At 47.4% G+C, this 72,089-nt stretch overlaps 1 protein-coding gene across 1 annotated transcript; it reads right to left on the bottom strand.

Annotated features, from left to right (window-relative positions):
* Window positions 1–47,313: 47,313 nt before the first annotated feature.
* Window positions 47,314–56,973, bottom strand: LOC147990202 (uncharacterized). The gene is made up of 10 exons (XM_087514329.1): window positions 56,548–56,973; window positions 54,684–54,759; window positions 49,970–50,554; window positions 49,670–49,889; window positions 49,383–49,577; window positions 49,124–49,297; window positions 48,411–49,038; window positions 48,256–48,318; window positions 48,048–48,160; window positions 47,314–47,517 (listed from the first exon to the last, which is right to left on the bottom strand). Exons 3-7 carry the CDS (start codon window positions 50,140–50,142, stop codon window positions 48,835–48,837), a joined length of 966 nt encoding a protein of 321 aa, XP_087370455.1. The 5' UTR covers window positions 50,143–50,554; window positions 54,684–54,759; window positions 56,548–56,973; the 3' UTR covers window positions 47,314–47,517; window positions 48,048–48,160; window positions 48,256–48,318; window positions 48,411–48,834.
* Between the last annotated feature and the right edge of the window lie 15,116 nt (window positions 56,974–72,089).

Below are 72,089 nucleotides of genomic sequence, written 5' to 3'. Positions count from 1 at the left end.
TTGTAAAAACTAGATGATTTTGAATGAAATGAACTATAAGAATTAAACGAACATCTACATCGTGCATATATGACTCAAAGCTTACATGCTATAATGTGGTATTTATTCATAATTTGGTTGCTAAATCTCATGCATGCAATGCATGTGTACCTTACTAGTCTAAATGGTGTTTGTGTGTGTGTTGTGCTTGTTAAATACATTTTACGTAGTATATCATACATGGTTTAGATTCCGAACATCTAGCTAGAGCATACATGTACTATGATTTGAATTCAACATAAAATCTATACATATATTTGAATTTGAGATCGTATGTACATGTAGTTCGTATTTATATAGGAATTTACTTCTCCTATATTCATGTCATGTGTTGTGAGGATAATATTTAGATGGTTGTATAACTAACCCGAGTATAATCCCATTCAAACAGGGAAACGTACTCAAATTTAGTCCATATGCTAGACAACACACATTGTTTTTTTATTGTTAAGGGAAGTGCAAATTGTTTCGGTACTGTACATGTTATGTTTGTTTTCCTGTTCTTTTAGTTTTTTTTGTTGTATTTGAATGCATTTCTAGTAATATAGTAAAATGGGACATAGCTCTCTCTAGTGATGAGGTGCGAACTGTTCTTTTTGGGGTACACATTAAGCTTGTTCTCCCAAAATTTAAAGCCACGCCTTGTTATGCCGAAATTTCAAGCTAGCGTCTCTGTCTATCATGCTGCGAAACTCCCGCCTCTTCAACCCGCGCCTTGTTACCCCAAAATATTTAAGATATATCTTTATCTCGTTGTGCTCCGGCAACTCCCTCCATCTCAACCTGCGCCTTGATATTCCAAAATTACAACGCGCGCGAAAACTCCCACCTCCTGTGAAATCCTGACACGCAAAATGCCCGTGATACCCCTCAACCGAAAGAACCACCAAGCTCAAATTGGTGGGGGTACTTTCATAACTTACCCCACATTTGGGACAAGCGCGTCCCTAAGCCATGGTTCCCCACTCCCATCCCATCCGCCCACCCATTCATACACCGAGGCCGCGAAAACCCGCAAAGCCCCACACCCTCCTCCGTCCGCCACCCAGCCGGAGCCTCTTCCCCGATGACGTCGTCCACAGCAACACCTCAATGTCCCTCATCCACCATACTGGATGAGGATCCTCGTCGATCTCGTCGTCCCGCGGGTTCATCCACCCCGTCCTCCACCTCCAAGGAGCTGCCCCGATGTTCCCCTCGTCTTTCGCGCCACCTCCATTCCCACACCACCGTCTTCACTTGCACCACCGGAAGAGCATCATCATCACCGTTTCCTCGAATGAAGCTGAGGCCTAATCGGCGCCACCAAAGAGGTTGTACACTAATCACCGCATTTTCTTCTTGATTCGATCTCAATGTGCTGTCGGCGCTCAGTCCCGAGCCGACACGATGCGGCTCCATCCACGGCGGCGTCGCCGGCCACTTCCTCCACGGTGTCGCTCCCCCGGCGGCGACGTCCACATCAGTAGGAGCTATTGCTGCTTTAGCTCTTGCTCGCGCTGCTGCTCTGCTCTTGCTCTCGGTCCCTTGCTTGGTATGCTCTTGCTCTTGCTCGTGCTGCTGCTCTCGCTCTTGCACTTGCTTGCAATGGTGCTTCGATTTAGCTACACTTCAGTCGACTGAATTGACTTTTAGGTCAGTCGATTTTTAGGGGGTGGGGGGCTCGACGGAGTTAAGGAAGAACCAGCCGCAGCGGGGAGGGGGGCTCGCCGGAGATGTAGCCCAGTATCTGTCTTAGGGTTCAGGGTGGGGGCTGTGGTCGCCGGCGGTGGTGTGGGGATCGCCAAAGAAAAAGCTCAGCATGGGGGGTCCTGTAGGGATGACCGGGGCGGCGGCGGACCGGCGGTGGGGAGTGGTTTTGGGGAGGGCGGGGCGGCGCACCGCCAGCCGCGGGCGGCGGGGGCGGCTGTTTGGCCGGTGGTGGCTGGCGGCTCAAGGTAGCCTCACCTGATGATGCTACACGACCAGCTGCCCCGGCTCTCGCACGCGCTGCTGCTGCTTCTACTACTGCTTTTTTGCTACTAGTGCGTTCAGTTTCGACAGAAAAATTCAGTTTCGACAGTTAAATTCAGTTTCGACAGTTAAGTTCAGAGATGAGCGGCTGATGTATTTTACATCTAGCACTTTGTGGTTATGTATTTTACGTCGTCTATTGGAGATGCTATTAGAATTCCACTCAGGTCAACGTTGTATCTCTTGTCCTTCTTCAGCCTCGGCAATGTACAACTCACCGGAGCTGCTCCAACGATGAAACCCTCCATCACAGCGGAGCAGTACCCCACGCTCCATCTCCAGACGCCTAAGATTTTCTTCCCCTCCTACGACGGCCAAGTCACCCAAATCATCCTCACCGACCAACCCAATCACGCTGAGATCGACATGGATTCGCCAAAGAGGTTGTACACTTGTTGCATCTCTTTTTTACTCTACATGTTATATATATTGTCCACTGAGCACACGCGGTAATGCGAAATACGATTAGTTTCTCCTACTATATGACAAACAATGAGGTACCAGGCAACTTAGCTATATGTGATGGACTCTCTTGAACGCCATGATTATTAATCTCTGCGAGTTTGAGCTATGCATTTGTCGATGGGCCTGGGAGTTGAGCTAGTAGGGCAATGGCCTAGGTCCAAAGTAATAGAAGTAGCACAAAAACATTTTTTGGGTGTAGGATTTTCCTTGCTCAAGCCTGCCTACTAGAATCGCCCGTGCTTGAAAGGAAAAGTGAAGGAAAAACATAAGAATTGGAAATTTTCCTATGGTACTACTATTCATGAATTTGGTTCAAAGGAATGGAGCAAAGGAAAACTATAGGATTTGTTCCTTTAGTGTCTCCTTGAAAGAAAACCCATAGGAATTTTACTTTCCACTTGTCCTCCTTTTCAAATTCCTATTCATGAAGCACAAGACTAAGAGATAGTAGCATAATAGAATTATAACCGTACATTTTCTTGTGGTTTGACTTAATCTCACCTTGCTTCTTTGCATCCAGATTGGCATAAATCATGTGTTTTTAAATTCTCTATTTTGCACGTGCATTCCTATCCTATTCCAGTGTATTTCGTATCCTTGCATTGTAGAATCCTCAAATTCAAACAAGCCCTTACACAATTACTTATGTTACAGATATGTGTCAAAGAAAACCTTGTGTGGTTTGTCCTGCTCCTATTGCGCTGTGTACCACCCCAGCTCAGCTGCTCCAACGACGGAAGGGTTCACCATAGCAGGGATCCGCTCTCCAGACTGTCTTTCACCGCCTCAGATCTTCTTCCCGCCGTCGGCAACCACAACAACTGCATTACCATCATCAACTGTGTTGATGACCTTGAGGACTACACGGGTCCGCAAGAGAGGTCGCACTCTTTCGTGTCTGCTTACGTTATGCATCGCTTAATATGATGACATGCTACTTTATCATCGTGTTCACCTATTAGACTCCAAGTCAGGTCCAAACTAATGCTGAAACTTGAGTTTTTAAATGGTTGTGGGGTACATATTGGGGCAGCAATCTGTACTATCTGTGTACTATCTGTTTAATCTCGGGTGTCTACTATGAGTTTCATGTTGGGTGCAAACAAACATTAAAGGAGCCATTATATGTATTTTTTAACTAAAGCTATTATCTGCCTGCTATCATTGGTTTTGGGTCTGTCCACAGTTTGCTACCATCACTCTAGATTTGTGCATGCACTCCTTACATAATCTCACTATGTTTTATTCCTATGCATGTCAGTTATTGTACACAATGAAACATAACATGTACAACAAAAGAGACGAGCCTTGCGTGGCAATAAAATTTCATGCAGATGTCGCTCCATGGTGGGCGCAAAGGCAACCCCCCTCCACCCATTTCGGATTGTAATCAAGAGGAAGATAACTGTTCTGAGGGGGATTCAGAAGGAGAAGACCACTCCTATTTACCCCCTGAAGTCTTCGCCCTAACTTGGCATGCTGATGTTGGTAATAGTATGCATATGGTGCCTTGCATTGCTTACTGGATACATCAAATATGTTATCTGCTTAGTTTAGACATGCTTTGTGTCAATGCCATCTGCTTAGTTTCTTTATCGTATATGTGAATCACCCAATGCCATCTTCTTTAGCCAGGCATCATATATGTGAATTTTGCAATGCCACCCTGGTTAGCCAGTCATCTTATATGTGAATTATATCATGCCATCATTTTTTTATTACGTGTTAAATTTGTCAACAATTTTAGTACATTCAATTGCTCTTCCTGTGCATCATCCATTCGGCACGGTCGTGGAAAAAATCTAAAGTGGAAACAAGGTCTTCAGAGTAGACAATGCTATCTAATGAAGCACATGTCTTGCTGGTTATGGATAGCTCCTTAGAGGAGGATTCAGAGACAGATGACCAATCCTATCCCCCCTGTGACACCCCGATAATTAAGCTACAGTAAACCCCTATTAATGATGCCAAGTCATCGTAATTAAAATTTTGCTAAATCTCACTCGTTTCAACATTAGTCTAATGCAAATTCAAATAAAAAGTCAAATTATAATTTTATAAAATAGTAAATTAAAAATGTTCATTAGGTTCAAAATATTTACTACATAAATTTCTTGCTTTAATAAAACAATTTTGGAGATTTTTAAAATGCACGGGGAAATTATGTCAGTGGACCAACCGTATAACATTTGACCTTTTCAATTTCTAAAAATAGTTAAGCAACCCCAAAATGTTTTGGAACTTTTTGAGCAGCCCCTTGATGTTTCCCGGTGTATTGTGTGACAAGTTTCATATTAATTAAAAATATATTGCTATCTAAGCTAAATAGAACACAATAGCAGGTTTATTACAGAAAGGTAAAATAGGTAAAGGGCTTTGTGCACATAGGCCCAGGAACGAACAGGACTTGACCTAGACCAACTAGCAACAATGGCCCAGCCCACCTCCACCTCTCCTTCAACCTCCCGCTACAATGGAAAGCACGGGAGCCGTGGCGGCCATCCCGCCGCCCATGGCCACGTGCCGGCCATCGGCGCCCCCACTGCCGCCTATATGAGCACACCACTCCTCCCTGAACCCTAGGCCCATTTCTTCCCCTCCGATGCTCGCCCCCCTGTTTTCTTCATGCCCGAAACACCATGGACGCGCCGCCGTCGCTCACACGGCCATCGCCTCCCCCACGCTGCACCACCGTGTCCCGGGGGACCAACGTCATCTCCTACGCCGTCGACAACACCGACTCGACGCCGGGGAGCCTCACAACGACGGGACCGAGGTCGTCTTCAACCTCGGTGCCGCCACCATCCCTCGTTCGATCCGCGACCGATGATGCATCCCCGGCCTCCATGAGACCTCCTCGAGCTCCGCAGTGAGCTCTCGGTCCTATATGACCTCCTTCCTCTCTTCCTCGCATCCCCTAGCTTCGATTCCGGTTAACACCGGCCGTCACCGCCGCGGCAAGTCATCATAGTCGTCATTTTGTTTTGCCTCAACTCACACTCGTGGCGTGGTTGGATGCAGCGCATCACACTGGTCCTATAGGACCTCGCGCCGCTCCGTTTAGCCGCCCGTAGCTCACTCCGGCACCCGCCGCAGCCGTCGCGCCCTACTCCCCTCGAACGCGAGCGCCAGCAGCCGCCAGCTGCCGTCGCTAGCTGCACTGCTATTGTGCCGTTGGTACTCTGTACTGCTGCTGCTTTGCTGGTACTCTTGCCTCAGCTGTTGCTTCGTGCTGGGCACCAGCCGCCGTTCCTGCCGCTAGCCGCTTGCCGCCGGTGCCGCTAGCGCCTGCTGCCGATGCTCCGTTGCTGCTCTACACTTCTGCTACCGCTGTTTGCTGCTGCTTACTACCAGTGCTGCCGCTGGTCAGATGCTGCTCCCTTTCGTTGTCGATGTTGGCCATGGCATGGCCGTGAGCTAGGTGTGTGTGCTCTGTGTGTGTATGGTAGCTGGTAGGTGTGCGTGCTGGGTGTGTGAGTGTAAGGCCGGCCCCTTTTAATTAGGCACTAACTAAAACTAGTGCTAACACCCCCACCCACACACACAAGTAATTAGTTTATTTTAAACAATCTGCCAAACAAATGGCCCTATGACACATGGGCCCCACCGTCTAGTTTTGACCAGTCAACCCAGTCAATGTTGACTGTTGACCTTGCTGACTCAGCACCCATCTGGCCCACTATCATACACTCTGGCTGGACTGACACTAGGTGATAGAAGAATATTATGTTTTAATTCGAATTTATAACAATTTCAGAAATTGTTTAAAACTTTGAAAAATTATATAAAATAATCTGTAACTTGGATGAAAATAATTTATATATGAAAAATGATCAGAAAAATATGACGGATCCGGATATGCGATCCGTTCATCTGCCATGTGCCTCTAGCATAGCGAACATGCAACAATCCACCTCCGATCCATTTGTCCGAAAACACGAAACACCGGGAATAATTTCCCCGAATGTTTCCCCCCTTCGCCGGTATCACCTAGTACTATGTTAGGTTATCTCTAGCACCGCGTATTGCCATGTTATGCTTTGTGATGCTTTGATTGCTCTATTATTTGTTGTGTTCCCCCTCCGTTACTTCTTTCCGGTAGACCTCGAGATCGCTGCCGATACCCCTGTGATCGACTACATCGACGATGACCCTCCTTCTTGCCAAAGCAACTAGGCAAGCCCCCCCTTGATCACCAGATATCGCCTATTCTTCTCTCTACTGCTTGCATTAGAGTAGTGTAGCATGTTACTGCTTTCCGTTAATCCTATTCTGATGCATAGCCTGTCATTGTTGCTACAGTTGTTGATACCTTACCTGCAATCCTAAATGCTTAGTATAGGATGCTAGTTTATCATCAGTGGCCCTACATTCTTGTCCGTCTGCCATGCTATACTATCGGGCCGTGATCACTCGGGAGGTGATCACCGGTATATACTATATATTTTATACATGATACATGTGGTGGCTAAAGTCGGGTCGGCTCGTAGAGTACCTGTGAGTGATTCACGGATTGGGTCCGAAAGGACGTTTGTCCGGACGATCCTCTGAGTGAATCTTTGTGGCGGAGCGACAGGGTTGGTTGACACTAGTAGAAAAGGGGGCAAAGGTCCAGGCCGGGTCAGCCCATTAGTCCCGGTTCAGTCATGAACCGGGACTAATGTGAGCATTGGTCCCGGTTCGTGCGGCTAAGGCATTAGTCCCGGTTCACCTGAGCCCTTTAGTCCCGGTTTGTGGAACGAACCGGGACTAAAGGGTGCGATGCCCTTTAGTCCCGGTTTGTGTCTCAAACCGGGACTAAAGATTAGACCTTTAGTCCTGGTTTTAGACACAAACCGGGTCTAAAGGGTGCAAGGGCCTTTAGTCCCGGTTTGTGTCTCAAACCGGGACTAAAGGTCCCATTTTCAAACTCTACCCCCCTTCCGGTGGATCGCCTTTTTTGTTTCGAAAAAATCAAAAGAAAATGATAAAAACTTCAAAAAATAAAATCCTTCGAGAGGTAGTTATATTACTACATCTACTAGTTAGGAAAATTTAAAAACTTAAATTTGGACATGTTTTGCAAAAAATGTAGGGAAAATGTAAAACGGCTATAACTTTTGCATACGATGTCGGAAAAAAATGTATAATATATCAAACTGTTTAGAACAAAAATCCGCTTCCGATTTTGACAGCCTATGGCCTGTTTGCTAATTTTTGGAATCCTCAAATTCTAAAAGGAAAAAAAGTTATGCTCAAATTTCAATTTTTTTGAATTTTTGTTAAATCTGGTCAAACTATGGTCAAACTACTTATTCAAGAAGTATTAGTGTTACTAAATAATTATTCAAGAATATTAGTGTTACTAAATAATCATTTCAGTTTTTTTGAATTTTGGTCAACTATGGTCAAACTATGGTCAAACTGTGGTCAAACAATGGTCAAACTACTTATTCAAGAAATATAAGTGTTACTAAATAATTATTTCAGTTTTTTGAATTTTGGTCAAACTATGGTCAAACTGTGGTCAAACTGTGGTCAAACTAGGGTCAAACTGTGGTCAAACTGTGGTCAAACTAGGGTCAAACTGTGGTCAAACTACTTATTCAAGAAATATTAGTGTTACTAAATAATTATTGTTTTTTAGAACAATAGTTTCAAATTCAAACAGTGAAATGTGTGACTTCATGCTCAAGGTAAATTCCTGAGGGTTAATAGGATTCACATCTTACTATTGTCAGGAAAACAACAAGTGCAGACTTGGAAACGAGGGAGAATAGAACCCGGAAGTTAAGCGTGCTCAGGCTGGAGTAGTGAGAAGATGGGTGACTGTTCAAGTTAGATGATTTGGAATGATGAGGGGTGATTAGAGATTAAAGGTTAAATTGAGCAGTGATGAGGGGTGATTAGAGATTAGAGGTTAAAATAATTCAGAAATTTGAAATTCAAAAAAATTCGAAAAAAAATTTGAAAAAAATTTCAAAAAAATCATAAAATTTCCTTTAGTACCGGTTGGTGTTACCAACCGGGACTAAAGGTGGACCTCCAGGCAGCGGCCACGTGGAGGGCCTTTAGTCCCGGTTCCAGTAAGAACCGGGACTAAAGGGGGAGGCTTTAGTACCGACCCTTTAGTCCCGGTTCCAGAATCGGGACTAAAGTCCCTTATGAACCGGGACTAAATGCCCTTTTTCTACTAGTGTGAGACCACCTAGGAGAGAGGTGGGCCTGGCCCTGGTCGGCGTCCATGGTTATTTCAAAATAACACGCTTAACGAGTTCTGGGTATTTGATCTGAGTCTGGCCACTGGCCTATACGCACTAACCAACTAGGCGAGAACAGTTATGGGCACTCGACGTCGTGGTATCAGCCGAAGCCTTCGTGACATCAGCGACTAAGCGATGCGCGCCGGATTGGACCGTAAGCTCGCGCTTGTATTAAGGGGGCTAGGTCTGCTTCCGGCCGTGTATGCAACGTGCAGGTGTGCAATGGGCGATGGGCCCAGACCCCTGCGCGCATAGGATTTAGACCGGTGTGCTGACCTCTCTGTTGTGCCTAGGAAGGGCTGCGACATGTTGATCTTTCGAGGATGGGCATGACCCAGAAAAGTGTGTCCGGACAAAGGGGATCGAGCGTGTTGGGAAATGTGGTGCACCCCTGCAGGGAAGCTAATCTATTCGAATAGCCATGATCTTCGGTAACAGGACGACTTGGAGTTTTACCTTGACCTTATGACAACTAGAACCGGATACTTCATAAAATACACCCTTCCAAGTGCCAGATACAACCCGGTGATCGCTCTCTCACAGGGCGACGAGGAGAGGATCACCGGGTAGTATTATGCTATGCGAAGATACTTGGTTAACTTACCATCTACTCCCTTCTTTTGTTGCAAGATGGAGGTTACCAGAAGCATAGTCTTCGATAGGAATAGCTATCCCCCTCTTATTCTGGCATTCTGCAGTTCATTCCACATATGTTACCCCTTTTGCCATATGATACCAATGCATGCATATGTAGTGTAGCTCCTTGCTTGCGAGTACTTTGGATGAGTACTCACGGTTGCCTTGCTCCCCCTTTTCCCCCTTTCTATACCCGATTGCTGCGACTAGACGTTGGAGTCCAGGAGCCAGACGCCACTGTCGATGACGACTACTACTACTCGGGAGGTGCCAACTACTACGTGCAGCCCGCTGACGACGATGAGGAGTAGCTTAGGAGGATCCCAGGAAGGAAGCCTGCGCCTCTTTCGATCTGTATCCCAGTTTGTGCTAGCCTTCTTAAGGAAAACTTGTCTAACTTCTGTTTGTACTCAGATATTGTTGCTTCCACTGACTCTTCTATGATCAAGCTCTTGTATTCGAGCCCTCGAGGCCCCTGGCATGTAATATGATGCTTGTATGACTTATTTTATTTATAGAGTTCTGTTGTGATATCTTCCCATGAGTCCCTGATCTTGATCGTACACGTTTGCGTGTATGATTAGTGTACGGTCAAATTGGGGGCATCACAAGTTGGTATCAGAGCCGACTACTTGTAGGAATCCCCCTTCCAAACTCCTTGGCCGAAGTTGAGTCTAGTCATTGAAAAACTTTTACTAACATGGCTATGCGGCTTACGCGCCCATGTCGCCATTGGGTGGTATTAAGATCTTTTGTTCCTCATCTATACTCTGGGAATCTGATCTCTCTTCTATTCGAGTTAAAATGAATTTACTAACTCTAACATTAGGATCACGTGATCACATCCACCCGGAGAGCCCTTTATTACAGTTGATCGTCTGCTTCACCAGAACACTTCAAAGATATTCTCCGAGGTTCTCCCAAGAACATGTGCTCATCACTTTGAAAATTCTCGACCACCAATAAATCCTTACGGATAACTACTTACACTTGTCGTTCATAGCTTCGATCCCAGTTGCCCTTGTTATTACTTGATACCCTGAAAAATTCTTCGATGTTCCGAGAATCCTTTGTTCCCACTGCTTTGCGGCCCTTTTCCGCATTAATACCCCTACGAATAATTTCTCGCACTTACCGAGTATCCGTTCTTCCCTCGTTGTTCATATGATTCACAAGATAGATTGGAATACTATATAATCTCCCGGTAATCCTCTGCTCGTTGTTGCTCTGGAAATACTTGTCTTCCTGCATTATGGTTAATTTCAAATTTCTAGTAATCTCCGTTGACATCCTTTGTCATTATCATTTTGAGTCCATTGATTCAATATGTTGTGAATTCTCGCAATCCTCAATCAGATCCTAGAATTCATCCTTCCTGCTCAGATGTCATTTTAACATGGGCTGGATCTCGACCAATCAAATCGCCATCAATTGTGCCCCTAAGCCTACTCCACTTATCCATCCTTAATAAGAGCGTTTGCCTCTGATCCCTTGATTTGGAAATCATAATTCTTTTCTGTTTGAGCTTTGAGTTAGTCAGTTGTTTCTATAATATGATCTACTTGCATCACTTCTTCCTCCGGTTGAGTACCGATGCTAACATCACCACCAGATCCTTTGTTGGATTTTACCTGACAATGTCCCTCATATTCAATAACTTTGGAAGTTCTTTCCCTGATACATAATGCCATTGGTAAATCCTATTCTCTGATTTGACCAACCATGCTCCACTTTCGAGATGGTGATATTTACTCTCGAAGCTTGTGGTATATATTTCTAAGATACCCCGAACCTATGCCTTCATTAATTTGTGGGAGCCTGAAAGTTTTCACGAGCCATACTCTTCTGGTATTTTGCTAGATAAAATTTCAGGACTACAACTTCATCGGACGCGAGAAGTGAATGAAAGGTTTTGCATTGGAGAAGTGAGAGTCGACCTTGAACCTTTGTGTTCATGCCCATGGACCTGAGGTGGAACTTATCATGGAAGCTTCTTGCAACAATAATTAATCATTTGAATCATTCTTCCAATGTCATTTTATTGGATCCCTGGTAGCTATGGTTCTGACCATGCTAACTTTATTTAATATATTTCTGAAAGGAAACCATCCCAGTGCCTCGTATATTTTTGACAAGGTTAAAGTATGTACTATCGCAAGTCTACAATACAGGTCAGTTTCTATTCCGATCTACCTCCGAGTTTCACCTCTGTTATCTCAAGAATATCACCGAACTACATAACTGCCTATGAGTCTTCATCTAGTATTGCTTCTCACCGATTTCAGATTTCCCTCGGGTTCGGAGTTATTAGTCACTCGAGAACACTGATGAGTGAATCGATTCCGCACTCTGATTCAATAACTCTTAAATAATGTTCATTGCTTACGAGTTTGATAATCCTTCAAGTCATTCTTAGCCTGATCGGCTATATCATATTTGTGCTAAATTTTAACTGTGCTACCTGGTCCTTCTTCCCGAAGCACAACTTTCAACGATGAGCTAAGCTTACATCGATCTTCCTCGTCCTATCATTTCACCTTGAACAACAAGCTTGGTTCCGAGTTTGTGTCATACCCGTGGTTAGGGGTGGAAACAGATCGGATGCGGATCGGATAGTGCTCTTGCCACTTCCATTTTCATATTTTCAAAACGAAAACGAATCAGAATACGGATGTTATCGGATACGGATGCGGCTCGGATAATATTCGAATACAGATACGTATCGGATATTTTCTTGATTCGAAACGGATACGAATAATATCAAAATATTGCTTAAGTAAATTACTCGATAGCTATGTGACCTGAAATAATCAACTTGTGACTTTATAAGTTTAATCATATAAAGAGTAAAACTTGACTATTTATTTGGCTTTTATGTTGGATAATTGGAATATTGGGTCTAGAATTTTAAAAATTACCTCCCATAATCTTATTCGGATACGGATATATCAACTTCCATATCCATATTTGTCTCAAAATCTCCTACCATATTTTATTTTTTATTTGTTTAATAAATTCAGATACGGATAATTTCCATTTCCATTTTGGTTCGGATGCGGATGTTTCGGATATGAATAGGCATTTTCTCGAATACGAATATCAGATATTTTGGATTATCTGCTACCAATTTCCACCCCTACCCGTGGTTCCAATAAACTTGCGCTTCATCATTCCTTTGACTTGATGCCATCGCTGATCGATTACATCTTCATGAAATCTCTCGACAAATGTGTCAGGATCATCGTCAACATTTTGACTCCTTCCAGGATATCAGTCGAATTCTTCATGAGAAATACCATCCTTGCCCCTCGATGATTTGTATTATCATCGACCACATTATTTCCGTCCCTCCGACACAAACTTGATCATGTTATGGAGCTCCTTGCTATCCAACTTATGTTATGATCTACCTTGGAGTATTACCATCTTATATGTCAAGAATGTCATGAGAATTTCACCACCTCTTGAGAATTCTTGATACAAGTAATACTTATCACCACCACCATTCCTCCCTGGTCCTCGTGTTGTTTCAAACTGGAATACTGATAACTAAACTATGATGTGTGTTGTGGGTTTGTCACGGCAGATGTCCTCGTGAAAGGACTTAGTCGTGGAGCCATCGCAACGGGTTAGCTTAAAGGGGTTAAACCGGACAAGGGGACACAGGAGTTTATACTAGTTCGGCCCCTTCGATGAAGGTAAAAGCCTATGTCTAGTTGTGATTGGTATTGCTAGGGTTTCGAAGGCCAGGGAGCGAATCCGCTTTGTCTGGCTCTCGAGTTGTTGTTGTCTGTCTCTAAACCGCGGCCGGGTCGTCCCTTTATATACATAGGTTGACGCCCGCCGGGCTACAGAGTCCCGAAGCCGGATTATAAACATTTCCGGTTCGGCCTCTCTCTTTCTATCTTACTATACAAGTTACATGACTAGGCCGGTTTACATTTACAGACTATAACCCGCCTTTGAGCCCTCCGTAAAGCGCCAGCATCTTTACATCTTCATGGGCTTCTAATCTTCAAAGAGTCAACCCGGCTGCATAAGGCCGGTTTACCTCCAGTAGTAATATCCCCAACATTAGGCCCCGGATTTGTTTGAACTTGTTCATGTCAATCTTCCACACTTTAGAAAAAAATCTTCTCTCTTATCTTCATTTTTGATCTTGTAAACCGCTGTGACGTCATCCATCCGTTGATGTCGGAGATTTCCTTCATTTAATATATATCCAGTCATCGAGGCGACACCTTTATTAACTTATCCATTTTTGGGCTCCTCGATTCCCGTACTTGCCATTTTATCACTTCGCCTTATAAATAGGACCGAGGGGTTATTTTCACCGTTTCCCCCCATGCCTCTTCGCGTCGTCTTCCTCGCGCCGCTCAGCCTCTGGAGCTTCGCCACCACCATCGACCGTCGCCTTTGCTCCAACCTTGGCCGCTGCATCACCCTGAACGCACCAGAATACTGCGGCGCCCTTCCGCTTCCTCACCAGCTCCGGTAAGTTCTCTGCTTCTTTCACCATAGATCTGTTTTAGGGTTTCGACATTCTTCGCAATTCTTCCGAAGTTCATCAGTGATATTCTTCCCTGTTCTTCCTTTAATAGATGGACACTTCATGCTTGATGCATCTCTTGCCGTAGCTTACCTACCATGGTCATCACAAATCCTTATGCGCAAAGAACTGATCTAGTCTGTCAAAAATTGCTTCAGTTCTGCACCCCTTCAAGATCCAATTATTTTTGCTTTTCTGTCTTAGCTTTAGATCCAAAAGTTTTATACATCACTGTGAGATCTGTTTCTATGCTCCTGGGAGATCCATTTCTCCTCGCACTAATATAAGCGGTTTAGCATTGTATAAATAGTCTATGCCATTAGCCCTCTGATAAACCGGAAGAGCATGTTACCTTCACAATTATGCTCTGGTTTAACAGTGTTTGATCAACCCTGTGCTAGCATTACCTTTCTCTCTCATTATACTAGTCTCCGGGTTGTAACATTTATCATATCAGCATGTTTCTTACTCCCTTGTCTCTTGTGTATATCATGCGTAATTTATAAACCCGCCTTTCATTTTCAGTTTGTTCGCTTTGCAATGGCCAAACAATTCACTGCCTGCAACTGAGCTCGTTCCCGGGTTACTGAGGATCAATTGAATGAGATGGTTAGCATCGGCTCTCTGCCTAAGAAAACTGAGATCAAATGGCGAGTTACAGGAACAGAGAATCCTCCAACCCCAAGACAAGGCGAGGTGGTAATCTTTGTTGACCATATAGGCCGTGGTTTTAAACCGCCAGGGTCAAAATTCTATCGAGATGTACTTGCCAACTTCCAACTGCATCCACAAGATATTGGTCCCAACTCAGTCTCCAACTTATGTAATTTCCAAGTCTTCTGTGAAGCCTATTTACAAGAAGAACCAACTGCGGAATTGTTCCGGGATTTCTTTCACTTAAACCGGCGCACAGAGTTTGTGAATGGCCCGAACACAGAGCTTGGTGGTGTCTCGATTCAAAAGCGGAAAGAAGTGGAATTTCCTCATGCCAAACACCATAGCCACCCAAAGGAATGGAACCAAACATGGTTCTATTGCAGAGACACTTCGCCTGAGGATGAAAATCCCCTCCCCGGCTTCCGTGATCATAGATTATCCAATACTCACCCAATGCCACAACGCCTGAGCTCTTCAGAAAGGGCAAAATACGCTTCTCAAATCGCCAAGCTCCGGGCCTTTATGGCAAACGGTTTAACATGCGTGGATTTTGTGCGCTGTTGGATATCCTGGAGTATCTTGCCGCTAAGCCGACGTCCCGGTTTAATGTGCGAATATACCGACGAAGTTGACGATCCTCAACGCCACTACAATATCCAATTATCTGAGGAAGAAGTTACCGAAGGTGTAAAGAAAATTTTGAATGAATCGGAACTGGTCTGTAGTCAAACCGGTCTGAGTCCCTTTTATACCAAGAACAAACCGCCTGCTGTAAGCATTACACTTCCTCTTCATCTCTAATATCTTTAACGTATACAAGCTGTAACCCTTCTTCTTTATATATATATAGGGTGATGAACCTTTCTGGAAATGGAAATCCATAGAGAAAGCGGCAAAGCCAACTGGAGACAAAGTGGTCAAACCAACCCGCCCGAAGACCAAAGCCGTAAAACGGACGTCAAAGCGGAAAACGGCTGACCGGATTAATATGGAACTTGATGATGATACTGATGACCCAGAAGTTGAGGTAGAACTTGACTCACTTGGCTCTCTTTTTATGCATCTTGTTAACAATGATCTTCCTCAGGAGGAGGCAGAAGCTAGTCAGGCTGATGACGTAGAGGTAATTATCCTTTCCTCCGGTTCAGACTCTATGCCAACACAAAAAACTCGCCAAGCGATTCAGAAATTAAGCTTTTCTCATCCTCTTGCTCACTTGGATCCAACATTTATTTTGAAGACTCAACATCATGAAGCTCGCCGGACAACCCGACACAGTGGTCAACAAGTCACCTCTACCTGTTTACCTGATACTCCGGTTCGGAAGCGCCGGTCTGAGGTCTCTCCTACTTCTGACCATTCTTACCCCAAGGCAGGTTATTTCAGACAGCCTCTTAATCCGTCCGAATCAAATTATCAGGTGACACCTCCTTCCTCTTCTGGTGAATCGACAACAACTCAACTCCCCCCTTTGAAAACTGTGGCCGGGTAAGTTATGAAAAAACCTTTCCTTTCAATGCGCCTTACATCTTTTGAACAGGATGTTAATCCTTTTTTATTCTGTTTGCAGGGCCAAAGCGAGACCCAGCAAGAAAGCTCGGGTCACCAATCCGCCAGAAGACCCTGTTGCTGAAGAAGAAGAACCAAGAGGTGAACCGGAGCAGACTGGTGAACCGGAAGGCCTCCATCCTGAAACAACTTTTGATGATCCGCACCTTGACGGCCAACATATTGACGAACCAACAGATGCTGAGCCTGCCGCCCCTGATACTGAACCGGCAGAACCAAACCGGGCTAATCCAATGAAAGACACTGAAATTCCATCATCATCCACCAAAAATCCTGAAGGCCAAGGTGATGACGTTATTATTACTAGAACAGGCCACAGCTCTCCTGGTCATCCCGTCATTTTGGCTCAGCATAGTGCCAAACAAGAGCAAATTGCCAGGGATAAAGGTAAATGGAGCAGCGACTTATCAAACTATGCTCATCTTAACGCTGATGAGCTTCATTCCGGCTTCTTGAACCGTCTGCACTCAAACCAAGATTATGAAGCCGGTTTGGTGAATTTGATGAAAGAACGATATGAGGTAAATGCTTCTCCCTTGTACATTGATTTATAGCTGAAATACTATTCCAAGTAGCCTCCAAGAGCCGTTTTATGATTGTTAATCATAAACCGGGTCCTTGTAACACTTCAAGCATCCCATCATTGATCCTTGCAAAGGTGTGTCCTCAATCATAGATAAGACTCATATTTGAAAAAGAATTAGATAACATTCTGCAGCATAGCCCCCAAAGGACGGTTTAACTTGGCAAGTTAATCCGGTTTTTAATCCACACCGCCGGTTTAGAACAAACGTACGTTAGCCCCCAAGTGTCAAGGATAATGCTTGCATTGTTCTGGAGACTTGTATAGAGGGTAGTATTTGAGAGCAAATAGGCATTATCCCCCAAGTATGAAGTGGATAACTTGTTATATGCTTTATACTTAGTGCATAAATATGTTGTTTTGTTGAATATACCTTCAATGTTGCAGGCTGAACTGAGAAGCAAAGATGCCCAAAACTCTAACTTGCAAGAAAATGTGAAGTCCCAACAAGCCGAAGCTGCAAAAGCCAAAGAGGAGCTCACGCAGGCCCTGGCCGGAATGGAAAAATTGAAAGAATCCCTCAACCGAGATCGTGCTGAATGGAAAACCGAAAAAGCCGATTTGACCAAAAGAGCTGTAGGTGCCGAGGAAGCCCTGAAACCGGTGGTTGAAGAACTAGCCGGTTTGAAGCGCCAAATCAACGCTATGACCTCTGCTATCTTTGGTAAGTGTCTTCTTATGTATGTTGCACCAGTCAATGAATCTTAAAACTGACCAAAATGTTGATAAAATCTTTGGCAGGAACTCGGATCACTCATCTTGGTGCAGATATGCGGATGAAGCTCAAAGCGGCATATACATTGGTTGAGCAGCTATACTCTGGATCTCAGCGAGCCATTAGTACAGCGGCTTATAACAAACCGGCGCCAACATTGATTAAGGAGACCCTTGAGAAGCTGGGCATGTTACCGGCGCGTATTGTCGAGTTGAAAAGAGCCGCTGCAAGAGCAGGAGCATTAACAGCCCTTATTCGAGCCAAGGCCTGGATTCCAGACCTTGAAGCGGAGGATATCATTAAAGGATATCCAGGCGTTAAAGAAGACGGTTCAAACTTTGACAATGATGATCTTCGGCGGCTGACCAAACAGATGCGGCCAACGTCCAGCAAATTGGCTGAGGACACCAATTTGTCCCATTTTCAACCATTTTATGATGCAGAAGGGAAAAGATAGCCGGCCGATATCCATGAAGTCGAAGAACTCGTGCCTCCGATTCGTAAGCACACTTATGCCCCTGATATTAACCCTTCTGATCTTATCCATGAGGAGGCAGTGTTCCAAGCTTTAACCGGAATCGACTGGTCAATGTCTGATTTCCAGCGGCTGGGGAGGGATGAAGAAGTGCCAACACCAACTGATCTGCAACCGTCAAACCATCGTGATGAAGAGTCCTGATCCGGTCGCCGGTTTATATGGCTACTGTGAAAAACAATGGCACTGTTTGAACCGCTTTAAAGCTTCATGTAATAGGATAGCTGAAACTTTGTTTATCTGCCATGCCATCGAGCATGTTTCATAACACTTTGTGACAATCTGTGCCGCCCTTCAGGATATATTTTATGCATAGCCTATGATGACTTGCCTTCCTAGGTCCAAAAAACTTAAAAGTGTCTAGCGGTTTACCGCTAAACATGTCATAATATCCAAGAAGTATATAGTACTTTAGCTGAATAATCAAGTGTTTGTACAAAAAATAATGTACAGAACATACCTCATTGATTGACCAAATGTGTATACAGCAAAGGTGTTTAACACCAACCCGATACGTTTGGTAATTTCATCTTCATAATGCCGGTCTATCTATTAAACCGGACCGGTATAACTACCGGATTTTCTTTATAACATTGGTGATTTAGTCAAACCAGACCGGGTCAATGACCACCAGTTTATAATTGATCATGTGCCAACAACTGGTGGTTGGAAAGCAAGCCGGGTCAAGGACGCCGGTTTATCAAAAAATACTTATGATTGTCAACAAACAAAATTCAAATAGGAAAATATGCGAGTCTTTTTACGAGCTGCCAGGCTCCAAATCGAGGCTTTTCATGGGCTGCCAGGCCTCTGAGTTAAACCATTTAACAAAGCCTTTTAAGATGGGGCTCCAATTAACCAATCATTGTTTTAACTGTGACAAGTTCAGGGTCTGTAAAAGATTGACTTGTCAAACGTTCGATGGGTCATGCCAGGATTACCTGGATAGGAGTGGCTTACTTGATGAAGGCAGGTTAACCTGGGGTTTTAGGTGAATACACCAGGCTTCCAAGCTGTGGCTTGATAGCCAATTACAAGGGTCCTTTCAAACTCTTTGTTGCTTTGCAAAAAAGAGCCCCCAAGTAACTTTGTGAGCGATGCTCAGCGTGTGCCTATGTTTGAGTTTGTACTGTGTACAATACCCTCTTTGGCTCCACAAATTTTTCCTTGTGTGGCTGAAATGCCTATCAAGAGGTGTAGCTGTGGTTCAAACATGACCAAGCCCCCTAGTGATTTTCTTTATCTTTATGCAGCTGCTAAAGCCGGTTTAACAAAGACTCCGCTTTGACCGTCAACTTGTAAAAGCACACATATGATATAAGAAAGAACAGGTACCCCGCTTATAATGGAGGCTCTGATTTATTATATGGTATATACACTGTCATAAATATGTACAGGTGAAGAGCCTATGGCTTCAAGTATAGTAAGGCCGAAGGAGAGCTACGTTCCATGGCCGCTTTGTCTCCTCCTCTGATTGACGTGAGTCTTCATGCTCTCGAACATCAATGAGGTAGTAGGATCCGTTGTGCAGATTTTTGCTGACCACAAAGGGTCCTTCCCAAGGGGGGGTAACTTCTGCATATCAGTCTGATCCTGGATGAGCCGGAGCACCAAATCACCTTCTTGAAAGGTTCTAGTTTTAACCCGGCGGCTGTGATAACGTCGAAGATCTTGTTGATAAATCGCCGAGCGTGCTGCTGCAAGATCCCGCTCTTCATCCAACAGGTCCAGAGAATCCTGATGTGCCTTCTCATTATCAGCTTCAACATAAGCCACCACACGGGGCAAATCGTGACGGATGTCACTAGGAAGAACCGCCTCCGCTCCATAAACCATGAAGAAAGGCGTGTAACCCGTAGACCTATTGGGTGTGGTGTTGATGCTCCATAACACAGAAGGTAGCTCCTCGACCCAACAACCCAGCGTCCGCTTTAAGGGAACCATAAGCCTTGGTTTGATACCCCGTAGAATTTCTTGATTTGCCCTTTCCGCTTGACCATTAGATTGGGGGTGAGCCACTGATGCTAGATCAAGCTGGATGTGCTCACGTTGACAGAATTCTTCCATCTCCCCTTTTGATAAGTTAGTACCATTGTCTGTTATAATGCTATGTGGAAAGCCAAACCGGAATATCACCTTTTTGATGAATGGAACCTCCGTGGCTGCATCACACTTGCTGACTGGCTCTGCCTCTACCCATTTAGTGAATTTATCAACTGCTACTAATAGATGGGTCTTCTTGTCCTTGGAGCGCTTGAAGGGTCCAACCATATCCAGCCCCCAAGTTGCAAACGGCCACGTAATTGGAATCATCCGCAACTCTTGAGCCCGAACGTGCGCACGGCGGGCAAACTTTTGACATCCATCACATCTTTTGACTAAATCATCCGCATCAGCATGCGCAGTCAACCAGTAAAAACCGTGGCGAAAAGCTTTGGCAACCAACGACTTTGAACCGGCATGGTGACCGCAATCCCCTTCATGAATTTCTCGCAAAATCTCACAACCTTCTTGAGGAGAAACACATCGCTGAATTGCTCCTGAAACACTGTAACGATGTAATTCCCCGTTGAGTATGGTCATGGACTTGGACCGCCGGATTATCTGTCGAGCCAACGTTTCCTCAGCTGGTAACTCGCCCCGGTTCATGTAATCCAAATATGGGATCGTCCAATCCGGTATGGCATGCAGAGCTGCCACCAACTGAGCCTCTGGATCAGGAATAGCCAAATCTTCTTCGGTTGGTATTTTGACTGACGGATTGTGCAATACATCAAGAAAGCCATTGGGCGGAACCGGTTTACGTTGGGAACCAAGACAACTTAAAGCGTCCGCCGCTTCATTCTTCCGCCGGTCTATATGGTCCACCTGATAACCTTTAAAGTGACCAGCCACTGCGTCCACCTCTCGCCGATATGCAGCCATGAGTGGGTCCTTAGAATCCCAAGTGCCAGACACTTGCTGAGCCACTAGATCTGAATCATCGAAGCACTTAACCCGGCTCAAATTCATCTCTTTAGCCATCCGAAGACCGTGGAGTAAAGCCTCATATTCAGCTGCATTGTTAGTACAAGGGAACAGTAAATGGAGGACATAACAAAACTTGTCACCTCATGGGGAAGTTAATACGACTCTAGCCCCCGAACCCTCTAACTCTCTTGATCCATCAAAATGAATAGTCCAATACGTATTATCTGGTTTCTCCTCAGGTGCCTGTAACTCTGTCCATTCGTTGATGAAATCTACAAGTGCCTGGGACTTGATCGCCGTGCGGGGTATATATTTGAGCCCGTGAGGTCCAAGCTCAATGGCCCACTTGGCAATCCGGCTAGTTGCCTCTCTGTTTTGAATGATGTCACCCAGAGGGGCTGAACTGACCACTATGATAGGATGGCCCTGAAAATAGTGTTTGAGCTTCCAGCTTGCCATAAACACCCCATACACCAGTTTCTGCCAATGTGGATACCTCTGTTTTGACTCAATGAGCACCTCACTGATATAATAAACCGGCCGTTGAACCGGATACTCTTTGCCAGGCTCCTTGCGCTCTACCACAATGGCTATGCTGACAGCCCGGGCATTAGCAACCACATATAATAATAATGGCTCTTTATCGATCGGTGCTACCAGCATGGGCGGTTCCACTAGCTGCCTCTTCAGATCTTCAAACACCTTATCAGCTGCCTCACTCCAGACAAAGTTATCTGTTTTCTTGAGCATCTGATATAAGGGGATGGCCTTCTCTCCAAGGCGGCTGATAAACCGGCTCAAGGCTGTAATTCGGCCGGCCAGACATTGCACATCGTTAATACACGCCGGTTTAGCCAAGGATGTAATTGCTGCAATCTTTTCCGGATTAGCCTCAATGCCTATGTTTGAAACCAGAAAGCCTAAGAGCTTGCCTACCGGGACACCGAAAACACACTTCTCCGGATTGAGCATCATCTTGTAAACCCGGAGATAGTCAAAGGTTTCCCGTAGATCATCTATTAATGTCCCCTCCTTTCTGAATTTGACCACAATATCATCCACATACGCATGAACATTGCGCCCAATTTGCTTATGAAGGCAATTCTGAACACATCGCTGGTAAGTTGCCTGGGCACTCTTGAGTCCAAAGGGCATGGAAACATAGCAGAAGGCTCCAAAGGGAGTTATAAAGGCTGTCTTCTCCTGGTCCTTAACTGCCATTTTGATCTGATGATAACCAAAGTAAGCATCCAAAAAACACAAACGGTCACAACCCGCCGTAGCATCAATTATCTGATCAATGCGAGGGAGAGCAAAGGGGTCTGCAGGGCAAGCCTTGTTTAAATCTGTGTAGTCCACACACATGCGCCAAGTGCCATTTTTCTTAAGAACCAGCACCGGATTGGCTAACCACTCTGGATGAAAAACTTCCACAATAAACCCAGCAGCCAACAAACGGGCTACCTCTTCACCTATAGCCTTGCGTCTTTCCTCATTGAAACGGCGCAGGAACTGTCGGACCGGTTTGAATTTAGGATCAATGTTGAGTGTGTGCTCAGCGAGTTCTCTTGGTACACCTGGCATGTCAGAAGGTTCCATGCAAAGATGTCCCGATTCTCACGGATGAACTCGATGAGCGCGCTTTCCTATTTGGGATCCAGGTTAGCGCTGATGCTGAATTGTTTGGATGAATCGCCAGGGACAAAGTCAACCATTTTAGTGTCTGTAGCTGATTTGAACTTCAATGCTGGATCATGTTCCGTAGTTGGCTTTTTTAAGGAGGTCATGTCTGCCGGATCAACTTGCTCCTTATAGAATTTTAACTCCTCCGTGGCACAAACCGACTCAGCATAAGCCGCATCGCCTTCTTCACACTCCAAAGCAATCTTTCTACTTCCATGTACTATGATAGTCCCCTTATGACCTGGCATTTTAAGCTGTAGGTAAACATAACATGGCCTTGCCATAAACTTAGCATAAACCGGCCGCCCAAACAAGGCGTGGTACGGACTTTTGATCTTCACCACCTCAAATGTTAATGTTTCTGACCTTGAATCATAGTCATCTCCAAAAGCTACCTCCAGAGCTATCTTACCAATAGGATATGCAGACTTACCAGGCACCACACTATGAAATACCGTATTCGACGGTTTAAGATCCTTATCTGTCAACCCCATACGGCGGAATGTATCATAATACAAAATATTGATACTACTTCCCCCATCCATGAGCACTTTAGTGAACTTGTATCCCCCAACTTGAGGGGCTACCACCAAGGCCAAATGACTTGGATTATCAATCCGGGGCGGGTGATCCTCTCTACTCCACAAAATAGGTTGCTCCGACCAGCATAAATACTGAGGTACTGCCGGCTCAACAGAGTTGACTGCCCTTTTGTGAAGCTTCTGATCACATTTGCACAAACTAGTAGTGAAGACATGATATTGCCCGCTGTTCAGCTGTTTGGGATTGCTCTGATAACCCGACTGCTGCTGCTGCTGCTGACTACCCTGATGGTTGCAACCTCCCTGGTTGCTTTGGTGTCCTTGATTGACGTGTCTGGTTTGATTGCCTGGAAACCCTGAACCGGAACCACCACTTCCATAACCCGGCCCGTGGAAACCTCCTCCTGAACCGCCGGGCGGGCCGCTGTCATATTGGAACATATTGGAATTCTTGAAATCCCGCATGATATAACAATCTTTCCAGAGATGTGATGCCGGTTTATCCTTCGATCTGTGCTTTGGACAGGGCTGATTTAACAAACGCTCCAAACTATTGCCTGGACCTCCACCCCTCTGGGGCTGCTTGCCTTTACGGCGCTGGCCATTCTCCTACGCATTGGTATTTGTGACAAAGTCCAAACCACTGTCGGCCTTGCGCTTACCAGCGTTTCCATGGCCTGCCGGATTATGTTGTTGGCCTTTGGCATTGCCGTTCTTCTTACCCTTCTCCGGTTTGTCCTCCTCTGAATCCGGATCCTTGGTATTATCTGAATCGGCATATTTAACCAAAGCGGCCATGAGTGTTGACATGTCGTTGCAGTGACGTTTGAGCCTTCCCAACTTCTGTTTCAACGGCTTGAAACGGCAATTTCCCTCTAACGTTAACACTGCGGTGTCTGCATTGATACGATCTGATGAATGCAAAATCGCCGAGACCCGTTTGACCCATTGGGTCATGGACTCCCCTTCCTCTTGGACACAAGCAGCCAGATCTACAATTGACATTGGTTGCTTACACGTATCCTTGAAGTTCTGGATAAACCGATGCTTCAGTTCGGCCCATGATCCAATAGAGTTGGTCGGCAAGCTCTTCAACCAAGTGCGAGCTGTTCCTTCCAACATCATGGTGAAATATTTAGCACACACTGCCTCATCCACATCTAACATCTCCATTGCCATCTCATAGCTCTCCACCCACGCCTCTGGCTGCAAATCGGCGGTGTAATTTGGTACCTTACAAGGTCCCTTGAAATCCTTGGGTAGTCGCACATTACGCAAAGCTGGAGTTAAACACGGTACCCCTAAGGAACTGAACATCGCCCCTGGCTCCACGGAGGCGGTGGGGTGAACCGGAGTATGCTGTCGTGCTCCATGTCAAGCTGTCAACTCGGCCTCTCGACGTGCGCGGCCATGGTCCACAACATCCTACGCATTAGCACCTCCCCCAGCCGGGTTGTTCCCTCATGGCGAATTTCGGCGACATGCACTACTGGACACGGCCGGTTCGTCCTCCACGTGTCTGCTATAACTCCGGCTTGGACGGGGAGTGGAATGAATCCTCTCACGGCTGTGTGAATATGCTTGCTGTTGATTTAGTGTTTTCTGAGGGAGATCCCTGGCCCGACGCGCTTCCACTGCAACTGGTGACTCGCCGTCGGTTCGGAGGGCCGCCAGGCGTGAAGCGGCGGCCACAATGTTGTCCAACGGGTTGGAATAATGCCCGGGCGGCGTTGATGGCACAACGTTGTTCTGGCGAGGCAGGTCCGTCGTGCGCGGCTGAACCGGCGCCCCTGCTGCCGGCGCCCCCGCCCGGTTTAGCGTGGGTTGGTTACCAGCTCCTGCACCTGGCGTGTTGAAAAGATTCTGCGGCTCATAAACCGACGGGAGACGTGATCGGTGCCTTCTTCTCTTGACTTCCTCTGAAGCATTCTGATCCAGTCTAATCCGGTAAGCCTGTGCTTCCAACTCGGCCCGCTCCATAGCCATCCTGGTGTTCTCTGCTGCCAGGTCTGCTTTAGCCTGGGCTATCTGATCTTTCACTTTTACAATCTCTGCATCGTGCTGATCCCTGGCTGCTGCGTCTACCTCCGCGGACATCAATGTTGCCAGAGCATCGAACAAATCAGACAAGACTTGGGCCGGAGGTGGCGCCGAGCTTCCTGCCCCCGCTGGTGTGGCCGTCGTTGAACCGGAGAGCATTGCTGCGGTGGTAGATGAATGAGGCGTCGATTGTGTGCCGGCCATGAAGATGGCGGCCCGGTTTGGCAGACCGGGGGAATCCGGAATACTGTTGCCCTCGGATCCTCCCTCAATCCGGCCGTCTTGCAACTGGTAAAGCGATTCGGTTTCTCCAGAAGACTCATCATCAGAGCAGACTACAGTTTCTCCATCGGACACTGGTCCGTCCATGTACCCCGATCCATGGACGACACCTACGAAAACGTGCCTTGCCTCGGTCTGAACCGGCGAAGAACTTGCACGCCGAGCCGTTTCGATGATGTCAGTGCAGATGTCCGGCTCGGGGGCCGGTTCGCCGATCTTGCCGATGAAGACGTGAATCCCACCAAAGGGGACCCGGTACCCGTATTCGATTGAATCGGCCTCCGGACCCCATCCTGCGTTATCGATGTAGAGCTTGCCGCGGCGACTCTTCGTCATCCGGCCCACAACGTATCCCTTGAGTCCATCGAAGCTGCCCTTCAAGAACTCAAAACCATCGTGCGATAGCCCCATGGTGGGCGCCAACTATCGTGGGTTTGTCACGGCAGATGTCCTCGTGAAAGGACTTAGTTGTGGAGCCATCGCAATGGTTTAGCTTAAAGGGGTTAAACCAGACAAGGGGACACGGGAGTTTATACTAGTTTGGCCCCTTCGATGAAGGTAAAAGCCTATGTCTAGTTGTGATTGGTATTGCTAGGGTTTCGAAGGCCAGGGAGCGAATCCGCTTTGTCTGGCTCTCGAGTTGTTGTTGTTTGTCTCTAAACCGTGGCCGGGTCGTCCCTTTATATACATAGGTTGACGCCCACCGGGATACAGAGTCCCGAAGCCGGATTATAAACGTTTCCGGTTCGGCCTCTCTCTTTCTATCTTACTATACAAGTTACATGACTAGGCCAGTTTACATTTACAGAATGTAACCCGCCTTTGGGCCCTCCATAAAGCGCCAGCATCTTTACATCTTCATGGGCTTCTAATCTTCAAAGAGTCAACCCGGCTACATAAGGCCAATTTACCTCCAGTAGTAATATCCCCAACAATGTGTGAATTCAAACTTCTAGCGACCCTATTGCTTTGAAGTTAATGGTCAACCATTCGATCCTAGACTATTGGTTATTGAATCACCATTCTAACAATTGATCAGGCTACCTATGCCCATATTTCGGGTGCACCTGTCAACCAATGTTTAATCAATATGTTTTCCTCGAGCATACCACATTAAATCATTGATCTAGCAAATGTTATCTCCTTGTTCACATAATTGCGGAAATCCATCTTTTGGAAATCTTGGTGAATTGTCACTAAGTTCATTAGCTACTCCTCATCCTCTCCTTGGTTTAATGATGAACTCTTGTTTCAGAACTCGCTTCCATGGTTCATTTCCCGAGAAACTTACTATGTCATCTCGTCAAATTGTGTTGCACCTTTTCTTCTCAGGCATCCTGAGTTTGAGTTATCCTGGCACCAATCAGATCCGAATCTCGGTCAGATATGATGGTTGGAACATATTCCCAAGAGTTATAACATTGGTTTTTAACCCGATAAAGTGATGTCATGCCTAGCACACCTGGCCGGAGGGCCTATTGTTATAGTTTCCATTTTTAGCAAGGTTAATCATTCTTCCATGATGAAATTGAATGACTAGCAGACCTGGCCGGAGGGCCTAGCACACCTGGACGGAGGGCCTATTGTTATAGTTTCCATTTTTAGTTATTCCTGCTGGATCCTTTGTGTATCCAAAGTCTGACCTTTGCTTGAAGACCATGGCAATGCTATCTCGAAGCATGTCTGTGGTACTATGATTTTCAATAAGAACATTTGAAGCGCAATGCTAAAATTTCTTTATCAATTATCCAAACACCATTGTATGGGTAACTTCATGAAATGCCTTGCCCCTTTACCTAATTGGTTGTCTACTTGCTGCCCTGTCATGGATGGGAAAGATATACCCTTGATATTCGGGTATCATCGCATTTTCCTTTCCATGGTTCTGATTAGTATACTAATCACTTTTCCTTTCCATTGTGTTGATTAACCTTTCTTGTAATCTGACTTAACTGAGCAGTGATAATTCCCTGCTTAGGTAAGCACCTAGTTGTACCACTCTGTCAGTAAGACCCTGTTACTATTGTTGATCATTTCGGTAACCACCGATGGACAAGAACTTTGCATATTGGTCTGCCTCGTTCAAAGAGCAGGAAAATGGTTCTCTTCGTCCCTCACCCTTGCTACCAACGTGTTGCCAACATAACTGACGAGCTACCCTTTGGCGTGCCTTGCTATCATGACCATGCAAGCTGTCAGCGCCCCTTCTACCTTTAACCTACATGGTGGGCCCATAACCCACAATTCCACACGATCGAAACCTGACTCTCCTGTACACCCCCTGTTACCAAAGTTATTCCTCATGCTTGGCTTCGTATGTAGATCACGAGCCACCTTCCTAGAGATGACATATTCTGGTTTCAGCCGAAATACTTCATCTCGTTGCTCCGAACCCCTTTCATTCTCTATTTTCCTTTCATTCTCTATTTTAGGCATCAACGTTTACATACCCACGCGAAGATTCTCATGCCTACTTTTATTTGTCTCGATGTATTTCATGAGTTCCAACTCGAGAGGTACTCGTATGCTCATTCATGGATTAACCCCCAGATTATTATCCTTATAGCATTTTGTCGTTGTCGAGCTGCCAATTACCTATTCGTAAGTACGATGAAGATCCTGGAGGAAGGACGACAACTTCATCATGAGGCAGTGATGCATAGGAATGAAGACATCAACGCTATGGATCAACTTCTTCGAGAAGAGCAATCGAAAAATGAGCAAATCCGTTAGACCTTCATAACCAGACCTTTCCCCCTTCCCCCCCCCCCCTTTAAATCTCGGGACGAGATTTCTTGTAGTGGAGGAGATTTGTGACACCCCGATAATTAAGCTACAGTAAACCCCTGTTAATGATGCCAGGTCATCGTAATTAAAATTTTGCTAAATCTCATTCGTTTCAAAATTAGTCTAATGCAAATTCAAATAAGAAGTCAAATTATAATTTTATAAAATAGTAAATTAAAAATGTTCATTAGGTTCAAAATATTCACTACATAAATTTCTTACTTTAATAAAACAATTTTGGAGATGTTTAAAATGCACGAGGAAATTATGTCAGTGGACCAACCGTTAATCATTTGACCTTTTCAATTTCTAAAAATAGTTAAGCAACCCCAAAATGCTTTGGAACTTTTTGAGCATCCCCTTGATGTTTCCCTGTGTGTTGTGTGACAAGTTTCATATTAATTAAAAATCTATTGCTATCTAAGCTAAATAGAACACAATAGCATGTTTATTACAGAAAAAGTAAAATAGGTAAAGGGCTTTGTGCACTTAGGCCCAGGAACGAACAGGACTTGACCTAACCCAACTAGCAACAATGGCCCAGCCCACCTCCACCTCTCCTTCAACCTCCCGCTACAGTGGAAAGCACGGGAGCCGTGGCGGCCATCCCGCCGCCCATGGCCACGTGCCGGCCATTGGCGCCCCCACTGCCGCCTATATGAGCACGCCACTCCTCCCCGAACCCTAGGCCCGTTTCTTCCCCTCCGATGCTCGCCAGCCCTGTTTTCTTCATGCCCGAAACACCATGGACGCGCCGCCGTCGCTCACACGGCCATCGCATCCCCCACGCTGCACCACCGTGTCCCGGGGGACCAACGTCATATCCTACGCCGTCTACAACACCGACTCGACGCCGGGGAGCCTCACAACGACGGGATCGAGGTCGTCTTCAACCTCGGTGCCGCCACCGTCCGTCGTTCGATCCGCGACCGATGACGCATCCCCGGCCTCCACGAGACCTCCTCGAGCTCCGAAGTGAACTCCCGGTCCTATATGACCTCCTTCCTCTCTTCCTCGCATCCCCTAGCTTCGATTCCGGTTAACACCGGCCGTCACCGCCGTAGCAAATCGTCATAGTCGTCGTTTTGGTTCGCCTCAACTCACACCCGTGGCATGGTTGGATGTAGCGCATCACACTGGTTCTATAGGACCTCGCGCCGCTCCGTTTAGCCGCCCGTAGCTCGCTCCGGCACCCGCTGCAGCCGTCGCGCCCTACTCCCCTCGAACGCGAGCGCCCACAGCCGCCCGCTGCCGTCGCTAGCTGTGCTGCTATTGTGCCGCTGGTACTCTATACTGCTGCTGCTTTGCTGGTACTCTTGCTGCTACTGTTGCTTCGTGCTGGGCACCGGCCGCCGTTCCTGCCGCTAGCCGCTTGCCGCTAGTGCCGCTGGCGCCTGCTGCCGATGCTCCGCTGCTGCTCTACACTTCTGCTACTGCTGTTTGCTGCTGCTTACTACCAGTGCTGCCGCTGGTCTAATGCTGCTCCCTGCCGCTGTCGATGCTGGCCATGGCATGGCCGTGAGCTAGGTGTGTGTGCTATGTGTGTGTATGGTAGCTGGTAGGTGTGCGTGCTGCCGACCCCTTTTAATTAGGCACTAACTAAAACTAGTGCTAACACCCCCACCGACGCACAGAAGTAATTAGTTTATTTTAAACAATCTGCCAAACAAATGGCCCTATGACACATGGGCCCCACCGTCTAGTTTTGACCAGTGAACCCAGTCAATGTTGACTGTTGACCTTGCTGAATCAGCACCGATCTAGCCCACTGTCATACACTCTGGCTGGACTGACACTAGGTGACAGAAGAATATTCTGTTTTAATTCGAATTTATAACAATTTTAGAAATTGTTTAGAACTTTAAAAAATTATATAAAATAATCTATAACTCAGATGAAAATAATTTATATATAAAAAATAATCAGAAAAATATGACGGATCCGAATATGCGATCCGTTCATCTGCCATGTGCCTCTAGCATAGCGAACATGCAACAATCCACCTCCGATCCGTTTGTCCAAAAACACGAAACACCGGGAATAATTTCCCGGATGTTTCCCCCATTCGCCGGTATCACCTAGTACCATGTTAGGTCACCACTAGCACCGCGTATTGCCATGTTATGCTTTGTGATGCTTTGATTGCTCTATTATTTATTGTGTTCCCCCTCCGTTACTTCTTGCCGGTAGACCTCGAGATCGCTGCCGATACCCCTGTGATCGACTACATCGACGATGACCCTCCTTGCCAAAGCAACCAGGCAAGCCCCCCCTGATCACCAGATATCGCCTATTCTTCTCTCTACTACTTTCATTAGATTAGTGTAGCATGTTACTGCTTTCCGTTAATCTTATTCTGATGCATAGCCTGTCATTGTTGCTACATTTGTTGATACATTACCTGCAATCCTAAATGCTTAGTATAGGATGCTAGTTTATCATCAGTGGTCCTACATTCTTGTTCATCTGCCATGCTATACTATTGGGCCGTGATCACTCGGGAGGTGATCACGCGTATATACTATATACTTTATACATGAAACATGTGGTGGCTAAAGCCGGGTCGGCTCATAGAGTACCCGCGAGTGATTCACGGATTGGGTCCGAAAGGACGTTTATCCGGACGACCCTCTGAGTGAATCTTTGTGGCGTAGCGACGGGGTAGGTTGAGACCACCTAGGAGAGAGGTGGGCCTGGCCCTGGTCGGCGTCCGTGGTTATTTCAAAATAACATGCTTAACGAGTTCTGGGTATTTGATCTGAGTCTGGCCAATGACCTATATGCACTAACCAACTACGCGGGAACAGTTATGGGCACTCGACATCGTGGTATTAGCCGAAGCCTTCGTGATGTTAGCGACTGAGCGGTGCACGCCGGATTGGACCGTAAGCTCGCGCTTGTATTAAGGGGGCTAGGTCTGCTTCCGGCCGCGTACGCAACATGCAGGTGTGCAATGGGCTATGGGCCTAGACCCCTGTGCGCATAGGATTTAGACCGGCGTGCTGACCTCTCTGTTGTGCCTAGGTAGGGCTGCGACGTGTTGATCTTGCGAGGCCGAGCATGACCCAGAAAAGTGTGTCCGGACAAAGGGGATCGAGCGTGTTGGGAAATGTGGTGCACCCCTGCAGGGAAGTTAATCTATTCGAATAGCCGTGATCTTTGATAACAGGACGACTTGGAGTTGTACCTTGACCTTATGACAACTAGAACCGGATACTTCATAAAATACACCCTTCCAAGTGCCAGATACAACCCGTTGATCGCTCTCTCATAGGGCGACGAGGAGAGGATCGCCGGGTAGGATTATGCTATGCGAAGATACTTGGTTAACTTACCATCTACTCCCTTCTTCTGCTGCAATATGGAGGTTACCAGAAGCGTATTCTTCGATAGGAATAGCTATCCCCTCTTATTCCGGCATTCTGTAGTTCAGTCCACATATGTTACCCCTGTTGCCATTTGATACCAATGCATACATATGTAGTGTAGCTCGTTGCTTGCGAGTACTTTGGATGAGTACTCACGGTTGCCTTGCTCCCCCTTTTCCCCCTTTCTATACCCGATTGCTGCGACCAGATGTTGGAGTCCAGGAGCCAGACGCCACTGTCGATGACGACTACTACTAATCGGGAGGTGCCTACTACTATGTGCAGTCCGCTGACGACGACCAGGAGTAGTTTAGGAGGATCCCAGGCAGGAGGCCTGCGCCTCTTTCGATCTGTATCCCAGTTTGTGCTAGCCTTCTTAAGGCAAACTTGTCTAACTTATGTCTGTACTCAGATATTGTTGCTTCCGCTGACTCGTCTATGATCGAGCTCTTGTATTCGAGCCCTCGAGGCCCCTGGCTTGTAATATGATGCTTGTATGACTTATTTTATTTGTAGAGTTGTGTTGTGATATCTTCCCGTGAGTCCCTGATCTTGATCGTACACGTTTGTGTCTATGATTAGTGTACGGTCAAATAGGGGGCGTCACCCACCCCCGGAGGTGCATGTTCTAACTTGGCAGGGTTATGTTGGTCATATCGTGTGTATGGTATCTTGCATTGCTATGTCATTTGCTTAGTTTAGACATGCTTTATGTGAATGCCACCTATTTAGTGCCTAATTACCATATATGTGAATTATGCAATGCCATCTTGTTGCAAGACATTATATATGTGAATTATGCAATGCTATCTTGTTGCAAGGCATTATATATGTGAATTATGCAATGCCATGTTGTTTAGCCAAGCGTCATATATGTGAATTATATCATGCCATCCTTTTTTGTATTTCTCGTTGCATTTGTCGAAAATGTTTGTATATTCAACTAATCTTCCTGTGCATCAGCCATTTGAATTGGTGATGGAGAAATCTTGAGTGAAAACAAGGTCTTCAAAGCAGACAATGCTACCTGATGAAGCAGAAATCTTGCTGGTTACAGATAGCTCTTCAGAGGAGGATTCAGAGGCAGATGACCAGTCCTATAATCCCCCTGAGGTGTATGCTCAAACTTGGCAGGGTTATATTACTCATATCATGCATATGTTGTATTGCAATGCTTAGTTTTTACATCATATGCACAATGTTGAATGCGATCTCCTTAGTTGACACATCATATATGCGATTGCCCTCTGCTCACTTGCTTAGTATATAAATCATATATGTGAATTATATCATGCCAAGATGTTTACATAGACAACATGTATCTGAATTATGGCATGCCAACCCATTTTCTAAAGACATAATATAGTTATATCATCTCATCTTGTTTACATAGTCATCATATTTTGAATTATGTCATTCTATCATGTTTAGTTAGCCATCATACATTTGAAATTGTGTCATGCTATCCTGTTTAATTAGCCATCATATATGTGAAATTATGTCCTGCTATTCTGTTTGGTTAAAAAACATAAATGTGAATTATTTCATGCCCTGTTTTCTTCCCTACTATCCATTACACCTGTCTATCTTACAATGTCTGTACATTCAATTAATTTTCTTGTTTATCAGCTATTTCAATGGGACGGGGGTGATGGCAGTATCTGTGGGAGTAAAAACACGGTCTTCAGAAAAGATTGTGCTACCTATCGATGTAGATAGAACCATGGTTATACTTGCCCAAGAACCAGCCCCACCACACATAACTCAGACTCATGCATATTGTATCCCTACCCAGTTGGACAGAGAACCAGCTACACCCCTTCTAACCCCAACCCCAGCAGATAGTAACCCAGTTCCATTTGACGCAACACCGTCTCCACCATAGAGCACCCAAACACGAGCAGTTAGTAAGGCAACTGTAGTGCCCAAAGCACGAGGACCACCACTCCGAACCCCAAGTCAATGCTTAAAGCAGAAGAAGAATCGTTCTCAGGTCAGGATCCGTAGCTATGGTTCATACTACTTTGCTCTTGCATGACTGTATTTACTCATACCAAATAATTTCAAATTGAAGGATGCAATTGAGACTCCAATGGCGCAACAGGTATGTTTTAAACCTGTTTCTTTAATGTGTTTGCTGTTGTAACTTGCTCTATGTTGATTTCAGTTTCATATGAATAAAAAGTTATGTTCTCATGCCATGCACATTAAAAGTGTAGTTATTGTTGTGTAGTTTCCCACACTTATATTATATCTATGTTGTTTTGTCTTAAAGAGATATGATTCAAACTGTATCTATCTTGATTTGGCAATATAAACTAGAATGATATACACCATACAGTGACCATACTACATAGATATATGTCTACTTCATGTTGTTATCCTGTCCACCTTACTACTAAACCGGTTTACCAAAAGGAGTTTCATATGCTACATTGTAAACCTGTGATGTGTTTGTTTGTTTCTCTTTTAAAACGCGGATAAAATATTGGAGAAGAGTACCTCGTTATGCAATGGTAAAGGAAGTAATGCATATAAGGTTCAAGATAGTGAGACATCCTTGTTGGTCTCCAAGAAAGCTGATAAAAAATATATTGAAGACACGAGACAACCCAAAGTCCTGTCTTGATGTAGTGTTTGAGTTACTGGCTACTACTGCTGGCACCAGCTCTTCGAACTTGCTGCCTAAATCAGTTCGGCTTCTTGAGTCTCAACTTCAAGTTGAAAGACATCGATCAGATGTTATGCGACAGGAAGCCGAAGGACTGAGGAAGTCCCTACAGAGTTTAGATACATACTTTCTAGTGCAACAACAAGTGCTGGAGGATTTAAGCGCCAAACAAGAGAAAGTTAATAAGCTTGCTAAGCATCTTGCCAGCATTATGGGTACCCAGGATATTGTTTCTTGAGCTCTTCTGAAGTGGTTTCAGTTCTGGACTTGTTTTGCTGCGGCGTTTATTTGCACTGGTCGCCAACTTTGACAACCAGTGTATATGATATGCTGCTTTGTTCCCTATATTTACACTGGTGGCGAACTTTGATGCCTAGTGGATGTAATATGTGTAATAGCCGTGATAGCCTAGCGTAAATTGCTTGCTTATTTATTTCCTTGTTGTCTTGTTTATCTGTTTGCTTGTAGTCAGTACAGCTCTTTTTCCGCGGTTTGCTAGTGGCTGCAATAACCTATTTTTTAAACCTAGGCCACAATAACCATGGGCTACATATTTACTATAGTTACCATGGGCCTCCTATGGGCCGTAGAAACAATGGGCCTTCTTAGGGCCGTAGAAAGAATGGGCCTTCTATGAGTTGTAGCATCAATGGGCCTTCTACGGGGCGTAGCATCAATGGGCCTTCTACCTGTCGTATGATCGATAGGCCAAACATGGGCTAATAACAGACCGCATTATGGGTCGTAAATAGGCTAGATTTGGAATCGTTCGTTCATGGGCCGACAATAACAGGCCATCGTTAATCGGCCGTATTTGATGATGTTATGAAAATGGCCCAACGGAGTAACGGGCCGCAAACGGGCCAATTGTAACCGCGGGCTGCATTTGGCCCATGGGCAGAAAAGGCAAATGACGGGCCGTAAGTAACCGAATGCTGGAAATAAGCCCAAGAATAAATGGGCCCTGAGAAGGCCGAAAGATAACACGGGTTGGAAACGGCCCAATGGAATAATGGGCCGCTAATGGGTATAAATGGGTACACTGTTCATTGCAGGCCAGATTCACCACGGGCCGTTAATGGGCCAAGATTTACAAATGGTCTCGTATGGGCCGAAAGACATCATGGGCCATACATGGGCCGGAAGTTACAACGGGCTGTGTTGGTGTCAAAACCGGTGGTTCTCGGGTAGGGGGTCCCGAACTGTGGATCTAAGGCGGATGGTAACGGGAGGCAGGGGACACGATGTTTACCCAGGTTCGGGCCCTCTTGATGGAGGTAAAACCCTACGTCCTACTTGATTGTTCTTGATGATATGTGTATTACAAGAGTTGATCTACCACGAGATCAGAGATGCTAGACCCTAGAAGCTAGCCTATGGTATGATTGTATCTAGTCCTACGGACTAAAACCCTCCGGTTTATATAGACACCGGAGGGGGCTAAGGTTACACAAGGTCGGTTACAAAGGAGGATATATACATATCCGTATTGCCTAGCTTGCCTTCCACGCCAAGTAGAATCCCATCCGGACACGGGACGAAGTCTTCAATCTTGTATCTTCATAGTCCAACAGTCCGGCTAAAGGATATAGTCCGGCTGTCCGGAGATCCCCTAATCCAGGACTCCCTCAGTAGCCCCTGAACCAGGCTTCAATGACGATGAGTCCGGCGCGCAGTGTTGTCTTCGGCATTGCAAGGTGGGTTCCTCCTCCGAATACACCACGAAAGAGTTTGAATACAAGGATAGTGTCCGACCCTGCAAAATAAGTTCCACATACCACTATAGAGAGAATAATATTTCCACAGATCTAATCTGCTGACACGTTTTGACAGTATGACATCACTTCATGGTCCGGTTATTATTCAAACCGCTTTTCTCAACCAGCACTGCACATATCGCGAGGCGGTTTTCTTGATACATCTTGTCAAAGCAGAGATCGTGTTCCCCTTATTACGGGATTCTCATCAATACGGACGTGAGTAACCCAACTGCGCCATCAATTACGGCGCCTGGGCAATAAGTGGTTTTGCCAGGCAAGTGGGGAGACTCATCGCCTCCTCCACCCTTATAAAGGGACAAAGATTTACTTTTTTCACCCACGCCTTCTTCCTTCTTGCTTACCCATTCCTGCACACCCAAGCTCTAGCGCCCAAGCTCGCGTTCTTCTCGAACCACTCCAATCATGTCCGGAGCAGGAGGCAAGTGGATGGTCTCCTCTGTCACGGAGGAGAACATCAAAAAGTTACGGGAAGCCAGATACCTAGCTGCGAATATCGCGCACCGGCTGCCGAATGCGGGGCAGATCATACCAACGCCCGAACTCCATGAGAGGGTAGTCTTTCTTACCCATTTCGTCCGCGGACTGGGATTTCCTCTCCACCCGTTTGTCCGCGGGCTCATGTTCTACTACGAGCTGGATTTTCATGATCTGGCCCCCAACTTCATCCTCAACATCTCGGCGTTTATCGTCGTGTGCGAGGCCTTCCTCCGCATCAGGCCCCACTTCGGCCTATGGCTGAAAACCTTCAATGTCAAACCGAAGGTGGTGGGTGGCCAGCAAGCCGAGTGCAGAGGTGCCATGGTGGGCAAGATGCCTAATGTCACCTGGCTCGAGGGTACCTACGTGGGTACCATAAAGGGGTGGCAATCGGGGTGGTTCTACATCACCGAGCCGCGCGACTCCAACTGGGTGGCGGCCCCCAAATTTTGATCCGGAATCCCCACGCGGCTCACCTCCTGGAAAAAGAAGGGCCTGTCCTGGGGTTCTTCGGTAGAGCTGACCGAACTCCCGACCTGCATCCAGAACATGACGAACAAGAACATCATGCTCGTCAACGTGGTCCAGGTTATGCTCTTCCGCCGGATCCTTTCGTGCCAGCGACGGGCATTTGTTTTGTGGGAGTTCGACTCAGCCCAGCACCACACGCTGTGAGAGCTCTACGACATGACGCACCAGGACGTCTGGAGGGTGATGTTCAAGGGCGCCGAGATGCCTCCCTCCCTCACCGAGGACCGCGGACTCAGCGCCCATCCGGTAGGCTTTTATATCTCTTAGGGTATTTATTTTCCTTGGTTTAGTTATGTGCTGGATCTAAGCTTTCATGTCATTAACAGGACTGGATAAAGACAGCGGAGCAGCTTGATTGCCCAGCCCCCCTGCCCGAAGATCCTGCAAACTCTCTTCTAACGAAGATGCTGACTCTGACACCTTACGAGGTGCCGGAAAAGAAGGCCAAGAAGAAGGCCGCGAGGACCCGAAAGGGTCTCCAGCGCAAGGTTCTATCGGACTCATCATCCGATGAGTCCGACGCGCACTCCTCCCATGGAAACGAGGAGGAGGAGAAAAGTTCTCCCCCCCCCCCAGCCGAGGGAGACAAGAAAAGGAAGGTCGACCCATCCAGGGAGGCCGAAGGGTCCAAGAAGGGAAAGACCCTCCCTCCGGACTATGCCACAACGGCCGCCGACAGCGGTGATGAGTGGCTACCCAGGGACAAGCCCCTGGCGAAGTCGTAAGTGTCCAAACACCATAGTACTTCTGGTATGTTTTATTGTACTGCCTTTTGCTCATGCCGAACATGATTATGTAGTCCGGCCCGAGCTCGTCTCGACGTACCCTCGTCGAGCGGCTCTTTGGGCTCGTCGGATATGAACAGCGGTTCTCCTCCAACGGCTTCCACCCCTCGCCCTACGTACAATGCCGAGGTGGTGTCTCAAAAGGCACCGACCCAAGGGGAGGTGTTCCTGGGGGCGCCGCACGGCGACCTCTCGGACCCTGGGTACAAAGGGAGCGAGGCTCCTACAGGCTTCGAGTTCGGGCCCCAGCCGGACACTGCGCCAGAACCTTCGATGGTTCTGGACTTCAGCAGGCGGTCTCCCAGTAAGGGGGGCCAACCATCCGTGCCGGTGTCCTCTGTCCAACTAGAGGCACCGGACAACTTGCTGGAAGCGCTTCACAGCGCTTTCATCGATGAAGAGCACTGCACTATCATGAGTGCGGTGGTCAAGAAGGTTCAGTCCGCCAAAAACGGACTGACCAAAGCTTGCGCCAGCCTCCTAACAGGCTTTGAGCTAAGAATTCAAAATATAAGAATATTATCGCATAGATAGTATCCCCTGATGCTTTGTTCGGTGTTCGCGGAGAAAAGCCGAATAGAGTATCAAATGATAACTCAGGAGTCTAATTAGAGTATGTCTATGTGTATGTGCAGGCTTCCCTGCTAGCCGCTGCCACACGTACTGTGGAGGTCTCTGCGCTGAAGCATGCCCTGAAGCGGTCCGAGGACGAGCTCGGCCTTACCAAGGGGCAGCTCGAAGAGAGAAAAGGTAAGGTATACCCCACTTTATATAGTTAAAAAGAAGTTCGTTGTAAAGTAATAGGATCATCATGAATTTGTCAGGGGCCACGACCGAGGTGGAGACCCTGAGGAAGGCATTGTCCGAGGCCGAAGACAAAGCAGCCAAAGAGCGCATTGAACGGGAGAAACAAGAAGCCCGAGTGGGCGAGGTGCAGCAAGAGCTCGAGGCTCTCGCCAAAAAGCATGAGTCCTTGGAGCTTGACTCCAAGACGCGAGAGTCCGAGCTCGTGCAGGCGCTTGAAAGCATCCAGAGCGCCAAGGCTGAAGCCCACAAGGCCCTCCAGGAGATTGATGCAGCGAAGAAGATAGCAGCGGGTAAGGCATTCAATGTGCAAAGCAAGCATGTGAAGGAGACTTTCCTTTTTTCTTACCCGAGTTCGGAGCTCTCCAGGAGCATTTGCAGATCTTCCCCGCAGTGTGCTGGATGTCGCGGAGTTTTACCGGGCTGAGAAGGGGAGCTCAAAGGAGAAGTTATTCTACTCTCAGCATACTGGGACCGAACACCTCGTGTCCGTGAGCGACCAGCTGAGGCAGTTGGTCGACCTTCACAAGGCGGCCGAACAGGCCATGATGGGCCTTATAGTCCAGATGTGGTCTGGCGAGCCCCTGTCCGGTAGCTACTTCGGTCTGGTGAGGGGGCTGGTGGAAGCCTGCCCACGGCTTGAAGTCATCAAGCGATCTGTCTGCATCGAAGGTGCACGCATGGCTTTTGCCTGGGCGAAGGTGCACTGGGCGAAGCTGGACGTCGTGAAGCTTGTGAAGGAGGGGCCACCGGAGGGCAAGGAGCATCGCTGCCCCGAGAATTACTATGAGAGCATCTTGAAGGGTTCCCGCTTAGTGGTGGATGAGTGTGCCAAGGATGTAATTTTTGAATGAACATGCACATGTGATCCTGTAATATGAAACGAGTTCTTTTGCGCCATGCGACGCTTTCTTAATTTAAAATAATACCTTCTGTGCGACCGTTTATAAAATATGAGAGTTGGCCAGTCGTCGGCTTCTACCCCCATGTAACTAGTACTGGGGTGGTCGGGGTAAATCTGAACACTCTTTACCCCAATTTTGGGTCCTTCAAGGGAGGTGTTCAGCGCAACGAACTAGGCAATCGAACTATAATGCTTTATCACTCTCACTTAGCCATAGAAGTGTATGATTTTAAATTTTTTGCGAAGCCCCTGGTATTCGGAGGGCCGAATTTGGGGCGCTATACACGCCTTAAGCCGGACAAGGCCGACTCCTCGCCTGAAGCGGAAAAAGTCTTTAAGGACTTGAGACCTCTCGAACAGCGACCTGTCTCTCGCCTTATCATGACAGTCAGTTTTTGGCTTTCTCTACTGAGGTGCTCGTCTGGAAGAACCGGGACACAATCGCAGTAGTTCTCCCACCGCTACCTTAGCCGATATATTGGAACGTAAGGTACCAAAGCATGGGAGCCGGGCAACCCAACATTTGACCCAAGACATGATTTGGAGCTGATGCATATAGTGCTATAAGTTCGGGGTGTCGCACTATCGAAAGTGTTCGAACTTCTTGCATGGTATTACGGGGTAAACGAGAGCCCCTAGCATACTGACCGTACCCGAGTGTGCAGGTGCGGAATGTCGTAAATTGACATATAAGAGAAAGAGAAAAACTTAAATAATGCAATGACAGATTAATAATATGCATTGTTATTTGAATAATACGTCGAAGCGTACTGGTACAAGTAGTGCAATAAGCATAAAGTAGGACAATTCGAAATGTCCTATCCCAAGGCAAGCTGCGCATAAATAGTGAAAAGTGGGTATATCAAGTATTACTAGAGACCACCTGGTGGTTCCCGTGTTCATCTTAGCTTCTTGTCGCCTTGGTTGTTGCTTCCGGAATGTGTCCGGCAATTGGATTGCTGGAAAGGGCTTTCGAAGAGTTAGGCCCTGAAATAGAAAAGGAATGTCAAAGGTATAGAGCCCCTGGTGTGTTTAAGCCACAATGCGGGGCGTGTCCTCATTGTGCCCCCGCCTATGTCCATGGTATTTTCAATGCGTAGTTATGTACGCGCGACACGAATTTCGTCGCTGCACTGGGACTGGGATGGGGGTCGGATTGCTAGGCGAGCACTGATCGCGCCAGGCGATCCTGTTGCAGATTGTTCCGGACTCGCTTGAAGGTGTCCGGGGGCTGTAACGCCGAATGAGTGGTCTGCCTGAACAGGTTGCTCTGTGCCTCTGCTGCAAGGGTCACAGTGTGCTCTTCCGTACGGAGCGAGCGTTCTGTGTTTCTATTTACTGTTATGACCCCGCGGGGTCCTGGCATCTTGAGCTTGAGGTATGCGTAATGCGGCACTGCATTGAATTTTGCAAATGTTGTACGTCCGAGTAGTGCATGATAGCCACTGTGAAATGGGACGATGTCGAAGATTAACTCTTTGCTTCAGAAGTTATCCGGTGATCCGAAGACCACTTCCAGTGTGATTGTGCCTGTGCAATGGGCCTCTACACCTAGGATGACGCCTTTAAAGGTGGTTTTTGCTGGGTTTAATTCTCGAGGGATCGATACCCATTTTTTGCACTGTATCCTGATAAAGCAGGTTCAGGCTGCTGTCGCCGTCCATAAGGACTCGAGTGAGGTGAAATCCGTCACTGATGGGATCTAGGACCAGTGCGGCGGATCCGCCATGACGGATGCTAGTGGGGTGGTCCCTGCGATCGAAGGTGATTGGACAGGCAGACCATGGGTTGAACTTCGTTGCGACGGGCTCCATCGCATAGAAGTCCCTTAGTGCACGCTTCCGCTCCCTCTTAGGAATGTGGGTTGCATATATCATGTTCACCGTCTTCGCTTGTGGGGGAAACCCCTTCTATCCTCCTGTGTTTGGCGGCCGGGGCTCCTCCTCGTCATCGCTATGCAGCCCCTTGTCCTTATTTTCGGCATTTATCTTGCCGGCCTGCTTGAACACCCAGCATTCTCTGTTGGTGTGATTGGCTGGCTTGTCGGGGGTGCCGCCGATCTGACACGAGCGATCCAGACTGGACGGAGCCGGAGTATTTCTTTTGAATGGCTTTTTCCGCTGACCGGATCTAGAGCCTTTGAATCCGGCATTGATTGTCGTATGTTCGGTGTTATCGCCGTTATTGCGACACTTTGTTCTATTACGACGCTGCCTACCGTTGACATCTTTGGTATCCGAGGTATCCGGATTCCTTGATATGTTGTTGCTGCGAGCCAGCCAGCTGTCCTCGCCCGCGCAAAAGCGGGACATGAGTGTTGTGAGGGCTGCCATAGATTTCGGCTTCTCCTGGCCGAGGTGGCGGGCGAGCCACTCGTCGCGGATGTTATGCTTGAATGCCGCTAGGGCCTCTGCATCCGGACAGTCTACAATTTGATTTTTCTTAGTCAGGAACAGTGTCCAGAATTGTCTGGCCGATTCCCCTGGCTGCTGGGTTATGTGACTCAAGTCATCAGCATCCGGTGGCCGCACATAAGTGCCTTGGAAGTTGTCACGAAATGCGTCTTCCAAATCCTCCCAACTGCCTACGGAATCTGCTGGCAAGCTATTCAGCCAGTGTCGAGCTGGTCCTTTGAGTTTTAGTGGGAGGTACTTGATGGCGTGTAGATCATCACCGCAAGCCATGTGGATATAAAGGAGGAAAATCCTCGATCCATACAGCGGGATCGGTTGTGCCATCGTATGATTTAATATTTATGGGTTTGAAACCCTCCAGGAATTCATGATTCATAACTTCATCAGTGAAGCATAGGGGGTGTGCGGCACCTCTGTGCCGGGCTATATCCCGACATAGTTCGTATGAGTCTTGTCTGCTGTATTCGGCCCGGCCGGATTTGCTCTTGGTGTATCCGACGCGACGATCATCGTCCCGTGTGGGCGCACGTGCTCGTGTCCCGTACATTGACCTTGCGATTTTTTCCTTACTGTCCAACATGTCTCGCAGGTCCTCTGTGTTGCCCTGGGCCTTAGTATTTTTGACTGAGTGGCGACAGGGTGAGGTCTTAACTTTAGGCTGAAACGCCTCTCTGGCTCGGCCGCGTAGGGGCTAGTCAGCCGCATCTTACACTGGTGAATGAGGTTTCAATGCTTCCTCCTCGAGCTGAGGTAGCAACCTGCGTTTTGGGTAACTTTTGGACGGGCGCTCGAGTTCATGCTCCTTGGCCGCAAGGACTTCGGTCCACCTGTTTGCTAGCAAGTCTTGATCAGCTCGAAGCTGTTGTTGTTTCTTCTTTAGGCTATTTGCCGTGGCCGGAAGCCGGCGCTTGAAGCACTCTTGCTCGACGGGGTCCTCAGGCATGATAAACTCGTCGTCACCGAGGCTCGCCTCGTCTTCGGAGAGAGGCATGTAATTTTCCTCATCCAGTTCTCCATCTGCTGCCTGCTCTGGAGGGCTAGCTTGTTCGTCCTCTAGCTCTACACCGTGCTGGAGGGGATTGTTGTTGTCGTCTTCGGGGCTATCCGGAGTGTTATTATCTCCTGTGCCGGTATCACTGCTCTTGCTGTGGCGGGACTTAGAGTGGCACCACTAACGTCGGCGCTTGGGTTGCTTCTTGGAGGAGTCATCCTCCGCTGTCTCGTCGCCATTGGCTTCTTTGGGGGTGTCCACCATATATATATATATATATATATATATATATATATATATATATATATATCATATGATGAGGTGGTGGTCGAGTGCCCCGAGGGCGGTGGATCCTGTTCGTCTCCGGCTTCGTCGTCCATACTGTCGAAGTCCTCAGAGCTGAAGTCGAGCATGTCGGTTAAGTCGTCGACAGTGGCTACTAAGTGGGTGGTGGGTGGGCAGCGAATTTCTTCATCGTCCGCATCCCATTCTAGCCAGACATAGTTCGGCGATGGTTCTCCTGACAGGGAGAGAGACCTTAATGAATTTAGCACATCTCCAAAAGGTGAGTGCTGAAAGATATCCACGGAGGTGAACTCCATGATCGGCGCCCAGTCGGACTCGACGGGCACGAATATGAGCGGCTCGGAGTCCGTGGCCGGAGATGAATCCAGTGGTTTGGCAACCCGGCTCTCGTAAGGGGTGAAGTTAGTATCCGGCTCTATCGCCACTGAGAGTGTGGCCTCCATGGCGGGGTCCATCCCTCCGCTCTCGGATGGCACGACTTGCTCCAGATTGATGGACGGAGTAGTTGCGGATGCGATCTCCCGAACATTGTCCGACGACAGAGTTACATCATGCTTGTCACAACTATACGGTGCGTCCGACATGGGCCCGAATCCGTCGAAGATCAAGTCTCCGCGGATGTCGGCCGTGTAGTTCAAGTTTCCAAATCTGACCTGATGGCCAGGGGCGTAGCTCTCAATCTGCTCCAGATGGCCAAGCGAATTGGCCCGCAGTGCAAAACCGCTGAATATGAAGATCTGTCTGGGGAGGAAAGCCTCACCCTAGACCGTATCACTAGCGATGATCGAAGGAGACATCAAGCCTTATGGTGACGACACAGAGGAACTCTCAATGAAAGCACGAATGTCGGTGTCCAAACCGGCGGATCTCGACTAGGGGGTCCCGAACTGTGCGTCTAAGGCGGATGGTAACAGGAGGCAGGGGACACGATGTTTACCCAGGTTCGGGCCCTCTTGATGGAGGTAAAACCCTACGTCCTGCTTGATTGTTCTTGATGATATGAGTATTACAAGAGTTGATCTACCACGAGATCAGAGAGGCTAAACCCTAGAAGCTAGCCTATGGTATGATTGTATCTTGTCCTACGGACTAAAACCCTCCGGTTTATATAGACACCGGAGGGGGCTAGGGTTACAAAAGGTCGGTTACAAAGGAGGAGATATACATATCCGTATCGCCTAGCTTGCCTTCCACGCCAAGTAGAGTCCCATCCGGACACGGGAGGAGGTCTTCAATCTTGTATCTTCATAGTCCAACAGTCCGGCCAAAGGATATAGTCCGGCTGTCTGGAGACCCCCTAATCCAGGACCCCCTCGGGCTGGAATCATATTGGAAGGCCCATATGAAGCTACTGGGCTTAATTCGGATAGGCCGTAACGGGCCGTGAATTAGCGGGCCATAAATGGGCTATATACGAACATGTCGTTAACAGGCTTCCATGGGCCGACCCGTTACCTTTTGACCAAGTCAAACGGGCCGGCCTTTTCACCGGAATGGGCCTCTATTGGGCCGTGCCATGTGTCGACGTATCATAGGCGCCTCCTGTCCAGTGAATGGATGACATCTGTCCCAACGGTGAGCCAACACGTGTTTCCTCCGGCCAATGAGAATTTTACACGTGGAAAATCCTCATTGGTCCGGGCTGTTAGCGGGTTATCGAATCCAAAACCGGACCTGATAGCTTAACGGCGTCCCGCTATGGTGGATGCCACGTGTCGGTCACCCTTAACGAAAGCACTTCCATGACGCATGATTTATCGTCATAGATGTGGACACTTCCGTGATGATAATTTTGGTAATGTCATGGAACACTTCTACGATAGCACATGTATGACTATCTTGATTCTATCATAAATTTGTCATGGATGTACATGCATGACAGAAAACGTGACCTACAGTGACAAACACGTATCATCACGGAAGTGTATTTTTTTGTAGTGTAGGCGAAGCCCTGCGCCGGTAACTTCATCATCACCGTCGCCATGCTGTCATGCTGACGAAACTCTCCCTTGTCCTCAATTGGATCAAGAGCTCGAGGGACGTCATCATGCTGAACCTGTGCTAAACACGGAGGTGCCGTACGTTCGGTACTTGGATCTATTGGATCGTGAAGACGTTCGACTACATCAACCGCTTTACTAAACGCTTCCGCTTACGGTCTACGAGGGTACGTGGACACACTCTCCCCTCTCGTTGCTATGTATATCCTAGATAGATCTTGCGTGATCGTAGGAATATTTTTTGAAATACTGCGTTCCCCAACAATGGCATCTGAGGCAGGTCTATGCGTAGATGTTATATTCACGAGTAGAACACAAAGAGTTATGGGCGATAATAGTCATACTGCTTACCAGCAACGTCTTACTTTGATTCGGCGGTATTGTTGTATGAAGCGCCCGGACAGACATTACATGACCGCATTCATGAGACTGTTTCTACCGACGTGCTTGGCACACAGGTGGCTAGTGGGTGTCTGTTTCTCCAACTTTAGTTGAATCGAGTTTGACTACGCTCGGTCCTTGTTGAAGGTTAAAACATCACACTTGAAGAAAAATCATTGTGGTTTTGATGCGTTGGTAAGAACGGCTCTTGCTAGAAGCCGGTAGCAACCACTTAAAACTTGCAACAACAAAGTATAGGACGTCTAACTTGTTTTTGCAGGGCATGTTGTGATGTAATATGGTCAAGACATCATGAGATATAAATTTTTGTATGGGATGATCATGTTTCATAAAAGTGATCGGCAACTCGCAGGAGCCTGATGGTTTTCTCTTTATTGCATAAGATGCAAGTGTCATATAATTGCTTTACTTTATCGCTATGCGATAGAAATCGTTGCAAAAGAAATAGTTGGCGAGACGACCATGTGACAACACATTGAGAGAGATCAAGATGATGGAGATCATAGTGTCATGCTGGTGACGATGAAGATCATGACGGTACTTTGGAGATGGAGATCAAAGGCACAAGATGATAATGGCCATATCATGTCACATATTTTGATTTCATGTGATGTTTATCTTTTATGCATCTTATTTTGCTTAGTACGACGGTAGCATTATGAGATGATCCCTTACTAAAATTTCAAGGTATAAGTGTTCTCCTTGAGTATGCACCGTTGCGATAGTTCATCGTGCCGAGACATGATCACCCACAAGTATAGGGGATCAATTGTAGCCTCTTTCGATAAGTAAGAGTGTCGAACCCAACGAGGAGCTAAAGGTAGAACAAATATTCCCTCAACTTCTATCGACCACCGATACAACTTTACATACGCTTAACGTTCTCTTTACCTAGAACAAGTATGAAACTAGAAGTATTTTGGAGGTGTTGTTGGATAGGTTTTCAAGATAATCACTACTTGAATCAGGCACTTTGCCATCTGCCATGGCAGATGGCAAAGGCACGGACGGCGGATGGCAAAGGGCCGGCTGAATAAACTCTGGTAAAGGCTTCTTTGCCGTCTGCTGGCAGATGGCAAAGAGCCTGTAGCCTTTGCCATCAGCTGGCCGATGGCAAAGCCTGAGGAACGGGGTTAGCCACGTTAGTAGGCTAAAGGCGTGCTTTGCCATCCACCAGCAGATGGCAAAGGCTGCAGGCTCTTTGCCATCTGCCAGCTGATGGCAATGGGTGCAGGCTCTTTGCCATCGACCAGCTGATGGCAAAGGTTGCAGGCTCTTTTCCATCCGCCAGCTGATGGCAAAGGCTGCAGGCTCTTTGCCATCCTCCAGCTGATGGCAAAGCATGCAGGCTCTTTGACATTTACTTGCTGATGGCAAAGAGAACAAATAGGCCAGACGAGCGCTTCACAGGTTGCTGCCACGTGGCCTCTTTGCCATCTGCCAGCGGATGGCAAAGCTCTTTGCCATCGGCCAGTAGATGGCAAAGTGCCTATATTGCCTCATTTAATTTTGTTTTTCTTATATCAATTCATTTTCACAGAAAATTAAATATATATATATATATGACCAATATAGCATATTCAACACATATTACCAATAGTCATGAACGCAAATATATCCAACACATGTTACCAATAGTAGCAAGTTTCATCCATACATATACATAGTTTCATCAATATTACACAGTTTCATCATAGGTAGCAAGTTTCACAAAGTCAAAACAAAAACTAAAGACAAGCACTCCATCAACCCAAGCTTCCGTGATCTGAAGCAAATCTACAAAATGGGAAAGAAGTTAGAAGAAGAAGACTAGAATAAGAAGATTATTATGATGCAACTAAAATGTGAAGATTATTATGATGCAACTTATATCTGTAAAATAGGTCATTTTGGAGCTAAGTATGGTTATTATGTCATTGCAACTAAAATGTGAAGATTATTATGATGCAACTTATATCTGTAAAATAGGTCATTTTGGAGCTAAGTATGGTTATTATGTCATTTTTGAGCTAGCTAAGCATACTAAGTCATTTTGGTGTAAAAAATGCTAAGTAAGGTCATTTTGGAACTAAGCATATATATTATGTCATTCTAGAGCTAGCTAAGCATATTAAGTCATTTGGAGGAAAAAATGCTAAGTATAGGTCATTTTAGAGCTATCCTAGGTTAAATAGGTCAATTTTGAGCTAGCTAAGCATATTAAGTCATTTTGGAGGAAAAATGCTAAGTATAGGTCATTTTCAAGCTATGCTAGGTTAAATAGGTCAATTTGGAGCTAATTAAGCAAATCACTAGGCAAAACTTACCGTCAACCCGTAGGTGAAGGATCGGGGTTCTTGCTCGCGGTAGTGGCAGACGGAGGAGGATCGGGGTTCTTGCTCGCGCCAATGGCAGACGTCGATGCTTGTCGGGAGTTATGCTGCACCAAATTAAAGATCATTTGCAATGTCTCGTTAGCATGATGCAACTCAAATGTGAAGACTAATAAGTAATGTCCATTCAAATGAAACTCACCGTGTCCGCCGGAGCAATGACTGGCATCGGCGGAGGGGTCTAGCCGTTCTTCTCGCACATGTACTGCACATTTGGTTTTGACGAGTCAGTCATATTAGTTACTAATGAAAGGAACATTGCGTGCATGATTTAGCTAGTATGTAGAAGAAACTTACCACGAAGAGCTCGTATATGGCCCGGTTAGCCAAGTCGTTCCGATTCTTCTCCTCCAAAAGCCTAGCCGTCCTCTCCTCAGTCTGCCTCTCCCTCTCCGCCGCCTGCCTCCTTTCCTCTGCCAGAAGCTCCTGGGTCTTTGCTCTCTCTTCCTCAATAGCAGCCTGCAAAACCACTCCTCTTTAGCATTGTAATCATCGACGGCCGCACACATAATGTTGGAGGAAAGGTATCTGATTCTGTATAACTATCCTTGATTTTGAGATCCATTGGCCGTGGACGAGGCCTTATCTCAGGATCGGAGCTCGTCTGGCGCCTCTTGATCGGCGGGAGAGTGCTAGTACAACGTATCAGTCCATCCCCAATGGCTAACAAGCCATGGTTCCTCCCGCCACCAGATATCATCACCAGCTCTGGATCAATAGGCTAGCTCGGGTTAAAGTCCGACCCTTTCCTCACCTTCCCCTCGTCTCTGTACCTCACGAGCTTGTTGTGGGAGGTGCGGTTGGTGAAGTTATTTGGATCATCGAGATCAGACTTAGAGAGTGCCTTGGCCTTCTTATACGGGGCACTATGGGCCATGGCATATAGGTCGAACAGCTCTGGCACATCCGTCTTGTTGTGCCGCGCCTAAAAGAGAGGAACAAAGTATTAGTTAAGGGCTCAAGCTAACATGAAGACTGAATTTGCATGAATCATGAAGCAAACCACATACCCAGTTATCCCCGTACTGATATAGGTTGACGCTGCCTTGATGGTGTGGCACACTGCTCCTTTTGCCACGTCGATCCTTTGCATTGTTGTGGGTGGATAGCCATTGGGGAGAGCACCACTCATCCACCAATGCCTCCCAACAATCCAGCCTATCCGCACACCATCTCGGGGGCACCTAAGTTAAGTAAGAGACATTTGAGAGCTACCCTACGAATCAAATCAAGGAAACTAAATACAAGGCCTTAAGAATAGGTAATTACCTTCATGTACTTCTCCTTACTCAGATACTTTGTGCGGCACTTCGACTTGGACATCCTAATACCAATCGAGGCGAAGTAGTCTCGAGTAGCCTGCGTCCGAGCCCTGTTCCGCCAGTTTTGAAGTAGTCGCCTGCACTCAGCTTCGATAACCCGAGCCGCGGCCTCCTCCTGTCCCTCAGCACACCTGTAAAAGGTCTGCAATCAAACAAGAAAACACGGATTAGTACAATCACTAGGGTTGCCAATCAAACAAGAAAACACAACATAAACGAGAGAGGAAAAAATACCCAAAACGTCTGGATCACAACGTCGGCCACCGTGTGGCACTCGACACCGCTGATCCTCTCCCCCGGCGAGGCCGCGGCAGCCAAGTAGTGCTCCCAGGTCATTCCTAGCTCTGGAACTTGGCCCTCACTAGGCAACGTGACCCACCCCGGGAAGCTCTGGCGACAAATCACACCAAGGACTGTGTTGGGCCTGCGGACACCACGACTGTGTTTCCAAGACCTGCAGTATGACAAGGCTAACGCATTAGATATTCAAAGAAGAAATGCACTTACTTCTCCCCATCAGGCGTAATCAACCACCTCTGGTCAGGGGGCGCCGGGGTGGGCGGGAGCTTTGTACCACCACGCTGGTAGACATTGCCCCCCTCAACCAGCTCACTCTCACTATAGCTATCAGAACTATAGCCACCCTCGTCACCATCAGCATGGCCACTCGACTCCGGCCAGTCCCCCAATTGGTTCAGCTGCGACATAGCCTGATCCAGAGTCTCGTGGGACGGAGCCTCAGGGACCGGAGTCTCGTGGGGCGAAGGCTCGTCGGCCCGCGAGGCTCGTGGACCAGGGTCCGAGACGGGTCCACCTCAGGCGGCTCCATCTCAGACGGAGCAGTCCTGTGGTCAGGTGAATCAGCTGAGGGTGGCGGCGAGGAAGGCGTAGTGGCAGCCTTCCTACCTCTCCCGCCGCCACGTCCACCTCTACTAGCCTTCTCCTTCTTCTCCCCCACCGACCTCTCACGGCCAAAGAAGAAGCGACCGCCGATGGTGTCTTCATACTGAGATCTAGTGCTCTTCGGAGGGTCTGGGGTGGAATGGAACTACCACTCACACCACGCGCCGAGGAAGGAGCCTCGGAGCGCTCTCGACCCGCGCCCACCATCTGTCAACACTTGCAATGACAAAGAGTAAACGAAATTAGTACAACATAAAAAAAAGAATACCTGACACAAATAATAATATGTATATAATTTAAGTGTATCATCATCATGAACATAAAAAAATGGAATACCTAACATGAACTATAATATTAATCTTCATCGTCTATATATGCTTCGGGGTTAATAAATGCATCATCATCATTACTATCAGTAATGACATGCTCATCATCATCATCAATAAATGCATCAACATGTGGAAGGCCTCCTTTACGTAATTGGTCAAGCATTGACAGGTCATCTGCAGCAGTAACCTCTTCTTGTTCCGGCTCATGCTCGGATTGATTGTTGCTGTCTACTTCAATGTTCTGCGGTGAAGTAGAGCGGTTCTTGAAACATTATTTGGAAAGACGTGTTTCTTGGAAGAACTCTCCTTCATATGTGTCTGGGTTAATGTGAGGTTCATAATCCTCTTCATTGGGGGGAGGTGGTCTAACATGTGGCTGCACTTCATAAAAGACATCACAACCATTGAGATTTGGATCACTTTGGCAGGCCCACGGTAGATAGAAAACTTGGGTTGCCTGTTGAGCTGTAATATAGACATCGGGAACATCCAAATGGGTGCTTTGTTTGATTTCGACTAGCCCTAGATGTTCACGAGTCCTTATAGTCTCCTTCGGCTGGAACCAATAACATTTGAAGACTACGACGTTCAGTGGGTTTGCACCATAGAATAGAAGTTCATAAATTGCTTCAACTCTTCCATAATAATCGGTATCTCCTTCGCCGATAGCAAAGACACAACAATTTGTAGACTTTCGGTCGGCCATAGATAGCTCTTTAGCATAGGTACGAAAGCGATACCCGTTGATATCGTATTTGTCAAATGAACGGACCTTATAGTCAAAACCATTAGTGACTTGTCTCAATTCGGCGTCCATAGACTCTGAACTAGCCTAGAAGTTTAATACAAAATGATTGTTGCATTAGCCGGAAAATAGACGAAGAAATGAAATGGTCTAATGGAAATTACCGTTTGTTTGAACCAAGAGATGAAACCGGGATAGCCGCATCCATGCATTGCCAGAAGCTCATACTCTTCGACGGAATCCTTTTGGATCACCGCTCAATACGAGAATTTGGCGACGTATCGACTGTATCAAATATCCGGGAATAAGAGCAGTTCAAAGGAATTAGAGGTTGCGAAACAATGTACCGAGAACTTACTCGATGTACGGCCGCACTTCTGTTAGATTGTTCAAGATATACAACGTAATGGTCCGCCATTCGTCGACATCCAACAATAAGGGAGTATAAGCACCGGCTGGTGCGAGCTTTCCTTTGAATAGGCTGAGGTTGGATCCACCCTTTTTAGGGTCGCCAGCATTATGCCGAGGCTTCGGATTATGCAAATGATGATTTTTGGCTTCGTAGTGTGTTGTCACGAAGTTTGCCGCCTCCTCAGTAATGAATGCCTCGGCCATCAATGCTTCAATTCGACGTTTATTTTTACATTTTGCTTGAAGTGTCTTCTGCATCCTCTCAGTTGCGTAGCACCAACGATTCTACATGGGCCCCCCCAATCGTGCCTCGGTCGGGAGATGCAAAATCAAATGCTGCATTGGATTAAAGAAGCCCGGTGGAAAGATCTTCTCTAACTTGCAGATCAACTCCAGTGCCAACTCTTCCAGTTCTTCTAGCAAGCCAGACAATAGTTCTTTCGCACAAAGAACACAGAAGAAATAGCTCAGCTCTGCCAGTACTAGCCATTCATCCTCAGGGATAAAGCCACGCAACATCACCGGCATTACCCGCTCAAGCCATATGTGCCAATCATGACTCTTGAGACCAAATATTTTCAATTTTTCAAGGCTCGCTCCCCTCTTTAGATTCGCTGCATACCCATCGGGGAACATCAACTCATTTTTCACCCACAGGATAATTTCCCTCATATATGGCCTTCCAAGATTGAACCATGCCTTTGGCTTTACCCAGTTCTTCTTTCCTTTCGGTTGTCGCATGTTTTGTAGCGGTCTATCACATAGAGCCTCCTGATTGACTCTAGCCTTAGGATTATTCTTTGTTTTCCCCTCTATGCCGAACAATGTACCAAAAAGGGCCTTGCCGACATTCTTTTCAGTGTGCATCATGTCGATGTTGTGTGGGCAAAGGAGGTCTTTGAAGTAAGGCAGATCCACAAGCATGTCTTGTGAGTCCAAGCGTGTTCCGAATTATACCCCTTGAAATACCTTGGACCCTTTGGATCCGGCTCAAGAGCGTTTAACTGATCTAGGGTCTCTTGGCCTGTCAACACAGGTGGTGCAGAGTTTTTGACAACTCTACCTTTGATGAAGTTCTTCTTGTCTTTTCTGAACTTATGACGAGGATCCAGAAACTGTCTGTGCATGTCGAAGCAAGAAAACTTGCCACCCGCCTGCAACCGACATGTACACATTCATACTCTTCCCCGGAGAGTTGGGCCCCGGAATTATCAACGTTAGGAAAATGTTCTTTCTTTGCATAATCTATCCGAGAGGGAGATTGAGTGGAATGACAAATACAGGCCAACAGCTGTATTGGGCTGCCATCGTACCAAACACGTTGAACCCATCCGTGCTTACGGCGATTCGAGGATGCCTTGGATCTGTCGCTTTAGCATGATGTATTGCATCGAAGCGCTTCCACGCAAAACCGTCTAATGTGTGTACCAACATCGGCTCCCCATCTGCATCCAGTTCGGCTCTTTTGCCCAATTTGTGCCATGTCATCTGTCTGGCCGTCTCTTCGACCATGAAAAGACGTTGAAGTCTTGGTATGATTGGCATATACCAAAGAACATTAACTGGGATTTTTGTCTGACTCTTCTCACCCATACCGTTGTCTATCACAACATACCTGGAAGACTAGCAAACGGGACAATACTTCAAGTCCGCATACTCAAGCCTAAATAAGGCACATCCTTTCTCACAGGCATCTATCTTCTCATAGGGCATCTTAAGTACACGGAGGATTTTGGCTGACTGGTACAGGTTTGCAGGCATTACATGACCTTTGGGTAGAAAGCGTTCAAATAGTTCCATCACCGCGTCGTAGCATTCTCTGCCCAAGTTGAATTGAGCCTTTAGAGCCATTACTTGTGCGATGGCATTCAGCTGACAAAGCTCAGTGTGCTCGTGGAGAGGACATTTTGAAGACTCCAACATATCATTGAAGGCCTTTGCAGATTCCTCCATCTCATCATCTGAATCCCGAGCATCATCAAAGTCTTCCACCATGTCTTCCATCCCAGTACCATGCTTGTCGGTGCGACGACGGCCCTCCTCAGCTCTGTCACGTTGGGCAGCCTCACCATGAAATGTCCAGACCGTATAATTAGGCGTAAAACCCCACTTCTGCAGGTGTTTGATCATTTCAAACTCTGAGCTCTTATGATAGTTGTCGCACTCGACACAGGGGCACCAGGTTTGTCTCTGTCCATTTGCAAATGCGACTCTCACAACCCCCTTGGTTTCTGTTATCCATTCATGGGTCATGTCTTTCTGACTAGTGTGACCGGTGTACATCCACGCACGATCACTCATCTTGCCTAGCTACTAGACACACAAAAAATATATACATAATTCAACAAACCATATTCATCAGTTAATAGAGTTTGTCAGTTTTATTACGTCCATGCAATCTAGACGCTAATAGGTAAAGATAGGTCCTAATCCCATCCTAGTATGTGTAGATTGGGTTCGTTTTCCCATGCTCTACTCCGGATCAGACGCAAAATTTCGGCAGCACCTCCCCGCTGTTCTCCTGATACACGTCTCCGCAATAAGCAAAGAGGATGTGTACCCATGGAACAACAGGGAGGCGCTGACGAAATTCTGCATCGGATCCGGAGCAGAGCATATGGGAAAACGAACCCAATCTACACATACTCGGGCTGTCCATGGATAACGTTGGACAATTTGAAAGAATCACGGTTATAAATATGCAAATGCATGCATATTTATAGATGTAACCCTTTGGAATGGGAGACGCATAGTGGTCACGCATACTGATGATTCAACCTACCTACAGCTAGCATGTTTTATCAGCACGAAGACCGGAACATAACAAATGATTGGGGGAGGAGATGTCATTTGTGCTCACCCACGAACGCCGGGGCGGAGCTCGTTCAACGCACGGGAAGGTCGTCGAACACCAGACCCTCGCAGCGACGAAACAACTGCACATTTAAATCCACCCGATCAACACAAATATATATGATGTTTTTCATAACAAAATCGGAAAATATATGACCTAACTCATAATTCATAAATATATGACCCAGTCGGCCTCTGGAAGGCCGAAAAGCACATTTTCAGTCAACAGGAAGTCGAAGAGGTGTCCGGGGTCGGGGGTGTCGTGTCTGGGTGTCGTGGTGTCAAAGGGACAAAGATAAATTCTATCCGGAAAATGGACTATAAAGAAAAGCCTGCTACATAATCCTCAAAACATCTATAAGCATATCCTAAATCTTGGCTACATGCATGTGTTTGAAAAGCCTGCTACATAATCCTCAAAACATCTATAAGCATATCCTAAATCTTGGCTACATGCATGTGTTTTTTGGAGCTAGCATGAAGTGTGCAACTTCTTGTGAATAAATGCTGATTGGGGTAATATGCGTGTGATACCCTTGATTGGATCACGCCTCTCTATTATATGCCAGGGGGATTACATGGAAAGGACTACAGTTGCAAGTAATTACAACATATACAAGGAAATTGCATAGAGATTAATCCAGTACACATTTTAACACTGTGTATTTTACATGTTGTTGGAGACTATTTTATTTTCCCTCTTTTTGTGAAGTGTGCTCTCATGTCTTCCGATTTTGGGCTCATACACATGTACAATACTGCAACTATGTTGTACTGAAGAACTTTATGCGGCTACAGATTCAGTTGGATTCTTTCATTTGAAAAAATACAGCTTCCTATTTTTCTTGGAAGCTCTTGAGATTGTGATGCATATTGGCCATTAATTTCTACAACTTAGATTTTTCCTGGACAGAACTAGGGAGATTAGGCGGGAGTCCCCTGTCATCGACCATTTAGGAGGATACTCAACTTCCATGCTCCCAACCAATTAGGAGGATACTCAAGCTTCCTATTTTTCATGATTAGCAAAATCCTAGCAGATGGTAGTCTAGAAATCAGCCAGATTGGTCTTTCTATGTGTGCTTTAAAGTTTGCCTGATTGTATGTTGTCTGAACAAGACACTCCTCTTTTCTCAAAAAACAAAAAACAACACACTTCTCTGTAAAATACAGGCTTACACCTTGGAGTTTACATCTGTTGTGGTGTACCTCTGCTCTATGTTTGAATGTTTATCTGTTTCCAGTGTATAGGTTAGGGCTAAACTGAACCATGCTAATTCAATCAGGTTTGGGCATACACATAGGCAAAGTTTGAATATAATATAGGACAGGGATCAGGTATAGACATGTGCATATTACATTTGTGTTTCAAGGCAACAACATAAGTGTGTTTCATGTATTTTCTGTGTGTATTAACATGTTACAGCACATACACCTTATATAAGTCAGGACAAGTAATTTGCCTCCTTCGCTTTGCCCCATGATGAAACTGAATTCATGATCTCCCAACGCATAGAGCACAAGAGTAGCACTAAATCTTCACGGTTCATATTTAGGCCATATCTACATGTTAAGCAAGATCAAGCCCGACCTGTTTATACAAACAGGCAAGGTTGTAGCGATTTTGTGCATGCTGATGCTTGTGATTGTTCTACATCTGAAAAGAAAATACATAATGCACTACTCATCCAAGAAAAATAGTTAAAATAATAGTATTTGGCAGCAACAAATATGATCAATTCGATCTACTCTCACAATGAAACAAGAGAAATAATTTCTTTCAGTCATCGTATATTTTCCTCTCTGAACATATAGCAGCAGAGCATGAACATGTACAGGGAGAGGTGGTCAGGCAGCAAAGAGGGCATCACCTTCGCAAAATGGGAAGAGGTGGTCGGGGAGGCAGAGAATCGACACAGCCGCCGGGTTCTTCGGCGGAAGACGGCGAGCAGGACGGGGATGACTTGTCGGGGACGGAGGAGCCGGTCGGTGATGGCGGCAGATGAGGGCGGGGATGTGTGGTCGGGGACGGAGGAGACGGTACGCGACGGCGGCAGACTTAGGCGAGCAGGGCGGGGATGGCTTCACATCATGGACGAGCGGCGGCCGCCGGCGCTGAAGGTGCAGCCGGCATGGCTGCTCCGTGCGGCGGCTAGGGTTGGGGGAAGGGGAAAGAGACTCGAGGGTTGGGGGAGGGGGCGGCGCCGCGTCCTGGAACGGTGGAGGGGCGTGCTGCGGTGGCGGGGAGGGGCGGGCCGGTGGCGGTGCTGGGCGGCGTCGGGAACGCGGGGCTGGGGCGCGGTGCGGTGGTGGCTGGGAGAGGTGGGGAGAGAGAGAGAGGGGTGGGGCCGGGCTGGGAGAGAGAGAGAGAGGGGTGGGGCTGGGTTGGCAGAGAGGGGAGGAGAATTTTTTTTTTGGCAGTGATAAGAATCAGACTACTCAATTAAGCTTTTCATCATACTACTAGTCCATAGTTGGATTGATGCAGCCTGGAACGACAGATTAGACAGGTGGGCCTAGGTAGTTAGTTTGCATGTAGTACTAATTGCAATTTGTTTCCCGTCAACTACTCCCCAGAAATCACGTTAGACACTATTTTAGCTCTAGCCCCTTCCTTAATGCTTCATCTGTACGTACTTTGAAATCTGCACTAAACTACTCCAAAGAAAAACACGAAAGCACATAGTATGGTAACACGTGCTAGCACTAGAACAATTCGTTTTGCTTTTATTTCCTAGCAAATTTGCTTCCATATAAGACTATATTGTTTCAACCTGGTGAGATTATTGTCCAGCGCGACCTTTTATTATGTTTATACTATGGGAATTTTTGCTGGGAATGATCATAGAAGTGTCTGCAATGTAACAATAAAATGCTTCGAAAAGTACAAATGATTTTATCAAACACCTTCTCTTTTACCATTGTGGCTAACAGTTTCAATTAAATTATGTCGGGGCTTTGCTTCCCAAGAATTTGGTATTTGCGTTTAAAGAAATAGGAATTTGCTTCCAAAAAATTTGGTATTTATGTCCAAAGAAATAGGAATTTGCTTCCAACGAGTTTGTGAGCCATGAGATCAAAATACAAATCAACGACATCGGACGAGTCTGGCGAATGCTTCTCATCAGCTGTATGTAGGGAAGTGTTTTCCTTTTTTGTGAAGAAGAGAGGGGAGGAGATAGTCCCACTTCTTTCCCATTAGCCAACGGATGGCAAAGGCCCACATCTTTGCCATCAGCCAGCAGATGGCAAAGCCCCACCTCTTTGCCATCAGCCAGCTGATGGCAAAGAATCTTTGCCGTCGGCTGGCTGATGGCAAAGAGATGGGGCTAGTGGGCCGTTATAGCTCTGTTATCCACTAGGCCCCGCCCACTTCTTTGCCATCTGCCAGCAGACGGAAAAGATTCTTTGCCATCGGTTGGCAGATGGCAAAGAGGTGGGGTTGATTGGCCGTTACAGCACTGGACCCCACCCACCTCTTTGCCGTCTGCCAGCGGACGGCAAAGATTCTTTGCCATCGGCCGACAGATGGCAAAGAACTGGCTGATGGCAACCAGGTTCTTTGCCATCTGTTTTTTGTAAGCTGATGGCAAAGACGTTCTTTGCCATCCGCTGGCAGATGGCAAATTCTCTGTTTCCAGTAGTGAATAAAGAGCGTGTAAATAAAAAATAGGGGTTGTTTAGATGAAGACACAACTAAGTTAGTTTTAGTAGAGAGCTTGTTGTCACACAAGGAAGTTATTTTTCCCTAGGCAATGGATAACTAGAGCGGTAATCATTATTGCAATTTTATTTGAGGGAGAGGCATAAGCTAGCATACTTTCTCTTCTTGGATCATATGCACTTATGATTGGAATTTTAGCAAGTATCCGCAACTACTAAAGATTATTAAGGTAAAACCCAACCATAGCATTATGTCGGAGTACGTGACCACGGGTAGCCTAGCCGGCTCCCCCTAGTCTTTCTGAAAAAATTACGAGCCGATCCGGCTCTCAAGAATCCAAGACATGGGGCCGCCTTCCCCTGACCGGCTATCTCCCAGGCCGGCTATTGGAAGGCGGCCCGACTTCAGCCCTCATGAAGAAAGCCGCGGGAGGGCCGGCTCCGAGGAGCCGGCTGCGAGAAGGCCGACTCCAAGGAGCCGGCTCCCATAAAGCGGTCAAGACCGTACCCTCGAAGTCTGCATCCACATGACGGCGATGTGACGGGGCGTGGCTATAGTGAAGCCTGCCACCCCCGAATCCCGGAGCGTGCCTGGCACAGCGCGCCGTACGGGTGGCCATGACCCGTCCGGCGCAGCACTGTTGCCACGTTGACCCTGATGTCATCCACGACGGGCTACCAGTACGGCCCACAGGCGGTGGGCCCCTTCGGGCAGAGAGACACCCGAAGGCGGCCTGGCCTCCCCAGTCGGCCCAAGACGGAGCCGGCTTGCCACCCCCTCGAAGGAGACGCCCCATTAAGGAGACAAGACGCGGTGAGGCTACAGTGGTCACCCGCCGGACGGCAGCACTGTAGCCACGCTTACCTCAGTGAAGCCCTCGTCACCAGGATTGAGCAACAGTAACCAGCCACCGACAAGGCCCTGGGCAGTGGGGCCTGCCTGTCGACCAAGGAGCCGGCAGCCGGCGGGACCCACCAGCCGGCGGGCCCCAGCAGCCAGCGCAGAAGCCGGAGAGCGAAAACACAGACGGCTGGGCCCCACGCCCAGCCGGATTACCATTGTACCCCCAGGGGTAGGCCTATATAAACCCCCCGGGACACCCATGCAAAGGGTGGATCCCTGCTAGTTTTAGACACCACGTAGGGAGGAAAAGAGAGCAAGCAGAGCCCTTCTTCCTCCTTATCTGCACGGAGAGCCCCGAAGCTGGGTACGATTCGCCGGCGTGCATGTCTTCGCCTCATCCCGCTTCCAGGCACCGGTAATGTTTTACTGGCTCCCACAATGATAAGCCACCCGTTGGCATATGTCGCACCTACCACCCGACATTTGGCGCCCACCGTGGGGCCAGGTGCACCGTCGTCCGGAGACCTATTCTGGACGGGAACCCTCTTCCTCCCCCGCGAGCGTAGCCAGCCCGGCACGCCCGATGGCGCTTGCCACGACGCGCTGCAAGGCGTCACCAACACCTGCGCGGCGAGCAGCATCGCTGATCTCCTCGACAAGACCCTCATCTCCGACGAGCTCACCTCCGACGCGGGCACCGACCACCTCGTCAACCTCCTCGGTCGGCTCCATGTCTCCGGCGAGCCTGCTGTGGACTTGGAGTCGGTTGGCTCCACCGATCCGATGCCTATCGACTCCGATACGACCTCATTAGACACCTTCCCCACTAACGTCACGATCTACAACGACCCGCTTCCCCGAGCCGATGGCTGCGACACTGTCACCACCGAGGTGATGGTCATCGGCCACGACGGCGCTGCTGACGAGAGCGCCCACGACGCCCCGCACGCGGCGGTCCACGACTTGTCCCTCCCCCTCCCGGCCGACGCCGACGCTGAAGCACTGGAGGCTCGCCACCTCGCCCTCCTCGCGGAGGGCCGGAAGTTGGTTTCCATGAGACGCCTCGCTGAGGCCCACCGACGCGAGGCCGATCGCGCCACCTTTGGCACGCCGCCCCCAGGCGGGCCCAGCCGGGTCGGCGTTGTCAAACAGTGCGGCGCTATCGTTGCCGACACGTTAGGAGTCGACCGCCCGGTCTACGCCACTCCACTCGAGAACCTGCGCGCCACCCAGGCGGCCGTAGTCGAGCTAGACGGACTGGGGGCCGAAGAACTCCCCACATGACCCGACGCATCCAGCAGCTGATCGATGCAGCCACGCAGCGGCACGAAGCCGACGCCCGCACAGAAAGCCCTCCCCCGCGCCGAGATCACGGCGCGACGTCCCGGACGCCGACTGTGGGTAGAGACCGCGCGCGGCGCGAGAAAGAGCCGGCTGCCAGCCGAAGCCAAACCCGGATCTCCATCGAGCGAGACGGAGAAGGCCACCCTCGGGCTGTGGGGTGGCAGGGCAACCCGCCTCCGCCTCGGCCCCGTGGAGAGAGATATCCCACCCCTCCTCCTGTGGCGCATCCGACTCTCAGCGGCCGACTAGGTCGCCGCGAAGGAGTCGGCGAAAACGACGCCCGCCATCGGATCGACCGCCTGGCGCGAACCCTGGCGCTGGAAGAAGAAGACGATGTCAGTCCGCCTGCTTCGGCCCCCGCATCCACGACGAGCCCTTCCCCAAAGGGTTCTCGCTCCCAAGAGACACGCCCAAGTACAACGGCTCCGTGAAGCTGGAAGATTGGTTGATCGACTACTCCACGGCGGTTAGCATAGCCAACGGCAACCGGCGCGTTGCCGTGAAGTACGTGCCCCTCATGCTGCAAGGCATGGCGCGAACCTGGCTCAACAGCCTCAAACCACGCAGCATCAACAGCTGGCTAGATTTCACAGAAGCTTTCGTCCGCAACTTCACCAGCACCTACAAGCGGGCTCCCAAGCCCAGACAGCTCTCCTTGTGCGTACAAGGCCCCGCCGAGTCAACTCGCGACTACCTCACGCGTTGGGCCGAGCTCCGCAACTCTTGCGAAGGGGTGCACGAGGTGCAAGCCATAGAATACTTCACAGCCGGGTGCCGAGAAGGCACCCTCCTTAAGCACAAGCTTCTCTGCGACGAGCCGACTACCCTCGACGAGCTTCTGGACATAGCGGACAAGTACGCCACTGCCGACTCCTCAATGAAGACCGAGCTCCGGGTAGACGCGTCTGGAAAAGTACTCAACCCGGCGCCCAAGATGCCGGCTGGGGATTCCGGCCGACGCCCACACTCGAACGACCACAAGCGCAAGGGCCCCGCGCCGCCTCCCACCAGTCGGCAGGTGGCCACAGTCGAAGACGAGCAGCCCGAAGCGCGGCCCGCTCCCAAGAAGCAGAGGGGCGGCAAGCCGGCTTGGCAGCCGGCCTTCTCCTACGAGCAAACTCTCGACGCCCCGTGCAAGTTCCACAGCGGCATGGGGGAACGTGGGGATCAACTACGCCCACTCCCCCACGTCCCGCGATTATTGTGCCTTGATGGCAGAATAAAACCGCCGCGGGAAGGCGAGCGGTCCATGTGGGCCACGGAAGATCCTCGCTCGGACCGAGGCCTGCGAGTGGCGGGCCCGGGCCTGCGGTGGCGTCCTGTCACGCGCGTGCGTTGGCAGGATTTCCTCGCCACGTGGCCCGCGTTCCCACCTACGAGAAATGGAGCTTTTCCGAAGACGGCGCGCACAAGCAAAGCCGGCTCCTCAGGATAAGGAGCTGACCAAGCTTCTCGTCCCTTTATCAGCCTCGAAGCTCGCTCGGCTTCGGGGACTACTGTCGGAGTAAGTGACCACGGGTAGCCTAGCCGGCTCCCCCTGGCCTTTCTGAAAAAATTACGGGCCGATCCGGCTCTCAAGAATCCAAGACATGGGGCCGCCTTCCCCTGACCGGCTATCTCCCAGGCCGGCTATTGGAAGGCGGCCCAACTTCAGCCCTCATGAAGAAAGCCGCGGGAGGGCCGGCTCCGAGGAGCCGGCTGCGAGAAGGCCGACTCCAAGGAGCCGGCTCCCATAAAGCGGTCAAGACCGTACCCTCGAAGTCTTCATCCACATGACGGCGATGTGACGGGGCGTGGCTATAGTGTAGCCTGCCACCCCCGAATCCCGGAGCGTGCCTGGAACAGTGCGCCGTACGGGTGGCCATGACCCGTCCGGCGCAGCACTGTTGCCATGTTGACCCTGATGTCATCCACGACGGGCTACCAGTACAGCCCACAGGCGGTGGGCCCCTTCGGGCAGAGAGACACCCGAAGGCGGCCTGGCCTCCCCCAGTCGGCCCAAGATGGAGCCGGCTCTCTCCAGCCGGCTTGCCACCCCCTCGAAGGAGACGCCCCATTAAGGAGACAAGACGCGGTGAGGCTACAGTGGTCACCCGCCGGACGGCAGCACTGTAGCCACGCTTACCTCGGTGAAGCCCTCGTCACCAGGATTGAGCAACAGTAACCAGCCACCGACAAGGCCCTGGGCAGTGGGGCCTGCCTGTCGACCAAGGAGCCGGCAGCCGGCGGGACCCACCAGCCGGCGGGCCCCAGCAGCCGGCGCAGAAGCCGGAGAGCGAAGACACAGACGGCTGGGCCCCACGCCCAGCCGGATTACCATTGTACCCCCGGGGGGTAGGCCTATATAAACCCCCCGGGACACCCATGCAAAGGGTGGATCCCTGCTAGTTTTAGACACCACGTAGGGAGGAGAAGAGAGCAAGCAGAGCCCTTCTTCCTCCTCTCGCCAAACAGCTCAAGGAGCATCGTGTGGCTACTTGTTCATCTAGTGATCATGCGGAGACCCCGCAGAGCAGCAGTAGGGGTGTTATCTCCACGGAGAGCCCCGAAGTTGGGTAAGATTCGCCGGCGTGCATGTCTTCGCCTCATCCCGCTTCCAGGCACCGGCGATGTTTTACTGGCTCCCACAATGATAAGCCACCCGTTGGCATATGTCGCACCTACCACCCGACACATTATAAGGCATCAAGTCCTCTTTATTCCCATACACAAACAACCTACTTACTCGGGTCTGTGTTTCTATCACTCACGCCACCCACCATAAGAAAATCATGAACATATTGCAAACCATACAGCAGGGATCCCTCATGCTTGCGCGACATGGAGAGCACCATAGGACAGCTCCAATAATAAAACATGCAACTCAAACCAATCACGATCGTCAATTAACCCATAGGACAAAACGGATCTACTCAAACATCATAGGATATCCATACATCATTGGGAAATAATATATAGTGTTGAGCACCATGTTTAAGTAGAGATTACAGCGTTGGTGACGAGGGGGGAAGAGTTGCATATAGGGGGGGAAGAGTTGGTGATGATGGTGGTGAAGTTGTTAGTGTAGATTGCGGTGATGATGATGGCTTCGGTGGCGTTTCGGCGCCACCAGAAGAGAGGTGGAGAGGGACCCCCTTCTTCTTCCTTGAACTTCTCCCTAGATGGGAGAAGGATTTCCCCGCTGGTCCATGGCCTCCATGGCATGGGAGGGGCGAGAATCCCCCCGAGATTGGATGATCCGTCTCTCTGTCTCTCTCTGTTTCTGCGTTTCAGATTCTTCCCTTTCACAGTTTCTTAAATTCCTGGAGATCTGTAACTCCGATTGGGCTGAATTTTGGACACGATTTTTATCCAGATATTGGCTTTCTTGCAGCGAAAGAAGGGCACCAACTGCCTTACGGGGTGGCCACGAGGGCCCAGGGCACGCCTGACCCCCTGGGGCGCCCCCCTGCCTCGTGGCCCCCTTGGGCATCGTCTCACGTTGATTCTTCTTCCCAAAAATCACATATATTCCAAAAAAATATCCGTCAATTTTTATCCCATTTGGACTCTGTTTGATATGGACTTTCTGCGAAACAAAAACATGCAACAAACATGAAATGGCAGTGGGTACTGGATCAATATGTTAGTCCCAAAAATAGTATAAAAAGTTGCCGAAAGTATATGAATGTTGTAGAATATTGGCATGGAACAATCAAAAATTATAGATAAGACCGAGACGTATCAGCATCCCCAAGCTTAATTCCTGCTCATCCTCGAGTAGGTAAATGAGAAAATAGATATTTTTTGATGTGGAATGCAACCTTGCATAATCTTGATCATGTAATCTAATCATGGCATGAATATTAAGACACGAGTGATTCAAAGCAATAGTCTATCATTTGACATTAAGACAATAGTACTTCAAGCATACTAATAAAGCAATCATGTCTTTTCAAAATAACATGGCCAAAGAAAGTTAACCGTACAAAATCATATGGTCTGCCTATGCTCCTTCTTCACCACACAAAATATTCAAATCATGCACAACCCCGATGACAAGCCAAGCAATTGTTTCATACTTTTGACGTTCTCAAACATTTTCAACTTTCACGCAATGCATGAGCATGAGCCATGGATATAGCACTATAAGTGGAATACAATATGATGATGGAGGTTATGTGGAGAAGACAAAAAAGGAGAAAGTCTCACATTGACGCGGCTAATCAACGGGCTATGGAGATGCCCATCAATTGATGTCAATGCGAGGAGTAGGGATTGCGATGCAACGGATGCACTAGAGCTATAAGTGTATGAAAGCTCAAACTGAAACTAAGTGGGTGTGCATCCAACTTGCTTCCTCATGAAGACCTAGGGCATTTGAGGAAGCCCATCGTTGGAATATACAAGCCAAGTTCTATAATGAAAATTCCCACTAGTATATGGAAGTGCTAACTCAAGAGACTCTCTATATGAAGAACATGGTGCTACTCTGAAGCACAAGTGTGGTAAAATGATAGTAACATTGTCCCTTCTCTCTTTTTTCTCATTTTTTATTTTTTTTCTTTTTATTTTTTTGTAGGCTTCTTTGGCCTCTCTCTCTTTTTTTGGGGCTTCTTTGGCCACTTTTATTTTGATAACCTTACATGGGACAATGTTCTAATAATGATGATCATCACACTTTTATTTACTTACAACTCAATATTACAACTCGATACTAGAACAAAGATATGACTCTATATGAATGCCTCCGGCGGTGTACCAGGATGTGAAATGATCTACCATAGCAATGACATCTAAAAATGGACAAGCCATGAAAACATCACGCTAGCTATCTTACGATCATGCAAAGCAATATGACAGTACATTCTCAAGTCATGTATATGATGATGATGGAAGTTGCATGGCAATATATCTCGGAATGGCTATGGAATGCCATGATAGGTAGGTATGGTGGCTGTTTTATGGAAGATATAAGGAGGCTTATGTGTGATAGAGTGTATCGTATCACGGTGTTTGGATGCACCGGCTAAGTTTGCACCAACTCTCGAGGTGAGATAGGGCAATGCACGGTACCGAAGAGGCTAGCAATGATGGAAGGGTGAGAGTGTGTATAATCCATGGACTCAACATTAGTCATAAAAAACTCACATACTTATTGCAAAAATCTATTAGTCATCGAAACAACGTACTACGCGCATGCTCCTAGGGGGATAGATTGGTAGGAAAAGACCATCGCTCGTCCCCGACTACCACTCATAAGCAAGACAATCAATAAATACCCCATGCTCCAACTTCGTTACATAACGGTTCACCATACGTGCATGCTACGAGAATGACAAACTTCAACACAAGTATTTCTACAATCCACAACTACCCACTACACTACTAGGAAAAGGGCTATAGATAATATGGACACTAATGGCGCACCAGACATGTGGTGCGCCACTACTATATAGCAGTGGCGCACCATGTGCTGGTGCGCCATTAGTGTCTATCACACTAATGGTGCACCACACCAATGGTGCGCCACTCCTGACATATTTTTTTCCAAAAATACTAATGGCGCACCTGGTCAGAGTGCGCCATTACTAGTTTTAACAAGTAATGGCGCACCACTCACCCCGTGCACCATTACTAACAATTTTTTTCCAAAACTAGTAATGGCGCACCTTGGTACAATGCGCCAGTACTATTCTTCCCTCCTCCATCCATTTTCCCCTTGCGGCCCCCACGCCAAATCCCCCTCCATCTCGACCCCCCTCGCCGCCGCCGACCCCCCGCACCCTCCCCCGCTCCACCGCCACCGCCGACCCCCCGCACCCTCCCCCGCTCCAACCTAGCTTAGGCTAGGTCGCGTCGCGCCCCCCAACCCCATTCACTGCAGCCGCCCGGCCCACCCCACCCCACCGGCAGCTTGTAGCGACCAGACCTCAAACGGTCCAATCTCTGTGCTCCGGTGTCATCCCTGGATCAGTAATGCTGACACCACACAATACTTGAAGGATTTATAGCAGAGTAGCAATCACACACTTATTACATCGAGTGTCTCAAAAGAGAACTTATTACAATAAATATGGCTTAAGGCCATCTAATAACGATAACAGTAGAAGGCTTGGAAGATAAGTGAGTCCATCAACTCCAACGGCATCACTAAGTATAGAACCACGACCTAAAACTCCTTAATCGTCGTCTGAAAAGTCTGCAACATTAACGTTGCAGCCCGAAAACGGGTCAGCACATGGAATATGCTGGCAATGTAACACATAGAGAGTAATGGAATGAAACAGCTATTCTATATGCATATTTGGCTGGGGGAAACCTCTATGGTCACAGTTTTGCGTAAAGCCAATTTTCCCCTACTGCAAAGGAATAAATTTATTTAACTATCATGGTGGTTGTTAAACATTGAGAATGGTTGACAGCATTCTCAATCCCACTTAAACATCATCATTAAACAAACCCAGCAAAATTAATTTTTAGAGTAACATGTTAAGATTCACATGATAATCTAGGTACTAGATACTCAAGATGTCCATACCCGGGGACACGGCTAACCATGATTAGTTTATACACTCTGCAGAGGTTTGCGCACTTTTCCCCACAAGACTCGATCTCCTCCGTTGGATTTCTCGCACTACATGGTGTTTGAGAAACAGATGACCGAGACATAGTCTTTCAGAAGCACTAGCACCTTACGATGGGTAGACCGTACCACCTACATCCCCTACACCTGCTAGTCTACCACTGTAAGAGTTCGCATGACTTAGTCAACTATGCTAGAGCTCATAATAGCTTGTGGCTGCACACGGAAGTTTCTAGCATGAATAATCTCATGATCCCTTTGAGCCTGGGTGGCGGTCCAAAAGAAAATAGGCAATCCTGGAATACCCAGGAGCCTCAATCCACCCAGATATGTGTTTAGGTTGCCACCTTAAGTAAACCATTAATTAACAAAGCTCACATCTGTCATGGATACACTCACTCAATCCACGTCTACTAGCATAGCGTAGCAATAATAAGCAACGAAGAAGTAACTCCCAAAGGTTTGATAATAAACAGGTAATAGCTACTACCTCAACTACTTCCCAAACCCACAATTAAATTAGATCCTAATCATGCAATGTGTAAGGATTGATCTAATGCAATAAAACTGGGTAGTAGGAGGTATGATCAAAGTGTTACTTGCCTTTCTGATGATCTGGGAAACCTAGCGATTCGAAGTAACAAGCAACGCACTCCGGGTACTCTATCACAAACAACAAGCACACAATAAGTACTCAACTGATGCACAGGTAAAACTCAAATAAGAGATATAACCAGAAGGTTCAACTTAAGAACTCCGGTTGGCAAAAAGAATCCAATCGAACGAAGCAACGAAAGACAAACAACAAAAGAAACAGGCTTTGTTTACTATTCTGGATCTAAGGCAATTTTTACAGAAACAAAAACTTGTTTAAGTTGGTTAAACGGAAAGAGGGTTTCGAGACGAAACTCCAGGCACTTGAATCGCCTGATTCCGATAAACGAGCGAAAAGTTATACTAAAACGAAAATCGGATCAGAAATCGCGATCAGAAATAATCGCGGAAAATCCGAGAAAAAGAAAAACGACGAACATGTTAACGAACGAACGTTCGTTATCTGGATCTAAACGACGAACACGTTCGTTAAAATGAACGAACAAGCGAACGCTCGCTAAATAACTAAACCGTAAAAAAACCGTTCTAAAGACGGATCTAAAAAAACTGTGGTTTAAAAAAAACGGGCGATTTTCTGAGGAAAACCGCCGGCGACGGCGGCTACCTCGGGCGGCGGGACGGCGGGGTCGGCGGCGAGGCGGCGCGGCGGGTCGGCGGGGTCGGCGGCGAGGCGGCGTGGCAGCAGCGGCGGGGTCGGCGGCGAGGCGGCGCGACAGCAGCGGCGAGGCGGTGGCGGCACGGGAGGCGACGGCGCTAGGGTTTGGGGCGCGCGGGCGGGCTGCAGGGCTGAGGCGCTGGTGGGCTTCGGCGGCTCGGGCGGGCGGCTTATAAAGGCCCCCAGGCGGAGTCCCGCTCGGGTACGGCCCGCAGTCGGTTCGGTTTTTTAAATTAATTCTGCGCAGAAAAACTAACGAAAGAAATACTAAACGGACTCCAAAAATCCCGAAATAAATTTTCCCCGACTTCTAAAATCAAGCCGGACGAAGTGAACATTTATTTGGGGCCTAAATGCAATTTTGAAAAACGCACATTTTTCCTAAAGTCAAATAAAATAGCAAATAAAACCAAATAAAATCTTATTTGATTTTTTATTAAATCCTCAATATTTCTTTATTTTGGGAAAGTCATTTTATTCCCTCTCTCATATTTTTGTAATAGAAATAATTGAAGATGAAATAAATAAAATCAAAAGATCCTATTTTCAAAATTTGAGACAACTCAAATATGAAAATAACGAAATCCCCAACTCTCTCCAAGGGTCCTTGAGTTGCAAAAAATTTCTAGGATGAGCCAAAATGCAATAAATATGATATGCAATGATGATCTAGTGTATAACATTCCAAATTGAAAATTTGGGATGTTACAAACCTACCCCCCTTAAGATGAATCTCGCCCTCGAGATTCGGGTTGGCTAGAAAATAGGTGAGGGTGGTCTTTCAGCAATTCTTCCTCTCGTTCCCAGGTGGCTTCATCCTCCGTGTGGTGGCTCCACTGAACCTTGCAAAACTTGATAACCTTGCTGCGGGTGACTCGACTGGCATACTCTAGAATCTTAACTGGTTTCTCCTCATAGGTCAAATCACTGTCCAACTGAATTGCTTCCAGTGGTACCGTATCTCTCAGCGGTATGTCAGCCATCTTTGCGTGGCACTTCTTCAACTGGGATACATGAAACACGTCATGAACTCCTGACAGTCCTTCGGGTAATTCCAACTTGTAGGCTACTTCTCCCATACGTTCCAAAACTTTGTATGGGCCTACAAAACGTGGCGCTAGTTTTCCCTTAACTCCAAAGCGCTTAACTCCTCGAAGTGGTGATACTCGAAGATAAACTCGGTCTCCAACTTCGTAAACTGTCTCCTTGCGTTTAGAATCTGCATAACTCTTCTGCCTGGATTGAGCTACCTTTAGCCTGTCGTGAATTAATTTCACTTTCTGTTCAGATTCCTTTATCAGATCCGGTCCAAACAACTGGCGATCTCCAACTTCATCCCAGGACAGTGGGGTCCTGCACCTTCTTCCGTACAAGGCTTCAAAAGGGGCCATCTTCAAACTGGATTGATAGCTGTTGTTGTAAGAGAATTCTGCATACGGCAAATTCTCGTCCCAACTAGATCCGTAATCTAGCGCACAAGCTCTTAGCATATCCTCCAAGATCTGGTTGACTCTCTCAGTCTGTCCATCTGTCTGTGGGTGGAAAGCTGTGCTAAACTCTAGTCTGGTTCCCAAAGTCTCATGCAACTGATTCCAGAACTTTGAAGTAAACTGGGTTCCTCTATCTGATACAATGCTCCTTGGAACTCCATGCAGACATACGATCCTGGTCATGTATATCTTTGCCAACTTTGCACTGGTATAGGTAGTCTTCACTGGAATGAAATGAGCTACCTTTGTCAAACGATCGACTACAACCCATATCGAGTCATAGCCTGAACGTGTTCTGGGCAATCCTGTAATAAAAGCCATGCCTAGCTTATCCCACTTCCATTCGGGTATCGACAATGGTTGTAGCAATCCTGCTGGCTTCTGATGCTCGGCCTTCACTCTCTGACATACATCACAAACTGCTACGTGCTCCACAATATCCTTCTTCATTCCGGTCCACCAGAAAATATCCTTCAAATCCAAATACATCTTGGTATTTCCTGGGTGAATCGAATATGGTGAATCATGAGCCTCTTGTAAAATTAACTTCCTGATCTCCGAATCATTTGGCACATAAACACGGTCTTCAAACCATATGGTATCATGCTAATCCTCACGAAATCCCTTAGCTTTTCCTTTGCTAATTTTCTCCTTAATAGAAGCAATCTCCTTGTCAGTCCTTTGGGCTTCTCCGATTTTATCCATCAATGTAGACTGAATCTCCAATGCTGCTACATAGCCTCTCGGGACTATTTCCAAACATAGCTCTCGAAGATTTTCGGCTAACTCCCTTGGTAAATCTCCCGTCATTAAGGTGTTGACGTGGCTCTTACGGCTCAACGCGTCAGCACTACGTTAGACTTTCCAGGGTGATATTGCAATCTCATATCATAATCCTTGATGAGCTCCAACCATCTCCTTTGTCTGAGATTCAACTCCTTCTGTGTGAAAATATACTTCAGACTCTTATGATCCGTATACACTTCGCAATGGTTTCCAATCAAAAAATGTCTCCAAGTCTTCAGTGCATGCACTACGGCTGCTAACTCCAAATCATGCATAGCATAATTCAACTCATGAGGCTTAAGCTGTCGTGAGGCATATGAAACAACTCTCCCTTCCTGCATAAGTACTGCTCCAAGTCCTCGATGTGAAGCCTCACAATACACCTCATAATCCTTGGTCTGGTCTGGCAAGATCAACACTGGTGAGGTAACCAAACGTTTCTTCAACTCCTGAAAACTAGCCTCACATTCCTCCGTCCATATGAACTTGGTATCCTTCTTCAACAACTCCGTCATAGGCTTTGCAATCTTTGAGAAATTCTCAATAAACCTCCGGTAGTATCCTACGAGTCCAAGAAAACTCCGGACCTCTCCCACGGTGGTTGGTGCTTCCCACTTGGTCACGGTATCAACTTTAGTGGGATCTACTGCTATACCTTCTCTGGATATAACGTGTCCGAGAAATCCAACTTCCTTCAACCAAAACTCACATTTGCTAAACTTGGCATATAATTGATGTTCTCTGAGCTTTCCAAGAACCAAACACAAATGTTCCTTATGCTCCTCTTCATTCCTTGAGTAAACCAGGATATCATCAATGAACACTACGACGAACTTATCCAAGAACTCCATAAACACTTTGTTCATCATGTTCATAAAATGCAGGTGCGTTAGTCAGACCAAATGACATAACGGTATACTCGTACAGCCCATACCTGGTGGTAAAAGCCGTCTTGGGTATATCCTGTTCTCGAATCTTCAACTGGTGGTATCCTGATCGCAGATCGATCTTGGAAAATACCTTAGCTCCTTGCAATCGATCAAACAGATCATTGATCATCGGTAGTGGGTACTTGTTCTTGATGGTTACTTCATTCAATCCTTGATAATCGACAACCATCCTTAATGATCCATCCTTCTTTTCTACTAGAAGTACTGGCGATCCCCAAGGTGAAGAACTTGGGCGAATATATCCTTTATCCAGTAACTCCTTAATTTTCTTCTTAATTTCCACCAAATCCTTTGCAGGCATCCTATATGGTCTCTTTGATATTGGCCCTGTGCCAGGCAAAAGCTCAATCAAAAACTCAATATCTCTATCCGGTGGCATGCCTGGCAACTCTTCTGGAAATACTTCGGGGAAATCCTTCACTACTGGTACTTCCTCCTGCACAACTCCGGTTAAACAATTTATTTGAGTCCTCTTTGGCACATGTCGGGATACATACTTGA

Source organism: Triticum urartu, chromosome 1A (assembly GCF_056163025.1).
Source record: "Triticum urartu cultivar PI428250 chromosome 1A, HENAU_Tu73, whole genome shotgun sequence".
Lineage (NCBI taxonomy): Eukaryota > Viridiplantae > Streptophyta > Magnoliopsida > Poales > Poaceae > Triticum > Triticum urartu.
This window is presented reverse-complemented; position numbering and strand designations above follow the sequence as displayed.

Coding starts and splice junctions, on each gene's coding strand:
- LOC147990202 (XM_087514329.1), bottom strand. CDS start 50,142: ATGTCGCAGCTGAACCAATTGGGGGACTGGCCGGAGTCGAGTGGCCAT. Junction 49,890..49,969: donor CCGGCGCCCCCTGACCAGAG/GTGGTTGATTAC, acceptor GTCATACTGCAG/GTCTTGGAAACACAGTCGTG. Junction 49,298..49,382: donor GTAAGGAGAAGTACATGAAG/GTAATTACCTAT, acceptor TACTTAACTTAG/GTGCCCCCGAGATGGTGTGC.